At 38.0% G+C, this 57,250-nt stretch overlaps 1 protein-coding gene across 1 annotated transcript; it reads left to right on the top strand.

Annotated features, from left to right (window-relative positions):
- Window positions 1–2,014: 2,014 nt before the first annotated feature.
- On the top strand, window positions 2,015–50,999 carry LOC113228462 (polyhomeotic-proximal chromatin protein-like). The gene is made up of 31 exons (XM_026461780.1): window positions 2,015–2,148; window positions 8,519–9,194; window positions 9,821–9,931; window positions 10,115–10,261; window positions 10,382–10,474; window positions 14,158–14,313; window positions 17,957–18,082; window positions 28,413–28,522; window positions 28,638–28,785; window positions 29,092–29,182; window positions 30,114–30,149; window positions 31,424–31,593; window positions 32,378–32,536; window positions 33,922–34,123; window positions 36,310–36,470; window positions 36,709–36,818; window positions 40,211–40,331; window positions 40,915–40,990; window positions 41,526–41,617; window positions 41,938–42,045; window positions 42,723–42,812; window positions 45,391–45,471; window positions 46,745–46,912; window positions 46,993–47,206; window positions 47,406–47,557; window positions 47,947–48,094; window positions 48,431–48,534; window positions 48,792–48,873; window positions 49,322–49,581; window positions 50,232–50,451; window positions 50,547–50,999. Exons 1-30 carry the CDS (start codon window positions 2,114–2,116, stop codon window positions 50,448–50,450), a joined length of 4,446 nt encoding a protein of 1,481 aa, XP_026317565.1. The 5' UTR covers window positions 2,015–2,113; the 3' UTR covers window position 50,451; window positions 50,547–50,999.
- Window positions 51,000–57,250: the final 6,251 nt, after the last annotated feature.

Here is a 57,250-nt window from a genome sequence, read left to right on the forward strand (position 1 = left end):
AGTATATCCATCGACGACTCAAACTATTCATCTGTCTTTGTAGGTACATCTGTAGACAATGATATTATACCCACTGCCTGTAGATATGTATTTATTACAAAAATATAGCCGTCTATCACAGCCCTAGTCTATAAAGGCCGGTTTACAAGACTCAAGTAGTAAGTGATTTGTATAAAGTACATTGCAATTGAAAACTGGTGCAGGCACTTTTATTATGCCAAGTAATATACTCCTACTTACCGGCCACTACTTAACTCATATCAACTGGTCATATTATGGTGTCTACCAAGTAGATTGCATACAAGTACGTTGCTTACGCGCCACATCCGTTCGCAATCTTGTTGCCTGAGTTGGCTGTTAGCTAACGAATTTGCAATTTGGACGCTTAAATTATCCGATATGTTACAACATATCCAACTTTAACATCAAAAATTTCCGAGAATGCACAGGTCTTACTAGGGTGTAACGTAACGGTATGCACGTTATAAAAATTTCATTTCACCACTACTTTCAAAAAGTATTTTGATAAGCATCACTCAGAACCATGCAAACCAGACAACCTGTGCATCCACACCATATCTACACAGACATTTTTAGTTACGTGACAGTGGCCCCCTCTAGCGTCACTACCGAATATTTTTTCCAGTCGCTGCCGAGCTAGCAATTTCCATAGTCGTAGACTTTTTAGTTTGTTGCTTAACTTGGGTGGCAATGTAAGCTCACTTCGCAGTTGTCTGCGGGTTCTAAGCTGTCTACATACATATAATTATATTTGTCATTATTGTCCCAAAGTAAAAAGAACCTATTATTAAAAATATTATTGAAAAACGTCATTCTTTTTGGATATATAATAGCCTAGAGAAATACATACGTACATTTTCATTGATGGTAATAATATAGAAAACTTAGTGGTCCTAGTATATACCTATAATTGGCAATATTTTAAAGGGGGCTACTGGAAATAATCGATTTTATTGTTCGTTTCACCAATCAGAGACTAGGGATCATTGACTTAGGGATGATTGAAATTAAGGCTTGGGTGCTTCGATAATCAATTTCTTAGTCGTTTTTGCCTAAACTTGGCGATGGTGAAATAATGTATATTAAGACTGTGGCTATCATGATCAATTTGATTGTAACCAATTCTACAAGGTACACATTGTGTAAATGTTTTATAGATGTTGTGTATATATTTTTATTTGTGTACATGGATATCCTGGATCAAGTAAAAAGTACATTAATGCTTTATTATTAATCTTAATCTCGAAATACAGGATCCAGAAATAATAATAAAAATGTCCATAACACAGAACAATTTTGGTCAGTAATAAAAAAATGACATTTCATATTATTTTGTTGTTTAATTTCCCACATTACGTTTTATGTTGCAGAGACGGCTAATTTACATTAGTAAAATAAAAAATTGATGGTCGAAAAACTACAACAAAAGCTTTGTTAATTTTGCTGACTGAAATTTTTAGACCTGTTGGAAAAGATTTGTAAATTCTGTTATTTTTATGGGTTCAATTAGGGTCTTCTAAAATGGTCCACACTTCCTCTAAGCAGAAAAGAAAAGGTGCGACACGAGGGATAAAAGCAATATTTTAGTATTTCCGTTTCCATTTATTAGCCCAGTGTGAGAGAGAAAGAGAATGTAGCGTTGTGGCAACAATAATAATCGCAGAGAAACGCTAAAATGTCGTCTCTCGCGCCCTTTCGTGCCGTTGTTGGCAACCGGTTTTGTTTGTGGAGCGGTCCTAAAACGAACCAACCAATAGCAACTTAGCTTTATAACAGGCGTTCCATTAGCGATAGGCGAGACAGAGAATACTGAGGAGCGGGGTAGTGCGGGGCATGGGTGCGGTGGCCGGGCGGCAGCGCGCGTTGTACAGCAGTCGTATTTCGTTACTCAAAAAGAAGGTTATTGTTACAATGAGAAGTGCACTGGACTATCGATAAAGTGTGTTTGTATGTCGTTTTCGTCGATAATAAGTGTTGTGTTTACTTTCACCCGTGCGAATGTCTCGATTCTTACCTTTTTGTTTGTTTGTTCTTTTAATTACTGCCGCATGGGACGGCGCTTACGTTTCAGTTAACCCTTTATTTTGAAACGATGGAACGTTGTTCTTATGGTTTTTACACTAAAAGGTATTTTATGTTCTTTCTTTACTTTACTCTAGCGATTTGATGTGGATAGGTGCATCGCGTGTGGTACAAAATGACGTATTAAGATTTTTATTTGTGGTACCTTGTAAAAAAGAACAAAATGTTTGTGGACCTGCAAGAAGTTGAAAAGACTTACGTCTCGTCGTCTTATGCTGGGTTTCTAAAAGTGTTGCTTCTACTTTTAGTCAAGTAGTAGGGGTTTAATTGGTATTATTATTGCAACACTTCGGGGAAAAGACGAGACAATACAAGGCCCTCGCAACGCACCCGAGGGTCGACAGTCGAGGGGAGGGAGAGCACCGTCTGTCTGCACACATGCAGAACCGGTTTTCGCTTTAACGCCCCTAGTGCGCCGCAATAGTCTCTTTCTTGCGCCACACGCGTCTGCATATTGCCTTCCCATTCGCTCGTTTTCATTATTTTTTGCTTCCCATTGTGAAATGATGCCAGCCAGACGGATCGTTTTTATTTAGGTATATGTCCCTAACAGGAGTGTGACTAAGTACACTAGCCTATTAAACGTGGTAAGTACACGATCAGGTTCGCAAGGCACTGCTACCTTGTATGTTTGATAGTCGTGTAGTTTTTCCAGTTTAACTATTATTGTTGCCCTCAAAAAATTTTCATTGATTTTTACTTGCTTCCTGAAGTACAATATTATATTAATATATCTAATTTGGAAGTAAAATGTTTTCGTATACCTATCTACATAGTTACATATGTTCTACATAACCTCCCTAAGTCTTTTGTGACTTTGATTATTTTAAATAAACTAATTCACCCCACATTGTGTTTTACTATCGACTCAAAATGGAATGGATGCATCGATGTAATTGAAACCTAATTCAATATAATAGATACCTACACCGCATTATGCCGCCAACCAACTTACAGTTGTTTAAAAATTATATCTTTATTGAAGTTTATAAGTAAAAATGTTTAATATAATTTTTTTAGAAGCACATTGCTTGCAGTGTTCAAAGTCGTACGTTAAATTATCTTGTTTAACGATTTTTTTGGGGTTTAGAGCCATAATGACTGAAATACTTACCTCAATAGCATTCTACGGGGTCATGGCCTGTAGGTAATGATAGTTTTAGTAGATGTCAAATGCAAGGAAAACAAATCGATGAACTTTTTTTCTTTAAATTTTTAAATTGCCTTTTTGTCTTAGAGGATGAAAAAAATGCTTTATGTTAGAGTAAAATAATACGGTGTTAGAAAAAATAAAAGTCAATAATATCGGCACTAAAAAAGCAAAGGAATTATTAATATTTGTTACTTTCAAAGGTCCTATAAATGAAATACTATAACGGAACACTTATACAATCTGTCAAGTCATCCGTACCTGTTTTTCGTGGGGCTTTCATTAGTCTGTTAAGGGCATTTATCTCTAAAAATTATAGACCATCCAAAAGTTTATCCCTCATATAAATCCTTCATTCTTTTTTTTTAAATCGACCTCAAATTTTGCTAATCCGCTTTCGCTGTGTTCGTTACCGCGGTTTCTTCAACAACAATTTGAAATGCATTTGGAAGTCCTCACTAAAACTAATCACATGAGCTCAAACACAAGGTAGCTGCTATATACTGTAGAGGAGTTCCTGTCATCTGTCTGCCATTTCCACCTGATATTTACATAACATTTTATTTTCATTGCAATTACTTACATCCATGTGCCAAGTTTTATTGAAATCAATTAACGTTTATTGGGCGAAATTCAATAAACCGGATTCATCCCCAAATTTGCCACCTTTATAGGTGCAATATTTTCTTCAAGTTTGAATGGAACTACTACAGAGCAGAGGTACCCCTTTCCAACACAAGAAAATCATTAAAATCAGTTGGAGTAATCGCGTAACATACTCACAAAAAATACAGGCATATTAAGAACCTCTTCCTTTTGTGAAGTTGGTTAAACATATGACTAGTGGTATCATAGATTTCGTATATATCATGAGTGGCCAAGAGTATACAGGATGGTAAATGCACATGTGTAAAAACATTTAAATTCTTTATGTAAGGCGATTATCACGCGCGCGGTGGCGGAGACGCAGATCTGCGTCAACGCGCGGTTTAATCTGCGCGGTGGCAGCTGTCTAGCGGCCTTAGGTCACTTAGGCTCAACTCACATCGGCGCAGAGTCGAAGCGTCGCGTCGTGTTCTGTTTTTCAACTACAACGCTTGGCGATGCGCGTCGTCACGCAACGACTCTCGCATTAGCGCGCCCGTATCACAGTGCGGTCGGCGTCTGCCACCTCACTGCGTTCAAGTGACGCGTGTCGACGCGCGAAGCCGCTCGACTGCATCCAAGCGTCGACGCCCGTTTCCATATTTGCATAACACAAATTTGTGCCTTAATAATGGGAAAATAGAGATGAATATACTATAGGCGAAAAACATGACGCGTCGCGACACTTCGACTCTGCGCCAGTGCGAGTTGAGCCTTAACGTACTCGGTTCACAGTTAATAGCCGTAATGATTGTATATGTAGCCGAGATCCTTTGACAAGAATGGTTAATAATACAGAACGCATTCAAGACGCTGCAGTTATTCTGTCTATTTGGTTTTTGTTTACTCAAATAAAAGACACCGAAGATATTGGATACATCCCTTTTTACGAACCAGATCGATAAATGGATAATTTCAACTTCATTACAAAGATTTAAGAAAATATGAAGATAAATTTGGTCGATTTTCAACAGCTACATTTGCTATTGAAAATCGAATTTATCGACGTCGAGATCTATTGTAGAAAACTAAACATGTCCTTAAGCTTAAAAATCTGCGCAGTGGAGCGGAGCGCGGTGTGCCATACCCTGCGGTTCGCTGCGCTTCGCGCGGGGGCGCGGTAAAACCCCACGCGCTGGAGAAGCGTTGTCAGTGTGATCGACGGCGCGTGTTTTCCATACCAACTGAGGTACTTCAGTACAACGTTAAAAAACGCAGCTCCGCTCTCCGTCGCGGCGTGTGGTGCAGTGTGATAATCCCCTAAGCCTTGTGTAGTGCGTAAGAAGAAGTATTAGGCTTAACAAAAATACTTATAAAACAACAACGATATCTATGTACTCTTACGTAATATACGCAGACTCAGAGTCATCAATCAGTTTTGAAGTTATTAATAGGATACTTTTAAACTTAAATATTTACTTTTACCTCCATGCTCCACATTAATAAGGCTAAATTCAGATGGCAAAAATCGAAGCTTGTTTTCAAATAGCGCGTCTAGTTATTCATACATTTTACATACGCTCGTTCACATATCCGCGCGTTATCGTGCGGTACCGCCGCCACCGCGTTCTGAGGAAATATTTCGAAACGCATGTCGCCAATGGAAGTGCGCGTTGCGGCGCGTTTAAAATTATATTATGTTCTGACGGTGCTGTACAGTCAAGAGCACGTCAAGCTTGACACTTTGTACTTTGATCTGTTGTTATCGTAAGTGGCATAGGTTGGATTTCAATCTTAAGTGTCAAGCTTGACGTGCTCGTGACCCCGTCTGTTCAGATTACCGCGTGTTATTTTAAAATTAAAAAAAAAAGTTGTTTTGGCGCTAGACTACCTTGTTTTTTAATTCGGATTGAGCATTAGTACTAAGTAAGAATACCTTGGAAATTAACAATTTTTTCGGATCTAAATCGCGTACCAATCCAAACCAACGTTTGGCTACGGCTGAATAATGAGAATACCTTGTCTGTTGACAAATTCATGTCTAACAGGTTCTTTAGCGTCACGCGCGTAACATATCTAGTACGTCTCTTTCAAGGCCCTAGAAGCTAGTAATTTTGGTTCTCGCGAGGTTGTCGCTTAGATTATGGAAACTAATCCATCTCCTAAGAGTGGTTACACACGGCGACTTTTAGCAGCGATTCAAACGCGCGTTCGTGAAACGGTACACTTACGATTTTTAGACGATTGCATACGAACGTGCGACTGCATCGAAGCAAACTCGCGATTGCATCGATATAATTGCTTATAAATCACAAGTGTGGCGATGCTTAAAGGCTGCTTAAAGTAGCTTTAATTTTGCTGTACCTTAGCATTAGTTTTCACTTAAGTACTACATTTTGCACAACTCAGTCACGCTCGTCTATTTCCTCTAGGTATGTACATTGATCTGACCTTTTTATTAACATATTTAATCTGGGTGAACCAAATACGTCGAGGACGACCTTTTTCCACATTTCCATTAGCTTAAGCTCTGTAAATTTGTGTAAATAACATCTATTTTCTATCTGTTATATGACTAAACCACACGTCACGCCTTCATCTTTTATATCACACGGCTCTCCTTATTATTTATTCCCTATTGTATCTCCGTAAGTGTTACTGAATGCATGTTACTTTCGTGCTTCTGATACAATAGGTTTATGCACTATTTGCTATCGTACAACTAGGCTTATTAGATTTGATTTCGTTTAAAGTAATAATAAGTATTGTCTATCAGTATCAAAACATTCTTAAAAAATAAACTGTATTCATAAAGCATTACTTCGATTCTATCTTCACCCTCTGCGAAATATCGACGTTCTTTATTCAGCAACGTTGGTGCATTGTTTATTTTGGATTTCCGATCTCATAGTAATGGAAAAAGCAGTTATGGAAATGTTGACTTTTAAAGAAGAAAAAGAATATTGCTTGTTATTTCATTACGTATATTTGTACTCTAGACCCTTATTCTAGAGCACGTTAAGTCTGGCGCTTAAGATTGAAATTTCAACTCTATGCCGCTTATGTTAAAAACGTTCCGAAGCATCAAGCTTGTTGCACTCCTAATTGTACGTCAAACACGTTGTCGATACCTAGCAGGGATTTGTAGTTCTATTATCGCAACTAGGGTTAACAAGCTATTTCCTTTACGTTACATCAGAAGTGCTTTTTTTTTAGCATGTTCATGAAACTAAAATTGACGCGTGAAAATATTTAAATTAACATCATAAATTAATAGTGCAGTGGCAATTTTTAAATACAAGACACTATTCATTTATGTCTTTAATGTTTTATCAAAATAAAAAAGTTAAATTCAGACATAAAACCGATACTTTTTATTTTATATTTTTTCTATTATATCAGATATATAATAAATATTCATATTTTATGGTACTTAAGTTTATTTTTGGTAGGTACTGTGGTATAGTCAACAAGAAAATGTATTTGAGGGTTGTACAGTATTTTATTTAGTTTATTAAAAATGAATAACAGTAACTATACTTTATTGGTCACGGTCTTGAACCCTTTGTTATTTTCTTAAATACTACTTCTAGAGTGATTTTTGTTACTTGTGATTTGAATTATTAATGACTTGTCACCTGAAAAAATTGATTGTTTGTGATTATACCTTAGCATTAAACTTAAATTTTAAATATTACTTAAGACTTATTTTTTGTTACTTGTGATTTGCAATATCGCACCCCTCACGGAAAATACCACGGAAATAAGTAGAGTTACGTCAAACATGTTTATTGTTCCATTAGATACAGAAAAATATAATACACTTCCCTCAAATTCTTGTACATCTATCGACTAATTTTGTAGATAGTTATAAGAATTGGAGAGGATGTGGGTTATATTTTTCTTCTGTGCGATATGTCAATATGTTTGCAAAATAAAACATTTGTTGATGTCGTGGAAGAACTGCGGTATATGTCTAAAAAAAATGAAAACGCCTAGAATTTTGTTTCTACCTTTATTGCAAGATGTACAAAAGCGCCTGCCCTTTTATTTACTGTAACATGTACTGAACCATAGACAAATAATTTTATGTCATCATACCATAAAGAATGGAAAAAAATAAAGGCATCATACCTTAAGCGTTGCTGTCAAAATGTTTGACACATCGTGGTTGAACATAGTGGTTACATTCTCTTTGATACCTATTTCTTGACTCTCACCTGTTACCTACCGTTAGTTTTGTTGCGGTAAATCAATAAAAATAATGTTGTATTAGCACTTCTGTATATTTTATGCACTAAACTCAATTGTAAAGTGAGCTATTGTTTAGTAAACTGATATCCGAATTAATTGCTTTTATTATTATCTTAGTCATAAATTTCTATGTGGGGCATTGACTTTAATTTGTAAGTCAATGATGCGGGGGCTTATTTTTACTTGCAATAAATAAAATACCACCTTCGTTTAAAATTAATGGATATTAGTATTGCGTCAACTATCTAATATAGTTTTATCGCATAATGGCAGATGTTAACAGGTATTAATGTGCATCACATGGACGGGGTCATAACAGATTTAATGTTTTTTTTTTTAAGTTCCATTGTGCTAACTGTTATTAAGTGTTTACTTTGGATTCACGATGTTACGGTTTAATCTTGAAGGCATGTTTCTTTATTTCAGATCTGAAATCTTAGATAATATTCAGAAGAAAAAGGAGCAAGAGAAAGAACAGCCTCAGGCTTCTGGGTTTCAGCAGCAGCCATTAGCAAAACCATCTGAAAAGCCATTGCATGCAGATGGGCAGGGTGGGACTGTTCCAGTAAATCAGCATGTTGCTTCACAGCAACTTCTTTCACCTACACATGGCACCAGCCAACAACTCGTGGCAAAGGAGGACACCAAAGACAAACCAATAAAAGTAGCCAATTCCACTACCATAACATTGATAGAGAATGGTAATGTTAATGCAGACAAAGACAAAGACAACAACTACCCAAAAAACTACTTCACATTAGAGCCCAAGAATGACAAGAAGGATGATGGAAATAAAAACAGTATTACTATAACTCGAACTGTGCCAAAGCAGTCTCCTGGTAGTGCACAGGTTGACAAGTCCAAAGGTCCGCAGAAGCCAACAAAGAGACCCTTACAGTGTTTGGAGACTCTAGCAGAGAAGGCTGGAATTACATTTGAAGATAAATATGAGGCAGCTAATACACTATTAGCACTGGATAAGCAAAATAACAGTTTTAGGAGGCCTGCGGAGCTGAAGCAGCCAAAAGCCGAGCCTGAAAGTAATAATCAGAGTGAAGAATATAGGTATAGAAATCAAAAGGAAGAGGATGATAAATTGCAGGTATATATATTTCTATACATTGCATTCCTGCAATATTTATATATACATCATCAAGTATATAACCAGAAATAGAGATGAAATGTCATTTAATTTGCTTGAAAACTTTTATTTTGCCAAATCATTACTGTGACAAATGCACTCCGATTGGCTAGCCCGAATTTGAAACTTACAGGTGTCATCAATTGTTTCACTTCAAATTGACCGGTTTAATATAGTATAATTTAATATAGTATAATATATATAATATAGTATAATTACCAATGAAATGTGGTTCCGTATATTTTGTAATTAGATGTTTTGCTGTTTTTCCCACACCACCGAATGGAACAGCACCCATTGTTTTATTACAATAAATATAGAATATTTTTGGAATATACAGAGACATACACACAGGTCAGTTGTTGGCGTTGTACTATTTCAGTTTTCTAATTTGTGATTTGTGCGCAAACTAGAGTTGATATTTAAAAGTGATATAAGATTTTTTTTCCCATTTGCCTGATGAGTTGCCAAGGATTGATGGCCCTTATTTCGTCTCTATTTCTGGTTATGTACTTGATGATATACATACACACCTATATGCCTGTATCAGTACTTGTAATTTATTTTTAAAACCATTCTTTTCACAGATTCAACAGCAAATAATCCAACAACAGCAACAACAACAGCAGCAGCAACAACAACAACAACAACAACAACAACAACAACAACAACAACAACAACAACAACAACAACAACAACAACAACAACAACAACAACAACAACAACAACAACAACAACAACAACAACAACAACAACAACAACAACAACAACAACAACAACAACAGCAACAGCAACAGCAACAGCAACAGCAACAGCAACAGCAACAACAACAACAACAACAACAACAACAACAGCAGCAGCAGCAGCAGCAGCACCAGCACCAACAATTGCAGCAGTTTCAGCAGCAACAATTGCAACAGCTACAGCAGCAACAGCTGCAGCAAATTCAGCAACAGCAGGCACTGCACAGACAGCACCAGCAGGCTGTCCAACAGCACATTAAGAATCAGCAGGATCAACAGGAATTGGTAAATTACATTGTACCTATTTTATTGTAGTTGTTTTTGTTGTATGTGTTAGTTATCATTTGAAATAAACACTGAATGAGATATTTCAATGTACACATTTTAAAATAATTGTACATTTAGTTACAGAAGCAATTCCAAACACAGCAGCAGCAGAAGCCAGAGTTCCAACAGGTCTCCCAGCATCCTGAATTACAGCACCAGAAGTTTTTACAGGTTTTTTAATATTAATACATAACTATAATTTTTACGCACTAGTAAGTAGTATTCACATAATTCGAGGCACCTTGCATTTTCAATACTAAATGCCCTTAGCGTAAACAATGCTTGTTTGATCAATAACTATTATGCAACTTTGAAACTGATATACTAAACGTCGTTTCTTTAAGTCTTTATTGAAAAATAAAATTTTAAAAACACGGAGAAACTCTTGTATTGATAAAAATGCACGGTGGCTCAAATTATGTGTCTGGGAGTGTATTATTACACATTTTGAACTCCAGTTGAAAATGGTATGGTGTATTTGTTATAAAAATTGCTAAAGTACCTATGCTTCGTACTTTACAAAAGTAATTGAAAATTCGATATACAACGTGTTGATTTGTATTCTCGCCATATTTACAGAGGTCATTCTATACCCGAAACTGAACCCAAATCACTAAAAAAATAAATCGAAAAAATATTTCGTAAATTCCTATTTTGTATTTAATTGCAGTAAACAAATTTCATCCAAAGGTCATTGACTTGCACAGCAATTGCAAACATTTTGAACAATGACCTTAAATGCGCAGAAAAATCTCATTTTAGACCTATTTGGTGGTGGGTGCGGGTAGCGGCGGCGGGGAAGTGTTGTATCGAGAGCGCGATTGGAAGAATAGTCAACATTGCTTCCCGTATTGCGTCTACGTCACGATGACATTCCGCATAGGTACATTCTATTCTAGTCTGTCACGAAATGCCACGTGGTTTGGTATGTAAACGAGAGTTAGTAGTGCAAAAAACAGACTTAGTAGTACAAGTACGTGTCTATTATGGCATGATGTGAAACGTTTAGTTTACGCGGAGGGTACGAGTGTCGAAGTTTCTGCTTTCAAAATTGTGAAGTCTAATTTTGAAACCAAACTCACGTACAAATTTCTGCATCACTTGTGCAGAAGGTGAGGTAAGCCAGCCACCAGCTGTGGAGCTAGGTACTTCCAGCAAAACTTTCATGTAACCTAAAGTTGGTATGTACCAAATATAAGTTACAAAAAACTTTTTTCAGTCTACTTTTCTAATTAATGCAAATAAATAGTTAATTATAACAATACTGGTACATAATCATAATTTAAAAAATAGATAAATAAGCGATCGAGAAAGAATACGTATCGCTCGGTGAAGCGGGTGGCGGGGTCACTTGCGTAGTGCATATGAGTTGAAATAATTTTGCAAAACTTTACTAGAAACAATTAGCCAGAATATTGAACAGATTTTTCTTTTAAGTACAAAGACACGACGCAAGCACATAGAAAAATTCGTGAGGTCCGTTGGTTCGTTCCGTGGCTTAGTTGGTATAGCGTCTGGCACGGTATGCAAGAAGACGTCTGTTCGAATCCGACCGGATCGAAGGAATTTTTTCTGAGTGTTTTTTCTGAGTGTACGATCTTTGTATTAATAATTATAAGAAACTAGTGGAGTAATTTCACAAAAAATAATTGAATATCAATTCAATAAAAATTTAATTAATAGAATTTTCTTTTTTAAAGTTTTTTTTAGATGGTTTAGCATTATTTCTATTATTAATTTCTTAAATATGGCGAAAATGCAAATCAACACACTGTATACAGATATATTATTATGTGTATATGTCCAAAAATGTTAGGAAATGTTACCTGGTGTGATCAATCAAGATGTTTTGTTTCAATATATTGTGGGAATGTAGTGTTTAGAGCAATTATCTGTCAGATTTACTAAGCTACAAGCTAGTGAATGCGGCCGTGATATCTATGACGACTTGGAGTTGTATGTCACTTGTTGCAAGCCTTCACGTGTATTGTTTCGTATTGTATTGATTCCTACTTACTGTGTTCTCAATTTGCTCGCTGAGAAGACATGGACATGAACAAAGAGTACGAAAAATAATTTCACAAAACAAGTTCACTTTCACAAAAATAAATTGTTTGGTAAATAAATGTTATATTTTCTAAACACATTTTTTAAAGTTAAAGAAAAATGACTCGCATTATCAGCCAGTCCCAACTCACCGATAGACCTAGCACCGCGTGGCCACGGCACTGTTCGAGGTGGCCGTGACTTTGCTTGGGTTGATCGTATTGTCGCTCGAAGCGGACGTAGCCGCTCAGGGTGTCGCGTAGCATTAGGCAGGGTCTATTTTTCTAACTCGAGCATACTCTGTCTACACTGAGTCAGCACTTGCACACAGGTCCGGCTCGACAGGTCTCGATCTGCCTAACAATATCCGTTTGTTACGACCCTCTGTACAAGGGTCGAAAGCCTCTTCTATCATCTACTACTAGTGGGTCCTACTGGAGGAAAAATGATTATAATGGGGTAAATAAAATATATAAAGATGAAAAATATTCCCGTACAGTCCATCAACCTGCTTTTAAATGTTCCTTGCCAACAACATATGCACGTGCTTTTAGCTATATAGCAACAGAGTTATGACCCCCTACCCCAACGTTGAACCTTATTCAGTGGCTATCGTCAGAATGTTGTTGGATATAAATAGGAATCCACTTGGGGATACATTTAGTTTTTGCAATGGGTGGCGCGACTACGTAAATACGTGTGATAAATTAACTAAACCAAGTGTTGAAAGTATATTTTTAATAATAATAAAGGTTTTCTTTCAATAAAAAATATTTATTACCAAATTGCAGACAGTTCGTAGGCAGGTAAACTGCCCCTATGCGTTTTTGTGTTGCTTACACGTGCTATTGATTTCACTGGGCACACAAAGTCATATTTCAAGTTATACAGACTGCAAATTTAAACCCTCTCATGTAAATTGTCCTCCTCGTGATCAACGGCTTAGAGGCGTATAGACTTAGCTTTACGTGGCAGCAATGCGTGAAAAAGGTCACTGCTTTTAGTAGCATATTAATTGATCTTTGGTACTGTCTGATCAGTAGCCTGTAGACCTGCATATTTACCGAACCAGTAAACAATTGTACGCTAATGTTTAACGCTTCGAGTTCGAAGACGGCCATGTCAATTTCCCATATAGGAATATGCGCGTAAGTCATCTGAAGCCGAGTGTCATTCTTCCTATTATTATGAAGTTATTGAAAGACTTCGTTGATTGAAGATGTGGGATACTGAGTTATTTGAATCGATATCTGGAAGATTACAAAACGAATAACAATACCACTGAATGTAGCTTATTAACAGATTGCAAAAAAAGGAGGAGGTTCTCAACTCGACTGTAATTTTTGTTTGTGAACCGATTTTGATGATCCTTTTCTTGTTGGAAAGAGGGTACCTCAGCAGTGGTCCCACTTAAATTTGAAGAAATATTTCATCTCTAAGTTTGGTAAACTAGAGGATGAATGACCCTTGACGTCGGTTTTTTAGTACTCTGTACTGAGATTATTCACTTGTCGATGTTTATCTGTCAAAATTTTTAAAATTGACGTAAAAATGTATTTATAGCCATATAAATTGAACTTAGAAATCGTAACGTTTTTATTTAAAGTGCATCACTGAATGTCTTTCAATGTTTTTACGTTGTAAACTTATTTGCAACAATGCTAGCCCTTATACTATATTGACTTTAACATTTACTTCAAAAACTGTTCAATAGTGCATTTCACTACGATACTTTTCTCTCTCATTGCAATCTTAAGTTTACAACTGGTTGTATTTTGGGTCGTTTATCTACTAATTATTATATGCAGGTCGTGAATAATCAGCCTGTGCATACACAGCAGTTCAATGTCCCGGGGATAGGCGAAATAAACTTAAGTTTTCTGCCGACCCCACAGAACAACGTGAACTTGATCTTCGACAAGAATCAAAAGACCGGAATGAGCGGCGAAATAAAACCACAACAAGTAAGTGGCTAGTCAATATAAAATTGCAAATAACTGTGAATCATACCATTCGGGAACCTTTCGTATAAATTCGCTTTGCCTTTTTTTAAAACGAAAAACGATTACAAAACTTCAAGCAATGTCGAGTTCAGTAATGAGTTTGATGAAAGCCCGTTACAAAAAAAAAACAAATGTTTGTTGTATTTTTTTAGTGTTAAAATTAATCAACTTTAAAGTTTATTAAATGTATAAGTAATGAATAGTTTTTATTTTAATTTTTATCTTTCTTTTATTTTTTAATCTAACATTTAAATATTGACTGATATCAAGTCCCTATTACGAAAATCTGCCTCATAACTCAATATATACTCCAATAATAGTTTTGGCCATTAAAACCTCGGAGCACTTACACATTCTTTACATCACAATTGTGTTGTAGTTGAATATCGTGAGTTAAATTTTCCAATGTCGAGTTATTCTAATTTTGATATTATACTAATTCCCTCTCTCTCTTATCTGAGCGTTGTCCCGGTTGCGTCCTCAGCAGTGTTACTGCGGAGCCCGGGGTCCGCTTTCCTGCTTTTTCTCCTCCACTTTGCACGGTCTTCGGCATCCTTAGTGGTGAGACCATTGGCACGCATATCACCCTTGGCGACGTCAAGCCAGCACTTCTTGGGTCTGCCCCTTCTACCGGGGCCCGGCGGAGGTGGCGTAGCCAGACATTTGTTTCCCACGTAGCATGCCGGTTTCGGTAAGATGTGGCCGTACCAACGTAGGCGGCTTTCTTGCAGTTTATCTGCAATGTCACAGACGTGAAGGCTGCCGCGGATGCGGAAGTTTCTGACACGGTCTTTCCGTGAAACTCCACACATCCAGCGCAGCATCTTCATTTCCATGACACGCAGCTCCTGCTTATGGCGCTCAATTACGGACCACGTTTCACTGCCATATAAAAGGACAGGCCTAATGATGGATTTATAGACATGTCCTTTCAGCTTAATCTTGGGGTCACAAATGACACCAGTCACCTCACGTCACTTTGCCCAAGCGGCTGCGATTCGGGCTCTGACGTCGCAGTCGATGTCTCCGGACGCGCTAAGTACAGATCCCAAGTATTTAAACTGGCCCGTAGGCTCGACCGCGTCTTCGCCTATGCGAACGGGTAGGGGATCTGTAGCGTTGCAGACCATGTTCTCAGTCTTCGCCACATTTAGTCTCAGACCGCCGTTCTCAAGCGACTCCTTCCACACATTCACTCGTCGTACCAGTCTCCCTCTCTCCGCATCCGCCAGCGTACATAAGCATCCACGGGGGTTGCTCATGCGTGTCTCGGATGGAGCTTGAGACCTCGTCTAATATCACGCTGAACAGATAGGGACTGAGAACTAAGCCCTGGTGAACTCCGACTGTGATAAGGAAGGGTTTAGTATCACCAACAGCAGTCCTAACCATGGAATCGGAATCGCGGTACATGTCTCGGATGATGTCAATGTAAGCTTCTGGTACCCCTTTGGATCTCAGTGCCCACCAGATCATTACACGGGGGATACAGTCGAAGGCCTTCTGCATGTCAAGAAACATGAAATGCAGAGGCGTATTCTTCAATCTGTATTTCTCCATGATGACCCTTAGGGCAAAAACAGGATCCATGGTCCCAAGACCAGGCCGAAACCCATATTGACCCTCCGAGACAGCACTCTTCTGTCGGATCCGAGAGCCTATTATACGCTCGAAGAGCTTCATGGTGTGGGACATGACCTTTATGCCCCGATAATCGCCACACTCCTGCACCGATCTTTGAAGACTGGAGTGATAATACTCAGTCTCCATTGGTTAGAGATTTTACCGGTGAGGAGCACGCAATTAAAGAGGCCGGTAAGGATGCCCACACCACGGGGACCCATTGCCTTCCAGGCCTCGATGGGAACCCCGTCGGCTCCGACAGCTTTCCGATTCTTCATGCGACGAAAAGCTAAGTGGACTTCCTCAGGTGTTACCGGTCGCACTAGTCCCTGATTCGGAGGGAGGACCGGTGGCTGCACCTCTCTGTGCTGCTGATTCAGCAGCTCGTGGAAATATGAGCGCCATCTCTCCTTCACCGCGTCGACCTCGCATATAAGGTTGTCATGAGGGTCTTTAATGCAGCGACACTTGGAAATATCTTGTGCCGCTAGGACCCTCGAACGTGCCAGCTTAAAGATAAGCTTCTGCCCCTCAGACGATTCCTACTTGTCGTACAACGGCTGCAAGTGGTCCCGTCTGGCTCTGGCTACAGCATTCTTAGCGGCACGTTTGGTATCCCTATATGCATCGCGGTCTTCAGAAGATCCGGGCGCTTACCACGTTTTGAAGAGGGCTTTCTTCACCCTCACCTCCCTCTGGACTGTGTCGTTCCACCACCAAGTTTCTTTGTCACATTTGCGACCACCCTTGGACAAGCCCAGCACCGCTTTCGCCGCCTCAGATATGGCAGCCTGAATGTTGTCCCAGTGGTTCTGGACTAGATCACCTTCAGTGTCGGCGCATTTATCGCCGATCGCTGAGATGAACTCCTGGGACGTGGTACTATCAAGCTGCCACCATCTGATTTGGCGTCGGCAGCGCTCAGCGGGCTTATCGGCCGGATTTACGCAGAGATCCATGACAAGAAGACGGTGTTGCGCAGTGAGACTCTCACCTGGTATGACCTTGCAGTTGGCCACTTTGCTGATATGGTGTCTCCTGGTGAGTAGGAAATCGATTTGGGTGGCGTGTCCGCCGCTCCTGTAGGTGATTAAATGCTCGGGGTTCTTTTAAAGAACGTGTTCACGATGGCGAGGTCGGCCGCTGCACACGTTGTGAGGATGTCTCCTCCCTCCGCGTTGCGACTGCCGTACCCGTAGCCACCGTGGACCCGCTCGAACCCTTCGCACGCCTCACCCACATGACCGTTCAGGTCGCCACCCAAGACGACTGCCTGCGACAAAGGAATGGCACTCAGCACTTCCCCGAGTTGATCCCAGAACCTCGCCCTGTCCGTGTCGCTGCAACCGGCCTGAGGTGCGTAGGCGCTTATCAAGTGGGTCACGACCCCTTCGATAAGCACCATATATTGCCTAATAACGCCATATAATGCCATTGATATTATACTAATTATATACATTAAAATATTATACTAATTTTAAAGTATTTTGTACCCTCTGCATCAATAAAGACTTTGATTTTGTTATCAAAACATTTATTATTTTGTCTTGATCTATATTTTATGAATTAAATTGTTACTACTGAATATAGTTTGATATGATGCTTGCATTAATTTTAATGATAATGATTTTTAGCGAAGTGGGCAAAAATGAACCTGAAATAATTTTATTCTTAATTTTTGAAAATATTTTTCAAACCTCTAATGGACATTAATTTTAAATATATAGACCATAGATGAACATATATTAAGGAAGTACTATGTGAAGATCTTAATATACAATTATTTTTAATGGTCACACTTAGTTTAAAGCTCTTTTGCTTCTTGTGTGATTATTGAGTGTTCAAGTACAAGTACAATATCCCTTAATTAGAGTTTCCTCTTTAAATCTACTACACTACCACAACAACCACGATCAACGGACTACCTGTACATTCCCATCTGTTGTATAAAATCCTATAAAAGCATTCTACTCTAACACAGATAGTTGAGAATCAACCTCAAGTGGTTCAGCAGCAGATGAGCATGGCGCAGCACGAGTCGCCGCAGCAGCATCATCAGACTGTTACCGTCGTGTCTTCCATGCCAAGCAGTATGGCGCAGCATCAGGTAACAGTGATGTCGGTACAGTGTCTGGCATGTACTGATTTTATTAATCCTTCATGTTCTTTGTGCTACGGACATCGTACCAAATCTCAGACAATACATTCTATTTTATTTTATTTTTGGATGTTGTTATAGGTTGTTAGGTGTTAAATATAATGCTCGAATGTACATAGACAAGGGTCAAATAAAAATTCCATGGAAACCAAAATGTGAGTCACGGATAATGTTGATATTGTACGGTTTGTTCACCTTTCAATGATTAGAGTCTGATAGAATGTGAGAGTTTTTGCTAAAAGAACTGCTAAAATGATGACTGATAGATGAAATGTGCGATGGCTTCCGAGTGAGTTTAACTAAAGTGCATTTCGTAATTTATGTATTTCTGTTACATAGACCTAATAACCGGTCAATGGCGCAATGTGCTTATCCTACAAAATGTACGTTCGTGTATCGTACATGTTCCAGGAGAGGAAAAAGGAAGCGTGTTAGAATGGTATGATAAGATGCTGGTAACTGATGGGTTAGATAATGATAATGTGATACAATAAATGATAAATGACCTTAAATATTGTAAATGTCGACATAAATATTAAATGATCTTTAATATATTTTACACGTCAACTTAAATATTGGATTTAGGTACTAAAATGACTTCTGAAACTAGGAGAGGTCGCTTTGTTAATTAAAATCGCGTAACGTTGGTTATTAAATTCGCTATCACTTGCATCCGACACGTTGACACTTGTCCTGGGAGCATGTGCAGTGGGGTGAACATTGTCGCTTGCTGTGCGCGGTAGCGTCTGTCCTGCTGGCCGCTGAACACCCTCCTTGCAGGCAGGGTGGTACTCGGGCAGGACGCGCTGATGTTGCTCGAGGTTTGCATGCGGCATCTACGTAGACTACGTCACACCATTGTCAATCCAATACAAATCAGAATTCCTGATATGGTACTGATTAATCCGTACTGGGTGACATCGTGAGACGAGGGGATGTCGGCTAGATTGACTTCAGTCTCCTTCATCTTCTGAATCTGTTTTCCAATCTCATGTAACTTCTGAAGGAAATACGTATTGTTGACGTATTCTTTTGGTTCTGATAATTTGCTCGCATGCTTAATTATGGAAATGGGTAAATCAATGATATGATTTATCGAAGGTATGTTAATTTTTTGAACATTGGCTTCGACCATCAGCGTGTCGTTTTGCTGTCTATGTGAGTAGATAGTAAAATCTGCACCTTTTATTATGCAATCTCCGCTTATAGTTATAATTCCATTTCCTTTTAATTGTTCTGACGTAATTTGATTCCCGCATATGATATGAGCAGTGCATTATCCGCAACATGAAAACAAATGCGTATTTACTAAGTGTAAGTCTGACCACGAAGTTTTGTAAGGTCCGCTGTTGATAGCACACTATTTTGTTTCTTCATTCATGACGCATAAACATTTGTCAGAAATCATATGATACACTGGTGTCTGCAATGAACACATGTGGGTGACGTCGTCATATGGGTCACACCGTAGAAAATCTGCTTGTGTCATAGGGAAGTATGAATCTTTCTGTAAATTCATAGTAATATATTCTGATATAGGTAGTATGCTGATCATAGTGTCGTTCACTTTACGACGAATAGGAAGCAGGTGAAATATTTCGTAAAAATCTCTTGCCACTTACGGTATCCTGATTTCAAAAATGAAATACTGATTCGTCATTTTTGCTCTGATTTTTAGCATATGATAAAGTTTTGCTAAGTCGGTGGCTATGTTGTTAATCGGTTAATGATAGATCTTTTGCTAATTGGCCTGATATAAGGTTCAATTCATTTTGGAATTGTTCTGGGCTAATAAGGTGTACATTGAAAGATCCATTATGCAAGTCAGCTATGGTATCCTGCAAATAATCTTGAATATCTCTCAAGTTTCGTAAGATAATATTTGCTATAATCGCTGATAGGGCAAAACTATTGCTGTTTTCATCTCTTTGCAGGCATTCTTTCATGCTGTTAGCCAACTGCTCTATTTTATTAATGTGTTTATTGATATATTTGTGCTGCAGACACATGGTTTCTTCAACTCTTTGAAGTAAGTTGTGTTGTGTTTCCACAATTGATGTCTGATTTCTCCATAATATTGCCATGTGTTTCTGATTCATGCGTGCTTCGCATCTCTATTTATTCAATATCTTTCTGATATTGTTCGGCGACTTGGTCGTCCAATTCCCCGTACAGGCTGTGTGCTAAGTCGCCAATTCCATTGATAAGGCCGCGGCGAGCACGTGAGTGCGCCTCGCCATTCTGCTGACCAAGTAACATATGACTATAAAGGTCGAGTTCCTTATACCATGACGTAACTGTAACATGATAACGTCACATAACATGGACTTGTCTGTTTTGTCGCATATTCTGCCAATACTACTAAGGTAATGTTTTAACATTTCGCAGCCTTGCCTGTATGGATATTGCCTGTACACGAACAAAACAGCAGTGTTTATTTACAATGTCACTTATTACTTCAGCCTGATTTGTACTAGCGACATTTGTTTGTATATTTTTCGTCACCTCTTAATCGGTTGTAAATACAGGAGGTTCCTTTTCGCCATCTGACTTGTAAATAGACAGCCAGGTGGGTCCAGTCCACCACAACGGATGTTCCTCTAGCTGCTTGACACTGATTCCTCGGATGGCCAATCCGCAGGATTAACGGCCGACTTTACGTACCTCCAGCAGTCTGGGGGCATGATAGTTTTGATCTGCTCTACTCGATTCACTCCAAAAGGTCTCCTTGAAGCCAACACGACGCTGCTGTTGAGTCAGTCCATCCAATATCTTGATAGGCAGGCTTTTTACTACCTTTTGCATGACTTTTGATAGAAGAAGACAAGCCATCGACTCTAATCGGGGAAGAGTGACGTTCTTTTTCACAGGTACCAGTCTCGCCTTTACTGCTTCAATGGTGATCGATGATTGTGATCTACTATCAATGTTTTGTTTGTTTACTTTCCAGTAGATTACGCAAGCGTAGGCTTTTGTTGACGAGTCGCAAAATCCGTGTAATTCAATCTCGTCGTTTTGTTACTGCCTCTGTGGCCGAACGGTTACTATGCCACGTCTGGGTGACTGCCACGCAGATGTCCCAGGTTCAAATCCCGGGCCGGGAGAAATATTTTTATGGCCTACATTTATTTCTCTCGCGAGTTTGGGTGTAATTTGTGGTTGTCTATGTGTGTGTCCATGGCACCCGCAACACATGGTTTCCCTAGTGCGGAGCTATGTTGAGTGTGTGCGTTAGTATTATTATTATTATTTGTTGAGTCTCGAGCCACCGCTTTATTTTAATTTCATTAATATCTTCCAACTCTTCTCGAACGCTTTTCCATTCGTCGACAAATTCGGGTGGTAGCTCGTTATCCCACTGAACATCATGTTGCCATACCTTTTGAAATACGAGTTTAAGTTTAGTGGTAACTGGGGCGTACCATCCGAGTGGGTCGAAAATCTTCGATATTTCTGATAATAAAATTCTTTTGGTTAATGATACTGATTGCTGCTGCTGGGTTGAGTTTGAGTTGAAATGAGAATTGATCGTCAACAGGATCCCAACGTAGTCCGAGCGTTTTAGTGGACTCGGGGTATTTAAATTCAAACGCCTGTTGATTGAGGGATGTTTTTAGACCTTGCAGTAATTCGGGTTTGTTTGATGCCCATTTGCGAAGGTTGAAGCCACCTGATTTGAGCATAGCAATTAGATTTGCTTGTAATTGCTTTGCTGAAGTTATGTCATGGCCACCGCTGAGAAGATTGTCCATGTAGAAGTCTTCTTCTAAAGTTTGTTTTGCTGTGGGTATGTACTTATGGCCTTCGCCGTTTGCTAGCTGCTTCAAGGTCATCATAGCAAGTAAGGGGGCTGTTTTGGTGCCACAAGTAACTGTTGCTAGGTTGTATTCTCGTAACAGCTGATCGGTGTTATCTCTCGAGGTTTTGATCATCATGATGTGTTAAAATCTGCCTAAACATTTTCTCCATATCGGCTGTGAATGCTACTTCATATTGCCTGCACCTTAGTATAAGTGACAAAAGATCACTTTGTAAGTTGGGCCCGCTGTACATAAGATCATGTTAGCTATTGCCAGATATCGTAGGTGATGATGCATTAACCACTACTCGTAATGCCGTAGTAGTTGAGCCCGCGCGCAGCACGCAATGATGGGGTAGATAACAAACCGGTGTCTGATTACTGTTGTTGGTAGCCTCGTGCATATGTCCTAAGTTGATATATTCGTTTATAAACAACTTGTAACCTTCCGCTAATTTTTGATTATTTTTAAACTTCTTTTCTATTTGTAGAAATTGTGCTACTGCTCCCTGCTTTGACTGTCCCAATTTTTCCGAAGCGTTCAGTTTCATAGGAAGTCTGACGACATATCTACCATCTGCTTGTCGATATGTTTGCTCTTTGTACTGTTCCATACAATAATAGTCTGCTGATACACATATTCAATGTATTTTCGTCGATGTCTTCTATTGTCCAAAATCGTTGAATGTCTTCGAGGTTGTTTAAGATGACATTACATTGATATGTCTTGACGTTGCCACATAGCAGCCATCCAAGATGAGTTTGTTGTGCCATGGGCTCTGATAGATTTTCTGCTTTCATGATTCCGCTCATCATGATATGAGCGTATATATCAGCACCCAGTAATATATCCACTGGGCGACTGGTGTAAATTTCTGGATCTGCCTGTTTGATGATTTCGATGTGTGTCCAGTTTGGTTTTGGAAACGTCTGATTTGATAAAGTATTGATTAAATTTTCATGATGACTACTACTACTACATTGCACTCTGTTTCGTGTAGAACAAGCTAGCTGGACAAAATTATTTTCGGTTGCAATTCGTTTCGAATGCCTCTGCTAAGTGCATCTATCAACATTTCTACTGTTAAAAATCTCCAGAATCTACTAAAACAGGTACTTTAGACATTGAAATGCGTATTAGAAAGAACATATTTTATTTAGGAAATAAATAGAAAAAAAAAACGACAAAGTTATTATAACCAATACATTATCTTACAATAAATATAAATTAGCACAATGTGTACATAATTAACCAAATGACTTACTAAATTATAACTAATTAACTAATATATTACAAACAACTTATCTATTATTTGAACATTTCTTAATTGTATTCTGAAAATAAGCTCATTCGTCATCGCTGAGCTCGTCCTCAGAAGAATCTTCAACACAATAATCTGTGTGACTAGTGCTAGATTCAACAGCAGCTAATCTTTTAGGAAGACTTGAAATAATTAAGTCTAAGACTCAGGAAGGAAGAGAACCTGACTTCTTTTGCGGAATATCTCTGAGGCTGTTAATCACAGGATCAGATGTAATTATTAACATATTAAGTAAGTCTGTGTTCGTGGCTATACGTGAATATTTTCGCGTGTTATCCGCTCGAAATCTTCTGCAATCTTTATTTCGAGCTTCCTGAGCTTCTTCAGAAAGCTGCCCGATTGGCAAAAAAGCCTATTGAATTATTTCTACACTATGTACAAGTATTTTATGTACAATTGCAGGCATGTAATACCACGAATACAGACTCAAATAGAGATTTCTTGTCTCTTGTGCTAGATGTTGAAATTTTTCTAAATTTATGTCATATCCGGAAGAAAGTGTCCTTAGCAAAATATCGAAATTCTTTATCAAAATCACATCTAATCCTGTAATTTCAGCACTTAACTCACGCTTTGCAAAAAACCTACGAGCAGTATTCCCATCATTAGTATTGCCAAACCCCGGTTTTGGCTTATCTACATTTAAGCCCATTTCTTCTTTAAAACGTACTTGAATCGCTGCAGAACGTTGTTTCACAAGAGCTTTATCGTCTACGTCTCGTAATTGCCATTTTTTTACATCAATACGATAGCTTATGTGAAGTAAACATTCGAAACAAGGAATTTCGAAACAAGGAATCCAATGAAAAAGCATGCAATTGCAAAGGCATGCAATGTCGATAAACCAAAACACAGGTTGTCTTTGTTAGCCACGAACTCCTTGGACTCTTCATTCATTTGTTTTGGGGTAGCTCCACAAATATAACATTTTTGTGCTGACGGAATTTCGGTCAAAGCGTTGCAGACCCTGTTGATCTTGCAATTGTATACGTACAAGTGAATAAACAAACAGAAATTCATCTGTATCATCTATATTGGCGAATTTTTGTTTGTACGTGCTGTGACCAGAGCTTCCGTCACAACCCACTTGCTAACTAAAGTGAATGATAAGTCACCACCAGAAGAACAAGTGTCAATAACCTCACGTTGCGCTGATATTTACCGCTGAGCAGTCTTATCTAATAAGGCTTGCAGCTGAATTTCGGCTCGCGTTTCAGTTATTGTCACTAGTTCATTTGGTGGTAAACAGGCTTGTTTGGCTTTTCTAAGACAATAAAATGATGGAAATACCTGATGCCCAGCTAGCATACTCCACTTCCGTGTCTGTTTGTAGGTATGACTTGTGGATTTGGCGTCCACATAGTACGCCAGAGCCTCCTCGCTTGTCAAAGACCTTTGTTGCTTATGTTGTTCACTACACTTTTGAAAATCAATGAACTTTTCTGGGCTTTCACTGACTCCTTTCATTAATTTGGCTGCGTTCCTCTTTCCCGATAACCGAGAAGAAATTTCAGCAACCGCTGTTAGTTCTTCAGAACTTCTACTTATGACCAAATCGTCAACACATCATCTTTTTGTTTTGGCACTTGCGTTTGTCAAGTCTACCAATGGTCTTCCCACACCAGGTGGCAATTGGGAAGAAGTGGATGCCTCCACCATATCTTGCGACACATCAAAATGTATGTCTTCGCCCTCTAGCCACTCTGCATTAGTAGCTAGACAGCGGTCTTTTATTCTTCTGGAACTCTCCCATTTTTCCAATAATTTTGAGGAAAAACGCGAAATTGTCTCCTTTATCATACTCACAGACTGGTCGGTGATACCACTCAGATCATGTAGTAAGCATATATGATGATACATAGCTTGGTTACGGTCATTTTTTGAGTGTTTCACCCATTCTTCAAAAAAGCCCCTCTTTGAGACAGTGAAACTGCTTTCTGCAAAAAAAAAAGATAATAAAAAAGGGCACTTTTCGAGCAAGAAATTCCACTTGAATAATAAACTAGAAGACTGTACCTATCACAGGAAAAAATATCGATCCAGGGAGAAGAGGGGATTTTTAGTTTTAGTCTTTTGAATTTGAAAAATGTAAAAAAAAGTTACTTTAACAACTTTGCGAGACATTTCCTATTAAATGCCTTATTGCTTTTCGAATATAATGGTACTAAAAAATAACACTTACCCTTGGCTACTGAATCCATTACTTTAAATAAACACAACTTTTAAAATCAACTCAGGAGACGTTATCATATCAAGAGCAAAAATGCATCTAATTTTATGCTTTTTTCTAGTTGTCTTATATACATATGCTTATTACTAATAATATATGTCATTAGTGCAAAAATCATACTTACCGATGTGATTAGCAACTAATATCCTACTTACCGTAATTAACCTTTCTGGGAAATGTTAATGTCAATTTTGTCCAGCTAGCTTGTTCTACACGAAACACCGTGCATTGGTAGTAAAATTGAACTCGCCATGTATGGCTGATACTGATATGTTCATAGCTCCCTTGCAGTTGTTCTCTTGTGTGCCAAAGCCAAACACTACTCCTTTGCAACGATGTCGAGGTAAACCGAGGTTTTGTGCCGCATTTTCAGTGATAAGTGATATTTGCGAGCCCTGGTCAATGAGCGCCCGCATGTTCTGATAAGAGCCATCTGCTGCTTGAACCTTGATCTGAGCAGTAGCTAATAAAATCTCCGATGAGCTGTTTGAGAAACATTCTTTGCTCGAGATATATGCTGATGAAGTTGAAGGCTTTGTAAATGCATCGTGTAGTAAGGTGTTATGTTGCTCGGGGCATTTACGACACGTTTTATTTGAAGTACATTTACTCCCCTTGTGATCGTAAAGACAATTGATCCAAAGTCGCAAATCGTTTGTCACTTTCAATTTCATGTCATTTGGCAACTTGGTAAATTCATCGCAAAAGAAAATCGAATGAGCACCTTTGCCATGCTGACATCTATAGGTATTTGTGGATGACACGTGATACGATTTCGCAAGTGGCTTGTTGCTATAGGTATTGCTCATATTATGATTTTTATTGAGGTTGGAGCTATTCTGTTGCTGAGGCATTTTTTTCATATTAAATGTCGAATTATGAAAGCCTGATTTTTGCGTGTTGCTGTCTTGCTTCCTCCATGACGCTTCGAGTGAAATGAATTTGTTTTCCAAAAACTCGAAAAACTCTGATAACGACATTGACTTATTAACGATGATAGTTCTCAGGGCGAATTAACTGATTCAATGTAGTCTTTGTGTGTCTCAGCATCCAATATTTGGCATATGAAGTGGACAAGTAATGGGTCCCAGGTAGTTACGGCGACTCCCAGGGTCTTGATAGCGTTCAAGCACTCTTTCGTAGTGTCATGAATTTTCTTGATTAGTGATGCTGTCTGCTGTTGCATCACGGGCATAGACATAATTATGTTGATGTGAGAACTGAAGATCAATTTAACATTAGTGTATCTGTGATTAAGAATATGCCAACACACTTGATAATTGTCTGATGTGATATTAAGATGCTGTATAAGTTTCTCTGCTTCACCCTTGACCTTGCTCTTCAAGAACTGCATTTTTTGTGCATTTGACATAGAGCGATTTTTGTGAATCGTCTCTTCAAATAAATCTTTGAAAGATATCCATTTATGATAGTCACCGTGGAACGTTGGAATGTCCATAGCGGGTGTAGTATTCGTTTTGTATGACGCTGACCACATTTTCTGATTTAGGGTCTTCTTGATAGTTGTGTACTCTCTCTCGTATCTGTTGAACGCTCGTAGTCCACGTCTTCTTCATAGAGCTCGCTATCTATATCCCAATGTAAAGAATCGATCGCGCTCCAACGCGAATCTACTAGTTTTAATACGTCTTCGAATTCCCATTATTCTGATAAGGAATCAAAGTTGATATTGGTGATAGTATGAGAGAAAGCCTTGAAGTTGCTTTTCTGTTTGCGTAGCATTTCTTCTAACTTGCTAGGCGTACTACGATGCCTTCCTGTAAATACAGGCGGCTCTGGCTCGGAGTATCGTACCTGCGTTGTGGGTGGTTGTATATATACTTCAGGAGGTGCTGGAAAAGCAGGCGACGCAGTGCTAGTCCCGGTGTTCGTTTTCCCTGGTGACGAAATTATGCTTGCTGGGTTTTCACTAATTCTAGTTTTGGAAATCCGTGTAAAGTAGATAACATTTCCAATTGAGGCGTTGCGGGTTTCGAGTGGGATGTTGGATCTTCAGTATATAAGGAATAACGATGTAGATATTTTGATTTGATTGATGATGATTTGAATTCATTGCTGGAAGTTTTCGTAGCTTCATACCAATTTTGACGGAAGTAGTGACCGACATCTTGATGATCGATCAGTTGCATATGACTGCTCTCAAATTCATTCCAATATATAGAGAGCATGCTGATTCTTCTGTTAACATTTGAATTGGTCTTCCGTTCTGGCCCATCCTTTTTAAAATTGATGAAAATTCTTTCAATATTCTGCATACGCAGAGCTTGTTTCTTTATTAAACTCTCCATGACTGATTTTATCTGATAGAAATGCAGATAGATAATGTTGATTTAGCTGGGTGTTTATGGAACCCTTGTAGATATGTGCGCCTTCTCAATTTCCCGGTGAGACCCGCTGGTGGGAGGCCGGAAAACCGATTCGCTACCTAACAAAGATCTCCAAAAACACACAAAGCTAATCTGATATACTGATGCTGATATGCTGATACGACGGATAGCTGATACTGCTGCTGATGATCTGATAATGTTGATAGCTGATGATGATGTGTAACTACTTCCACGTTGCACTGATATTGTACCTCGTATGTCGAATTCACGTTAAAATATCGCGAAAATTACACACGCGAGTATCCGGCTAAGGACCATAAAGATGTACGGTTTGTTCACCTTTCAATGATAACAGTCTGATAGAATGTGAAAGTTTTTTGCTAAAAGAACTGCTAAAATGATAACTGATAGATGGAATGTGCGATGGCTTGCGAGTGAGTTTTAGAACTTAAGTCCATTTCGTAATTTATGTATTTCTGTTACATAGACCTAATAACCGGTCAATGGCTCAATGTGCTTAACCTACAAAAAGTACGTTCGTGTATCGTACAGATATAATATGTATTTTGCTTTGGTACAGGTACAACAGCAACAGGCCACGGCCAGTGGGATTCAGCAGCAGGCTGGAGTGTCAACTATGCCACCTTTGCAAAGTTTACCGCCGACGCAGCAGCACCCACAGCAAATTAGGTATTATCTTCATGTTCAATATTATTAGCAAATACATGCATATTATATATAATTTTCTCAGATTAACTACTGTATTATGATCAGTCGTAATCATACTATTTATTGTACGTTCAAGTGCGGAGTGGGGCCATAGTCGCGTGCAGGTGATTCAGCAGCCGTTGCAGAACAGCACGTATTTGCAGCAGTTGTACAACGCACAGGGCCCGTTGTTGATGCCTGGCAACATCGCGCTGCCTCCCGGCTTTAATTCGCAGCAGATACAGGTACACCATATAGCATCTGTTTATTTATAGTTTACATTCATAGTGCTTCTCCTAGAACGGAGATATCTATAAGACGGCTTACTGGTCGCAGTAAATTTGCAATGTAATACATATTAAGGCGCTGTTGTCCACGTCCTGGTCTTCTTTCATAGATTTATGGTTTGGTGAAGTCAACACGTCTAGTTTGTGTAGTAACTCAATATGTCGACACCGATTAGTCCACACAATATGTGTACAGGCATTTATGCAACCCTGGCTGAAACTCGCAGCTCTTACATAATAAACAGCGTGAATTATGATGCGCAGGTGATCGCGGCAGGGAAGCCGTTCCAAGGCAACCAGTTAGCTCCACACATGCTGACCGCGCAGGGCAAGCAAGTGCTTCAAGGACAAACTGGTAAGGAAATCGCTAATTACTATTTATGTATGTTAAAATAAAAACTACGTTCTATACTATTTCATTACAGTCTATCAGTAAGAACTATATAACTACATATTTACTATTATCAGTCATGCAACTATTGGTTCTCCAAATAAATAAATGATTTTTAACGATAGTTCACTACGCCAATCCAGCACCCGATTATTGTGGCTCCTGTGTAGAATTTCCCTACGTTCTATATCCTAATTGGACGTCGAATCCGCATTCTTGTCATAAAAGAAGTTGTTAAGTTTTTATGTTATAAAAACCACTTGGAAAAAGGACACAAGTTCTTATTACTGCGCTCCCATTTTATTTTCATTGTTTGGTATATGGCAGGTGTTGTACCGTAAAGGAATAATACTTAGTTAAGAATAAATAATATTTAGTTAATTTAATATGGAAAGATTTACACGAGATCGCACACAAATAGAAAACAGGAAGAATAAAAAAATGAATAAATAATCATAAAAAGCAAAAATATCATAAAAAGTAATGATTACACTTGGGATGTGCGCTACTCGTAGTACCGCACTACGAGTAGCGCATATGTACCAGTTAAAGAAATGTTTCTATATACAATAAAATTTCGATTAGATCCAGTAGTTATGTTTAATAAAGTATGTTTAAGCGAAATGTCTTATTGGTATACACTAAATATTCATCGCTTAGTCCAAATGTATACAAGCTTCTAAAACACCAAATACTCACTGCATTAGATATAAACTATAACATGGCGAGCATATATTTTATAGTATTTATTTGTTAAATACTACCATAATCTTATTATAATTGCACACAAAAGTCACTTTTGAATTTTAAGGGAAGAATTGTAATATATGAGCATATTATGTGGGGATATTTAGTGCTGTAATTGGGAGGACTTCTACACTATTTAGTTTTTCAGTAAATTTTGCAGGTCTCACTACATATCAGGAACAAGGTTTATAAAAATAAAAATGACTTTATTATTCGAGTCTTGTGATTGGTTGAAAGTTATGGATGTATTTTAATTTCTCCATTTATTTTTGAGGGTTTCTAAATTGTGTTTAATTTCTTTGAAAATGATTTTTTTATACGCACTGCGATAAATTTTATTTAAAGCTTTTATAATAAATAAATGTATTTACATTTAATTTTGTAAATAGACACTTCTAAAAGCTAAACAAGCATATGCTTTTATTGTACTTTGAAAACTGGAATTGTAAATATTGCAACCGCAGCTTACTTGTGATTTTATATTTTTGATTACTCATATTGAAAATTGGTGTAGTTTGAGGTTACATTTTATAAAAATTTGAAGTAATTCTTTTCCGAAGGTTGGACGAAGTGGCCATTAAAGACACTCATTAGCGCTTCTATGTAATTAATAATAAATTCTATTATATATGGTACTAAAACGTCATGATGTTCAATAAAATAAATATTGCAATAAAGATCAGACAGCTTTCTGTCAAACAGAAAGCTCAAACAGAAAGCTGTCTGATTCGTTCCTTTTCACTAGACCAGCCTTTCGGAACACCCAAGCAGAACATGCTTAATTGCAGAAGCCTCTACGTAATTTGTAAATTGTACAGTTGATGTTTCCGATTCAATGCATGCCTAAAATTAAAGATTAACGAATGCTTTAAAAGTAAGTCGTTACCGCCCATGTCATATTCGTTTAGGTGAGTGTTGGTATACAATTAATCTATTATGAAATGAAAATAGCTTAGCAACTGCCTCTGTGGCCGAACGGCTACCATACTGTACTTCCATGCAAAGGTTTCAATTCCCGGGCCGGGAGAAATATTTGTATGGCCTTCATTTATTTCTCTCGTCAGTTTGGGTGTAATTTGTGGGTGTCTTGGTTGTGTCCATGGCACCCGTGATACAGGGTTTCCCTAGTGCTATGAGTGTGTACGTTAAAAAAATACGTTTCAACAGTTTTTTTGTGACATTTTTGTGTCGTAAGTATATTTTGGAAGCCAGTAAATTTATTAGTAAAGTTATTAGTAACGTAACTCAACGTGAGATTATATAAAATAAATGTTACAAACATTTATTTCTCTATATCATAGTATATAATCCTACTAATTACACAACTAGTCAAGGTGAACAGAAACAGTAAAATCTGAATGTTGAGAAGATTTGATGTTGATACCGTTGAATGGATGTTAGCTTAGTTACCGATACAAATGTAAGTTTATGTGTGTGGTCACTGAGGTGTTTGTGCAGCGCCGTTCCCGGGGTACACGACAATACCAGCGATTCCAACCACGCAAAACCAAACCTTCGTATTCAGCCCATTGGGGGTGATCAACTCACAGCCAAGTATCCTCCCAGCGCATTCGCAACCAACAGTGTCCGGTATCGGACAGCATCATAAACCTGCTGAGATGCATAAAGTAAGTTTAGCATTATTGTAAAACTAGCATAACATTAAAATTAACACCTTTGACTATTACGGAGCTTACCGCATAACGTACAAACCGCTTATAATCAACAATTATGGTATTAAAATTTTAATGAGTTTCGTCATCTAATTTATTTAAATATCTTTGCATCGATCGTCAGCCATGCAGTGAATTTCTCCCGCTTTTTGCAACAGACTGAAATAACTATGAATAGAAACTACGAGGTAGACTCCGAAAAAAAAACTTTCTGAAGAATGATTCACATTAGACCGTGCCGGGCGCGAGCCGTGTCCGAGCCTCGTACGTGCCGCACGATTTTAAATTGGACTGAGGAAGTCAGTAGGACGCGGTTTATGCTCGTATACGAACGTATTGTTTATGTCATATTATAAAGCATTGGGTAATTCCTTACTTTTGATTTTACGTTTGAGTGCAAACAATTTTTCATCATACATTCAAAAAAGAATTACGTAGTCACTCTCCTTAAAGTCGCAACCTCGGACGGGACGCGTACGACGCACTGGAGAGTGTTCACATTACAACTAGCCGAGACGGGCCGGGCCGCATCCGAGGCTCGGACGAGCTCGGAAGCAGCTCGGGCGTCGCTCATCCGTATCACGGACGCGACACGTCGTAATATGAATCACTTCATTTCATATGAAATGTACGCAGCATTTCCAACCCGACCCTCGTACGTGACTCGGCTGGCGCCCGACACGGTCTGCTGTGAATAGTCCTTTAAGCGATTTTTTCTAAAGTGTTGATTATTTATCAGGTGATGAGCGGAGGTAAGGTGGCGGGTGGCAAAGTGGGCAACGTGAGCGGCGCTGGAGGTTCACAAACGGTGCCGGTACAAACACAGTGCGTGCAGGTCTCGCAGCCCGTGCTCAGCGCGCAACAACCGGCCCAGGCGCAGATCATAAGCCCCTTGCAGGTACTAATGTTATTTACATAAAAACATATTTTTCACTTTTCATGCTCTTAAAGTTCGTATTTCTACTGGGTGTAGGCTGCATAAAATAGGATGTTATGCTCTAGTGTATAAAATAACAAAAAGCATCGTATTAAATATTTCTAATTGTTGTAAATTTACATTCAATTTTAATTAAATAATCGTTTATTTGTAATGTTGTTTAATTTCCTCGCAATCGAAGTGAAAAGCAGTGTATTACTCGTTCATAAAACCGTCGTCTGCGGCTCGGGTGGATATACTCGTCTCGTGTAAAATGATGCGTTTTATGCACTTGTTGTACAATCTACTATTATATATCCAAGCCATTGTGGTATGATTTGTGTACGCTACACGCGCATGGTGACGTATAAACCACACATCCGTGCGTATTGTATGCGTAATGGCCGGCTTCTATGGTGTCGGCTCGTAAAGACACGTCTTTATAAAAACAAATAACATATGTGAATTAATAATGTTTGTTTGTCCTTGCATCCATTGGTCTAAAGGACTATTTTTCTGCAATAATTATTTTCTTGAAAGAACTAGGAGCTTACTCTTCCCGTTGTAATGACTCATTACATGATGATGTGGTTAATAATTGTTATGGGCTACAGTGGATTGTACGAGTATTTTCTCCACGTCATTACTTTAAATATTTTTATTTGTCTCTGAATATGTGAATACATTGGGTCTCGAATGTTGTCCTTGAGCTATTTCATAATGTTTAGCCCCAAAAAAGTATAATAAATAGCTATACTAATGTGTATATGTAAAGTATATATTGTAACTTCCGTTACACAAAATAAAATACATATTGCGTCTGCATTACGTATATTCTATTCTACTTGGACGTAACATTATTGGTCTAGTTTTACTTAACTTTTATTACATATATGACGAAGCGAAATTTTTCTATGTTGCCAAGCGAAATTTGTTATGCAGTGATTGTGCGCTGTTATTTATTGCATTATTTGTAATGTAGTTAAAGGGCACTGTGAAGCCGTAATTGTTTATACATAATGTTATCTAAATTAATGCTATCGCATCTGAGAAATAAAATAGTGACTCCCACAAAACTGCGTTGTTGGATTAATTGTCTGAGCGACACGAAATTGCGATTGTTCCATTAAGTCGTTTGACTTAAGTGCCATTTAGCGAAAGTTATTTAATTTGTATATTGTGTAGGCTATTGCACAATAGTTTTATGACTCTCTCCGCAGTGAGACTCAATGGAGTTCAGTCATACAAAATTGTGTACATAGCAAGCATTTTTGTGTTTAAGGTTACGAGTATCACACGTGTTGCATGTGAATATGTATTACATTTGTAGAGAGACAATAGTTAATTAAGTGTATTGGTGTTATCAGACGGGTGGTCAGGCGATGCAATTCGCACCGTGGCAGATCTCCGGCGCACTATCACAGGTGTGGGCTGGCGGGCTGCAGACGGGCGGCTTGCCCACCGGTGGGCTTATCGCGCCCAACCCCATCCTCATCCGCGGTACACAGCCTGACGCATCGCCTTCCATGTTCATACAACATTCTCCGCAGAACAACGTGCAACATAACAGTCAGTACTATTTTTTAATAAAATGCATGCTCTTTGAGTAACGTATTTTGAAAATGGACTCCGCTCAGTATAAAATTGTGATAGCCTAATTGATTATTTGAAAACTGCTGCTCCTATTTCTTGTAAGTTCTGCTATAGATAAGGCTCTTGCGAATTTCTAGTGTGTATTTGTGGCAAAAATATTAACAATAAGATGATGTTGTCAGTGTACACTTGCCTGTGACCGATCATAATATATACACAGCCAGCTAAGCGTTTATTACTAGCTTCGCAACCTCTATGTTCCCAGTAATTCACATTACGACAGCGATGTATTGTTGTATTGCACCTGTATTATGATGCGCATGTACAGTCGGTATGGAACTGATCAGAACGGCTAAACTTGCCGAAACATAACCAAGTGGTGAAGTTCACCTTGACGTTTAGAATGATCTGAAAGTTCGCATATTTGACACAAATTAACCACATTACAATACAATTAGGTTGCACCATTCAATTTTAATCAAAAAATGGCCTTTAAGCTTACTGTTTTAACATTGATTCATCTTTGATCAAACGTGCAGATATTTTGCGCATTCATAAGGTAAAAATGAACAAAAATCTTACTTTACTTTTTACTACTTTTTAACGCTGACTCTACTATAGCGACTATTTAAAAATGGTCCATTACGCATAATTAAATTGCAGTACACACTGCATATCTAGCGGTACAAACATTGACATACAAATAAATGGACGACGGGTCTAATACAAAAACCACGAAAAATATGTCCCAAGTCAACCTATTTAAACGTAGTGACATGTAAAGGAATATGAAAAAGCTAAAGCCTTGAATTTAAATTGTAATGTCATCGCAGTACTGTCTAATTTTGCTGTCAGTCGAACAAACGAAGACTAAAGCTCTGTATACGATTATAACGCCCTATAAGTTCGGACACTTTTTAGCGCGGACCCGACGTCCATATAATTGTAAGTCAATGGGTACAAACAGAAAGAAAGAATATAAAACAGTAACGTTTATATGATACACAAAGTAGCAAATCTTTAACGTCGACTTAGTACGGCCTTACTCAACTTTAGTTTAAAAAAAAAAGTATATATTATGTGTATTTATATAGCTGTTGTGTAAAACTTAAAATTGTAAGTTTACATTGATTAAATCAAATTTCAATAAATAAAAAAGCATTGTTCAAGTAAAGTTCACGAAATACAAGAACGTAAAAATCAATCTTGAGCCACCCGACAAACCTCTATTAGTAAATTAATACAAATGAATGAAAAAAAAATACAATTGCCTAAATTTTTATGTTCAATTAGAGCTGAAGTAAAAAAGTAAAATAACTGATCAACCTCTAAGAAAACACTGCATTATTTGAGATTTCTACTGGTGTTCCGCTAAATGTGCCTGTCCTGTGCATGTGTGTGTGTTTTAAGTATTGTTCATGTTAAATCTTGCATTATTACAAGGTCGCAATTATAATAGTGTTTGAGTGTAGAGACTTGTACAATAAAAGTATGAAACCTGTATTTAACAATGAAGAGCGCATTTCAAAATTACATTATTGAATTGCGTTGTTATATATTATTATGTTTGTGATGTGAGTTTACTTCACCTTTTATGAAGATACTGATTTTAATCGCATGTCTAATATTTATACGGCATAAACATTTAAGTGTCGGCAGGCGACAATTCCGCAAATAACTTTTTAAAAAGCGTATAGATACGTTGCCTTGTGTATAAAAATGACAACGATGCCTTACTTTCTCAAACTCTCGTATCTTATAAAGAGTGATTTCTCATGAGATGGCAAAATTTTCTATTTAATTTGAATTTCGTATCAATGGTGTTTATTTGAATGTGTTACTTTAAGAATAGGCAAAAGCCAGTGTGTGAATATGAACGAAATGTGATATGAAATCAGTCTGCAAAATTTGTAAATACAATTCATTTTTTGCATTTCACTAACTTTGTGCTTTAAGATACGAGTTTGAGAAAGTAAAGCTACGATAAGTTGCTTTTTAAACCCTTATTAGGTTCAGCTGTAATCTTTTACATTCCATATTGGGTTGTCATCGCTTGACATGTATTGTAAAAAAGTCCAATAATCTATGTCATGCACATATTTGGAACAAAAAGTACGAGGCAGAAATGGGTTAAATAAAAACGATTTTTTTTACGATTGTAGATGTGAGCGTGGCCTGTGCGACGGGCACGATGGCGAAGCCGCGGGCGTCCACTGAGGGCATGAGTAAGGCCCCGCGCCCTCTCTCCAACATTCTGCCCTCGAGCAGTATCCGCCCCGCCTCATCTGTCTCCACGCAGACCGCGAATCAAGCGCAGAATCAGGCAGGATAACTATTATATTTTATTCCAGTTTCATACCAGTGACGTTAATGTGGCAACTGAGAAATTTATATGTTTCGTCACACTTGTCGTACAATAATCATATTAAATATAGGTACCGATAAACCATTGAAAATCCATAAGTACAACAATCAATTGTGCATCTGTTGAGTCCAAAGAAAAAACTTTACTGTTTTTTAATTTAAGTTACTAATAGAAATATTGCGTACTTTTTTGTTAGGCGAAGCACCGTGGCAAGCCTGGCGTGCGGTCTCCGGCGCCAGCTTCCAAGCAAGACGCCGCCAACCAGACCAACAAGATGCAGCATCAGATGCAGCAGCCGAAACATCAGTGAGTATCCCTGCTGTTGAGCATCTGAGCTCTATAGTTAATTACACTCAGGTTAATTTACACATATATAGTTCGTATCTTAACTTAGTTCGACCAGGAATCTAAGCCTGGACATCCTCACCTAGCGCTTAGAGTAGAAACCGGCTGTGCCACCATGGACGATCGATGCCAGAAATTCCTTACCTCACCCACGGATCGATAAGTCAGGACTATTGGTATAAGTGGTACTAACCTGTCCTATTTATACCTGTAATGCTATAGGTGGCGCTATTTATTGCAGTAAAACTATTTATATCATTATCATATTATTCAATGGTATGACTGGGATCAACTAGTGCCACCTATGTATATTACAAGTATATAAATGGTGCAGGTTAGTGCCACTTATACCATTAATGGTATAATTCAATGTTATAACTGGTCTGAAAGACTGCTAATCGCGATACAAGACAACGTAGTCGGGTAGTACCTATTTCACACTAGTACGCCAGATGTCGCGACGAGTACCAAATGGCTATTTTTGTAACTAATTTGTGTTACATTGATGAGCTGCAATTTATCAAAGCTACTCTAATTTCTAGTGATAACAGACAAATCAACTAGATGCCGCTTATTCCACACGTGTTTATGGATACTGTCGGCTATTCTTTTATTTTATTTAGGATTAGCGCCATCTACCCGTATTAGCAAGCGTTACTTTTTAAATTAGTTTATGACATGCATGCATCACGATCAATATTTGAATAATATTACAAAGTCAAAATCAAATAATCATTTATTCCATAGGTAAAATTTTTACACTTGAAAACTTCATTTTTTAGGCTACTTATTAAGCTACTGCTCGTTCACCACGCTTACCTCCCTGAAAAGAACGAGCAAGAAACTTTAGGGATTGCTCTTTTCAAATAAATTTAAATGCTATGGAATTCACTTTGAATAATAATTGTGTGGAATCAGGGCCCTAGTGGTATGAGACGGATGTGGCGATACAAGTTAGCAGATTGGGACGAAAGGCGCCATTTCTTTGCGTCATATAGGGATATGATATGATGGGATATATTCGGCTGCTGCACGCCTGGCAGGGGGCAGGCGTGCTTTACTTCAGGAGACTTGTCGAGGTGTGCTGATGCGGTAGACGAGGTCTTGCGTTTGGGTATGGAGTATTACATACCATACTCTGATATTATACCCAATGAATCCGAACCTCGTCCATTGTTTAACGCTGATTGTAGTTGTGCTGAAGCACATAAACAGTCCACGCACCAAGCTTGGGCAGATGCTCGACTACGCAAAGCTCCGAGTACTCAGAATTTGAAGAAAGATTTTAATAAGACCGCTAAGAAGTGCAAAAGCGTGTTACGTAGGGCCAAGTTCGACCACGTGCGCCGCATAGGGGCCAAGCTTGCCTCTTATCCAAAAGGCAGCAAATCCTTTTGATCCTTGGCCAAAGCGTTCGAATCTAACTTTTGTCGCCCATCTTTGCCACATCTGCTGAGGCCGGATGGCTCGCTGACTCGTACTGCAGAGCAGAAGGCGAATCTCTTTGCCTCACTCTTTGCAAAGAGTTCGCGTCTGGATGCCGCAGGGAACCTACCACCTACTTTACCTCAGGCTGGCTGCCCTATGGCGCCAGTTCGCATACGCCAAAAAGAGGTACTTAGAACTATGCGAAATCTAGACGTGAATAAAGCTAGTGGGCCAGATGGAATTCCAGCAATAGTCCTGAGTAACTGTGCGTCTGAGTTGTCTCCAGTTCTCACACGCCTGTACCGCCTCTCACTTGAGACTGGTGTAGTTCTCAGGTCGTGGAAGCTTGCAAGCGTGCAACCAGTGTCAAAAAAGGGAAGTACAGCTGACCCTGTCAACTATAGACCTATCTCAGTCACTTCCATACTCTGGAAGACTATGGAACGTGTACTCAACAACCGTCTCCTATCGTAACTTGAAGACAACGACCTCCGACGTTCGACGTTGTTCGACGACGACAATGCCAATCTTATCAAATTTAACGCTACCAAAACGCAAGCGTGTCTGTTCTCCACAAAACTGTGTCCGTTTGAGCTGACTCCGACTTTTCGTGATATATCTATACCGATAGCCGGCTGCCTTCAACTACTTGGAATGGATCTGTCGTCCAATTTGAACTTCGGCAGATACATTGAATCCATGGGCAAAAATGTAGTAAGGCAGCTTGGGATACTTTCCAGGGTGAGGCGTTACTTTACACTGGGACAGTTGCTTCAGCTGTACCAAGCACATGTACATGTACAAATCGTGCATGCAGTACCGCTGCCACCTTTGGGATGGCTCTGCTACACATCAACTGGCCACTTTGGATTCAATTGACAACCGTGCCAAGAGGCTTATAGGTGACTCGGAATTTGTGGAGGCGACGCAGCAGAGCCTTGAATACCGCAGTAAACTTGCCTGCTTATCGGTATTTTACAGGATATATCATAGAGAGTGTGTGATGGAATTACACGATTTAATTCCGCCTTCCCCTTTCCATCACCGGGGGACTAAGCGTAGGCTGGGGTTCCACCCCTATGTTGTGGATATTCCAAAGATTCGCACGAAGCGTTATTCTTCCACATTTATATAGCGAACGGCTATGGAGTGGAATTCCCTGCCTGCAGACTTGTTCCCTGAACGTTATAACTTGGGTCTTTTCAAGGCGAGAGTGAATATGCATTATTTAGGTGTGCATGCTCCATCGTCGACCTCATCGTCACTTTCCGTCAGGTGAGATGCGAAGTCAAATGCGCACTTATATTTTATAAAAAAAAAATACTTCTTTATCTAAAACATACTCTATAATTTTGTAATATGACTTTTCAATTAAAATTTAATTAAAATTACTTTTAATATAAGTTTTAATCTTAGGAAATGATAATACATTCTTAATATATGTATATACAAAGAAAAAAAACTGACCTTTATTTAATGCAAAGGAGAATTAATTGATATTCACGGCCATTTACATAATGTATACTGCTTCTAGGTTATCGTTCAACGCCATCTAGGTATGAACGGGATTTTGACCTTTTTTAGAGTTACGATCTGAAGTATGGAGATTAACAATCCCCTTGAGTTATTGATCCATGTCTCACTGTAGATAGCGACTGATCAATAAGACATTTAGTCACGAAGATGATTAAATTTTTTCGTGCTCTCAAAATCTATGGCGTATTAACTAAAACAATGGAGAGAAGAAGAGTTGTGGTTTAATGGCAATAGTAATTTCTTATCTTACCATCAGCACAATGCACTTCGTCAAAAGAGCAACTATTCTTTGCTGCAACATAGATTATCCACTCCATTTAAATCGGGAACAACGATGAAAGGAGAGGAGCAAGTTAGAACTGCTGAAGTAATAAAATATTGCATTGCAGGCTGTTGGTGATGACTTCGACGGGACAAATGGCGCAAATGAGCGTGGACAACAAGCAAGCGCTTAACAAGAGTTTACAACAACAGCAGGCCATACTGCAGCAACAGGCGGCGGCTATGCAGGTACTAAATCAATAAATGTGGTACCTTTTGTTACAAAATTTAATATTCTATAAAATTGTAGCACTTGCATTGTATTCTTTCTATAAGTATTATAATAATTGACGTCGTTTAGGTTATTTTACTAATTGGCTAAAATATATATATAAAAATGTCTATATATATTTATGTATACATATATTTTTACCCAGTAGTAGTTAAATTAGAAAGAACGTATTAGTATATAGTACATCGTTTCCCAAAGTGGTCCCCCCCCAGTGGGCGCTGAAAAGTCCTAGGAGCTTCGGGAGCTATTGGGGCATTGATGCTGTCTAGAGGGTGCTACTGCATTTGAAAAAAAAAACCTGAAGTATAAACTAATAAACTACACTTACATACATATACAACTTTTTTTTCCTTGTGATTTTTTTGTTAAGTTAATTATTTTTTGATGGTGGTGGGCGTTGAAATTTTTTTGTCTTGTGGTAGTGGGCGGTGAGCCAAAAACTTGAGAACCTGTGATATAAGTACGTCTCACGCCTTAACGTGTATATATTTTATTATATTGACGGCCTTTGTGCTTTTATACTGTTTTAATTGTCAGCAGGCTCAGCAGGCGCAACAGCAGCAGCTCATGCATCAGCAACAGACTCAGCAGCTGGTACAACATTATCAACATCAAGGTAATATTGTTATATTGTATTAAGTAAATACTATAGTCTCCGTAAATAACTGACGCAAAAAAGAGACGTGTGGAAAGAAAGGAGAGAGGCCTTTGCCCAGCAATGGGACAGTATAGGCTAAAAAAAGATAAAAAGATAACAAAATTGCATTTTATTAAGTAGACTATTCTGAGCATAAGCGCTCATTTACATGCAGGGGAAGACAGTCGCTGAAGTTGTGAACTGTAATAAAATATTTAGCTTCATTGTTGCTAAACAAAAACGTTACATTTTGCCGCACTTCTGTACGCGCTTAGTTTAAATTGCCCGAGATACGGCAACTATTAGGCCTGTTGTAATTTTTGTAAAATAGAGGGGAAAAAAATAATACCCGACATTATAATAACAATCGTTTATTTGAGCCACTCACAATTTAAGTAACTTGTTAATAAGTTTTTAGTGTTAATTTTAAAACAATTCATGCTTATTAAGTGGGAAGACAACATAACCATGTGCCAACTGCATTCTCTTTTACTAAAACAAATGTTGCGTCTAGGAATGGCGTTGGGTATGCAACAAGGCACATTGCCTGTCGGATCAGTGGCGCAGACTCTTCCTATAGCTGGGATGCCACAGACCATTTCTATGGTAAGTATAAATAATACCAAGAAACATCATTTTATATATTTGGCCGCCTTCCTTCCGCGTTTTATTTTCCAAAAAACACCTCACCATAAGAACCTGACAAAACTCACTGCTGCTTTGCCTTTTCAAAAAACGACATTTTTTATAACCTGTATTGTAAATGTATATAAAACACAAAACTTCTTCACGTAAGGCATTTATTGCCTTGATGTGATAGGAATACGCTATTGTTTGTTTAGTTGTTTCCTATCGGCACGCACTACAATCACGAGTTTCGCTTCTTTTACTCCGTAATAGTATACTAAATATCGTCATGCTTATAGTTGGGAGGCATGGCCCAACCAGGCACGCTAGTCGGGCAAATCAACACGTCGCAGCCCCCGCAAAGCGCCGCACTGACGTCTGTCCAGTCATTGCAACAGCAACCACAGGTATATTCACGTCAAACAGTCATCATCTTAGTAGGCTACAGATAGAAAATGAAGCTTCGATTTTTTTCGTTTATTATATAGTTTATAGTAGGTATGCAATTTATACCACCACATCAGTCTATAGGCGAAGCTGACTATCGTATACTACGAAGTTATTTTTAGTAGCAGTAGAGCTTGTTGTGTAAGAGTTTGCCCAGGGAAGTACTGCCATGTTACTTATTTCTGACCCAAGCAGTAATGTAAGCATTACTGCCTTCCGATTTGGAAGGGTGAGGGTGCTGGTGAATTTACAGGCACATGGGACTTGTCAACTTATGTCTCAGGGTGACGGCGCAGTGGCAGTGCCCCTAACATCTTGTGATTTAAATCTCTAAGTGGTACTGCATCTGTTATGGATAAGCGTATCTCTTACCACGAGGCGCATGACATGTTCGTGCCGTCACTTGGTATTGTAAAAAAAAAATTACGAAATCGTATTCGCATTGTACTCGGTATTAATAAGCTCTACCGTCACTACTCATATTTTAATGTTGTACATTGATAAAAAACCATTTACCAAAATGACCCATAGACATATACAGTAGCAAGTCGTTGTAGTTTTATGAAATCTGAAATTCACAGATTATTTGTGTGGTTACAAGGCGAGCACTTATTTGTATGTTACCGTTTTTCCATAGACACTAGTCGGTAGCGGCCTGGTCCAGACCACAGTAGGCATGGGAGTGCAGCAGCAACCTTCGATGACGCCCAACACTCAAATGCAGACGGTAAGCTCCTAAGCACGCACGTCTATTTTATTAGTTGGTTAATGCCTAGGTTGTGGGCGTAATATAATGTGTCAAAGTTACCTGTCAAATACGACAGTGAAGGCACCTTGCCCATTACATGACCACGACTATATTATACCAATGGCTTTTCCAGCGTAACACACACGACGCATTCAGTTGCCACGACCAACTGCTGGCACATCCAGCCGCACTAGTGTTTGCGATCGACCTCAGTGGTTTTCCCACGCAGTGCTTTACGAATAGTAAATGATGTAAATATGACCACAAGACTGCAACACGATCAGTCGGTTGGACACGGTTGGTTTGTGGCAACCTTAGTGAGTGACGTAGCGAATACGGTCACCGGTCAGTTTATTAATCTTACAGGATTGAGTACGAAAAATTGCTTTGACCTTATTTATTCACATGGAAAACAAATGGTTTGTTTTTCCTATTATTAATTCGACTATGTTTTTTTTTGTATGTTACGCGATAACTCCATTTGTGAACTGATTTTGATGATTCTTTTTTTGTTGGAAAGAGGTAAAATCCCATTTAAATTTGAAGATAATATTCCACCTTTAATGGTGGGAAACTAGGGGATAAATCCGGTTTCGCGCACTTTCCGGTAACCGTTTTCAATAAAACTTAGCAAATAGATGTAATTTCACGTATTTTCGCGGTCGGTTTTTTAGTACTCACTTTACAACATCTTCAATTTTGCAGTCTTCCACTTAACCACCTGCATAAAATGTATTCTAAATACTCGTGTTTATCCGAAAAAATTGGTATCATCATGCGAAATTGGACCATAACTTTATGTTTAGCCTAATTTTGAAATGAAGGTTACTTGATAAAAGTGCATTCAGGTCATTCGGTAATTTATTGTACATCAGAGCAAAAAAAAATTATTAAACGTTATATTCTATTATATTAGAAATATTATTATATTGGAACGAAAAAGAAAATTGAGCGCCTAGAAATGCATTATTGATATTATACCTAGGGCTACCCAGCACGTTACACCAAGTACCAAGTATACCTGGGGCTATCTTAACATTGAAACGTAATGAGACGTCAGTGTACGTCTTAATGTCGAGCCATAGTAAGTAGGTAACTGATAACGAGAATAAATTGCTTTTGAGTGAAATTAACGATAGTGTGTGCGTGTGCTAAATATACATACTGAAATAATACATTCGTCCATATTGTATATTTTGTTATATATTTTTTAAATTAATTGAGTGGAACCCCAGACCCTCACTTTTACGTTTGAAATTGGAAGAATCATTGATAACATTATCCGTATATCCTATTACAACTGCATGTGTTGTTTTAAGAAATCAGATCCCAAGTATTGTATTTCTGGGTCACTAAAAGTGTAAAATGAATATTTTTTTAATTTGTAAGTGTAAGATAAGTTTTTCAATACAGAATAGCGGCAATGGTTTAGAAAGCCATTTATTGCACAATCACAAACACGCATATAAACAAAAAACAAAAATAATAATAAAAACAAAAGGACATTGAGGAACAATAATAATACAAAATATGCAGGTAATTCATCGTCATACGTGTCGCGACTAGTGCAAACGGGACTTGCTCAGCTTTAGCCACAACCGGTTTGTTTACCGTGTCGTGGCACTGATTTTCAGCACTACTACTAGTCCCTTTAGTTAATTTTTAATCTTAATTTATTTTTTATGAGTCACACGTTCACTTTAGTACTGCTCTGCGGTGCAAATAATTTTGAAGCCTATTTCGTCAGTGTTATGTAGAAAGGGCGAAAGCGTCATTTCGAATAATTTTCTAGAAAGCGTGTTTTGGGTTTTGAAAACTGTTTTAAAATATTTACGTCCTGTTTAAAAATTGTATTTAAAACAGGACGTAAACATTTTAAAACAATCGTGAAAAACTAAAACATGCACATCTGAGAATTTTTTCGAAATGGCACTTTCGCCCTTTTTACAAAACACAGACGATTTGTAAATAGGATTATAGAGCGAACATAGAATTTATATACGACATTGACCTGGCTACTCTTAAACGAATTGAGCGGCGTTTAAATTATTATATACTTTAAATTAATTGTTTAAATGATATGCAAATTAATAAATAAATGAATTTAAATCAACAAAGAGGACAGCTGATGACGAAAAATTTAAAATATAAAATGGGTGACAAAAGGAGACTTGAATAAATAATATTTAAAAATTGAAGTTGTATGAAGTTCTGTATTAAAAGTTTAACCATAATTATTACATTACTCTTAATTATATATGAAACGTAATTTAAAGCATCAATTAGAGAGCATCTATAGCACCAAGCAGAGAGGATATACGTCACAGGTTCATAAAATTCTCGTAAAGTGTCAATATCTATGAGATTCGAATAACTATAAAGTAATGTGTCTCCATGACTCAACGCCACCTATTCTTGCTTTCTCTTGGTCCCGATATGTTGTTCTACTAACGGGTCCACGGGAAATTTTTAAATTATTTCCCTGTAGTCCCAGAATTTCAATGTAATTTCACTAAGTCAAAAGTGACGAATTGTCTGAGAGTGGTACCGTTGGCAGCCGGCCCTCGGACTTGAGGGAGCTCAACTGCGGGCCGCGCCTCTCGTGCAGATCGCACCGAATATTGCAATATACCCGGAGGTAGACCCTCACACCCCCTCATTAGTTAATATGCATGGTTCGTTCTGTATTACTTTAAACATCACTTCTGTTTTACTACTTGAAGAATCAATAATATAACGTATACTGTTAATAGAAAATTAAGGATATCGAATTTCGATAAACGACGCTACAACGATTAAAATTGTCCTAATCTTGGATGAATGATAAAGGTGGACACCATGAATATGCTGGCGCAAAGTTTGTAGTGTCAAGATATTGTATATTGTTCGCACATGCTATAATTGATATGAAAACACGCGTAACGTGCAAAAATACAATTTGTGGTTTAACTTAATCATTTAAAGGTACTAAAACAGAAGTTTCTAAAGAATGATCCAATAAAATATTTTTATCATTTATTTTATTTACTTAATATGTTTACAGCGCCGCTTGCGTGTTGTTTACTGCATGATTGTGGTTTTTTTTCTCCTCCTATTTCCTATGTCTTGATGCATGTCGTGTATGAATTATTATCTGCACTAATTTCATAGGTATAAATATAATGTATAAATATGGGTTAAATAAAATCTGCAAACAAAGTGTATGACGTTAAAACGCTGACAACTTCACCTAATTATCGCTGCAATGACTTAATAACAGTGCATGGTGACAGTGGACGGAGCGAACATATCTTAAGGGTGGAGAGGCGGCGTCATTTTATGAAAAATTTAAATCAGTTTGAACGTTCAAATATTTAACGTAAAACAATTGTGTCTGTTAAAGTAAAGTCTATGTTCTCTTCGTACATTAATACCTTATTTATGAGGTCGCAATTACGACAAAATGTATTGTCACACATCTATCAGACGATTATATTTTATCAAGCTTAGCATTATTTCACAATATGACCTAATTCTATTGTGCCTCCTAAATTGGCGTTGAATTTTCAAAATTTATGAATTGCCTTTTTTCCCATAAGTTATTGTCAATTTTTTGGTGTTCTTATGGATGTTATTAAAATTTGGTGTGAAAGTTATTGTTAGTTTCTATACATTTTTTAGATACTTGTTTTTTATTCTAGTTGTTTGTAGAGCGTCGGCTGTTGAATTGTTGCATAAGTAGTGGTAGGAAAGCTTGACCGTCATAAGTTAGGCTAATGATGAACGCATCGTACCCGCATCTAGAAGGAGATGGATCCATATTCAGAACTTCGTTCCTTGTTCACGCTCTTACAAACATTTCAAGTATCATGACGGTCAAGTTATACATATAATAATGCAAATGGTTCCTCGAAAGTTGTGTTTATTATCAGATGCAGGGTACCAGCCTGCAGCAACAGCTGACGCTCCAGACGCCGGCTGGCACCGTTGGGCTGATCGCGGCACCAGCGCAGGGCTCTATAATGCCGCTTCAGCCCCCCACCGCGCTGCTCACACGGGTTAAGCAAGAGGACGAAAAGGGCTCTCAATTGCTCGCTCCAGTGAGTTGGAGATAAGCTATATTGTATTAGGTCATTAACTGTGTGCTTATAATTCCATAATGATAATAATTTTGGTGCAGGCGCCTTCATTGCCTCCAATCGCCCCCCACCCGCCGCCAGCTCCCCACCTACCGCCCGCCCCGCCGCAGCCAGATCCCACGCCCGAGACGACGACGTCCACGTCGACGGAGTCCACACCCATGGCACCTGCGTTCAGCTCCGCTTCAGACCCCATCACCATCAACACAGTTACTACATCAGACGCTGCCGTCTCTACTAGCACTTCTACTGCAGGTTATTAAAATTTAACATTCACGGTTTGTCTGAAAGGCATTTTAGAAAATAATCTTGGAAAATAAAAATCGACTTTGTAATACTTTATATCGCAAGTGTATTGCATATTTAATGCATCATTAAAATTTACAGTATTTTACACTGGTTGAATACGTATGTCATATAATCAATTAATTGCATATTATGTCGTGTATGACAGAAGCAACAAAAATGAGTAGTTCGAAGCAAGACAGCGCCGTGACGTCGACGCCGGCGGTCAGCGAGCTAGCGACGCCGGCGGTATCCGTCGCGTCGAGCGCTACGTCGTCTGTCGCCAGCAGCTCACAACAAACGACGCCCGTTGCTCCGCAGGTTACTGCTAAAACAATGCTTACAATAATTCGATTACGCAATAAACTAGGGTAGTCTGTGGTATGTGCTTGCAGAGAAGTGTGAATGCATTTGGGACTATATAGGAACATAAAAAGACATTGTTTTTTAATAATTTTGTAATTTTATTGGAGTGAGCAAATAATGGTTTACCTTGCTACAAAGCACACGAACTTTGAATCGATTGTGCCTAAATTCTGCCATGCACAACTGGGACAATTTTGTTTCTGTGTTTTGAATTAAATGGGTCGAATATTCATGTCGATGTCTTACAGTTGAAATGTTGAAGATTCGTGCTCTTCTCAGAGGAGACTCAGGTCTATCAATGGGATATGTATTTAACCCATACACAAAATAATTCTTTATAACAGGTGATTACGACTACGGCATCATCGACGTCGGCGGCGACGATAACTGCGGCGATCACAGCACCGGTAACGTCGGGTGCGCCCGCGCCCGTGCCGCCGCTCTTTAAGAATTCCCCGGTGCCCACGCGCCACATGCCCTCAACTGCGCATGGTAAGTATTATAAAAGGACTAACATCTGATACCGAAACTTTAAACAGAATACTTACGGGCTTAATATCACACATGATATGTTATCGGGGTAATTACTGCTGCAACATAAAAATCGTCGCCTGTAGTATCTTGAAAAATAGTTATTGTACCAAATTCTTGAGCAACAACGACCTGACTATCAGAGTTTATATTTAGGAATCTATTATTTAAATTTAATTCTGTGTTTCCGGCAGCTGGCTACAATAGCAAGAAGATGTAAAGACTGATGTACGATCTCTGTAGCGCCTCAGTTTTATCTCCTTTTTATAATGCATACTAGCGAGATTTGTTTTGCAGATAAAGGCTTGCCGAAGGCGATGGTAAAGCCTAACATCTTAACACACGTGATCGAAGGTTACGTCATTCAAGAGGCTGGGGAACCATTTGCAGTAAGTCTAGGCGTAAGTATGTTTTGACAAACACATTTTCATTACTGAACTAACACTTACAAAGTGGCAGTAGAGTTCACTCACATGTAGCGCTCCGCCAAATTTTCTTGCTAAAAATGTTATTATTTAACCTCCTTAAAGATTGCAGTCAGGTGTACGATGCCTTGTATATGTTCTGAATGACTTAGTACAAATATTGGTGAAAACATGTCGTAGTAAACACGACGTCTATTTTTTTAATTTCATTGTGTTAAATAAAATATGCGCAGGTAAATCGTTCGCTGCGCGACTGGTCACAAGCTGACAAAGATCAGGACAAGGAAAATAAAATGCCTACTGATGAACCGCCCAGTAAGTAAAATCATGTTAAAACATAGCCTGTTCCACAATTTGAAGTCATGTTTTTTGTTCTTCGTATTTTCTGTGGATTGAATAACAACGAGTACAGTTTTAACAGCCGGCGCTGCCGCGTTAGGAATTCGTTAATATTGTTAATATCTCTGTGACAAATGCACGCATCCAAACGCCATTTTTTTTTATACTTACGGTTTTTCGAAACTTTGTGTCTCTTTTGGAACCAATCGCTCTCGGCCACAAGTAAACACCGAGTGTCATTAAGTTTGCTTAGTTAATACTCAAAATAGAATTAAATTTCACTTCTAGGCAGGGCAGTCGCAGCGTTGTCCTGTAAAAGTTGACTGCAAGCTATCATTCAATAAAGTCAAACTGCATGCTATTATTTTGTTTTAACGTAGACATAATAGCAAATCTGTATGTCCAATGTCCTGCTTCCGTTTAGGAAAGAAACAAATGTTGGAGGGCGGTTCGGGCTTAGCACGTATCAGTTCGAGTGACTCGACTACCCCAACGCGGTCGTCGCCGCGATCGCCGCGCTCGAGTGAGAGCGGCTCGCACTCCGGCGCCTCGGAACGTCGCTCAAAGCGAGACACTGAAAGGCAGGAGGCGGCAACGGCGACAGCCAGTGATAACGCTGCTGCTGCAGTCAGCGCCGATGGCAATTCGGCGTCTGCCAAAATTCCTAACGCTAATAAATGGACGGTAAGGTGGCTAATAGAAATAATAAAACGGAGATCGGAATTGAGGGAGTTAATTTACTTAAACTAAAGAACAACGTGGACATTCCCTTCTACAAATTCCGAAACTTCTCGGAACTGATAATATTTGAATATGCGTATTATTTACTAAAATTAGAGTACGTTGGTAACAAATTATTATTTCATAATTATTAATATTAAGCACTCAGTTGGCATAGCGTCTGCCACGGTTTGCTAGAAGACGTCGGTTCGAATCTGGGCGGATCGAAGGAATTTTTTCTAAGTGTCTTTGTATTAATAATTATAACAAACTAGTGGAGTAAACTCGAAATAAATTATTTCATATTAAGTATTTGCTACAAATTATAGTCTCGAAATGTAGTATTGTACGTATTTAAATACTTTAAACATGAAAATAAACGGTAAAAAAAGAAACTTTATAAGCATTGATGACGAAATGGGTATGTCCTAATGTGTATATTAAGAAATCGTTCATACTTTAGGCAAACTAACTTCCTCAATTCCGATCATGGCTAATAGTACTTTATTGCTGTATCAGGCATAAAATATGGGTAATGAATTACGTATGAGCTGACATACATAATTTTAACTTTATCTCTGAATTAATTTTAATGCCATCTTATTTTGGTTCAGGTGGCAGAAGTATGCGACTTCATACGCAGCATTCCCGGGTGCGCAAGCTACGCCGACGAGTTCCTCATGCAGGAGGTGGACGGCGAGGCATTGTTGTTGATCAAACCGGAACATCTTGTGATGGCGCTCTCGATGAAGTTAGGACCTGCACTCAAGATTGTCGCCTGTATTGACTCTCTGCGTCCGGAGAGCGAACAAACTACGAGTGAGCAAGACTGAGGTATGTTTACCTCTCTATTCTAACAAACATTTTCAGGTGCGATAGTTCCTGAAATATTGCCTGTAATGGTACCAACATAATTTTTCCTGTTCCAGAGTTATTATCATTTCCGTTCTGCCGTGGGCGGAAAAAAATAAAAAAAAAAGTTCGATTTGGTTCCACATCTGTCCACAAGTATTAAATGACTATAAAAACTTTACATAAGGATTATAAACAAGGGAGAGAGAGACCTACAATGTTGAGCTAATAGCATTTGTGATGGTAGGGGTTGTCAAAGTACTGTATTTTGTTTATTAATACTTTGTAGGTTATGTGCACGGAATGATGAATTTGACTTTTATTTATTTAATCTGATTGTAGTATTATGCCGTACTTGTAAATATGTATGTATAGTTTTATGATTATTTGGTTTGATTAATTTATAGAAGATTGTACTTTATGATTAGTTCTTTATGTTCGCAATGACTGAAATGATTTGTTAATTTTATATTCAATATTACTGATTGTTCACTGCATATTCAATAACCACATATCCATTTTACTTGTATGATTGTAGTTCTTCAATGGTGTCTATTCAGGCCTCCACTTAATAATAGTTATACAAGCCGTGTTGTTTTTGTGTGCATTATTACAGTAAGAAATAAGCTTTTTTTAGCTCTACTAAAGGTCGGTTTTCCGATGCCATTCAGAATACATATTTTTTGTCTTTTTTCATCTGTTTGATAGATGGTGATCAAAGATTTTGGAAAAATTGTCAACGAGGGCGGCGAGAGGGTGGTGAAATTACAGGCACATGGGACTTGTAAACTTGTCTCAGGGTGACGGAAGTAGTGGCAATGATCAGATCTTTGTGATTTAAGACTTTAAGTAGCATTGCAACTGCGTCGTTTACCACCAGGCGCACGACTTGTTCCGTCTCGTCACATATTGTCATGAAAAAAAAAAAACAAGAAAAACTTGAATAAAAATATCTATATGAATAATAAATTGTTCTGAAGTTGTAATCCCGCCATTTACCGAACATTTAGAAATATCTAAATTTTACGAAGCTTAGCTTTGAAAAACTTGCAATAGAATCGACACCATTGTTCACTAACTCAACAATTTTCCGCAAGTCTAAAACACTGTCCGTTTTAGACTTTTCTATTCTACGCTGCGTCACAATTACGCGTAACAATTGTTATATAAACAATATAATTTTTGCGATATTTTGGCGCTCGCACTGCAATAGCGAATAGTAAGTATGAAGCTAATGTTAACAACGTTGTAAATAAACACTATGTTTACTAATAGAATGTCCGTCGCGGAAGATCTTGTTTTGCCTTATTTTTAACAAACTATTGTATCAGTGCACATTGGACAAGTGTCGAAAGATCCGCCTATTTAGAGTTAAGCATGCACTTGTGTTCTCTCTCGCGTAACAAAATATAAAATCATAACATCGTCACACGAAAGCGTCTTGGTGGTCTTTTAAACATTAAGCGGTGGTTTGGTTTTGCTCAATAATACTCACCGTACTATTAGGGAGACAGTGACTCGAACTGTAACCGATGACATGTAGGGTAAATATACTGAAATGGGTCAACAACGTCTGTACTTAATCAGTGGGCAGAATTCTTAAGAATAGATTACATTTGACAGCGCATGTGTAAATAAATACTCATAAGTCAAGACTACTATATGTTTTAGTGCTGCTTTCAAGCATGTTGACATCTGTACCTTATCCTTTATTCAAATTTTGGGCTTGCCATTTTTTAAACTGTTGTCACATAGCGCTTTTTTTATAAGAAACCACGCTATCCGGGTACAAAATGTTCGTGATGTTCTTAAAATTAGATTTTGCTATAATTACAAGACCATTTCCTAGTGATGTCACTGTGGCAATATTATTTGTATAGTATACATAGCTGGAATTAACATTATTCAGAATTAATAGGTGTTATGATAACGTGTACATGACCTTAAGAATATGGAAATAATACTCTGTCACTGCCTTTTTATATAATATTTCCGTTTCATCCACCACGAGCCATTTGAACATACAATCCATCAAGTGTAAAAGATGACGTTATATAATAGTTTGTAGTCCAGGACGTCTCGTGTAAGAGAATCACCACACTTATCGCCACGGATTCGCATTTAGCCGATCAGAAAAATCTTTATGACCGAGCGAAAATGATGTACGTTTCGCGTCGGCATTTCGATTCGGTTTCGAAAGCGAAACGCGCTACGTTCTTTTTCGTTTTTCTGACCAGCTTAATTCGAATCTGTGTCGAGAAGTGTGGTGACGACTCTCTTAAATAGTATTTTTAGGTTTTTATGAAGAAATAATATATGTAACGGTATACCGTTAGTAAAACATATTCCACATACGTCAGTGAAATTCAAGTGATGTAGCTGCCATCTTGAAATTTTATCACAACCGCGCGAATTACATAGGCATAGATAGGCACTATATGACTACATGCGCATAAGTTGTATCTCATAATGACAGCTTAGTGCGATGCTTTATCAACCACAAATATTGAGCGGTGGTAATATACATACGTTAACAATAAACTAAATTTGGTGTTTATCTTAAAACCTTCGATAAATGATAATGAGGAGAAAAATGTAATCCCTGTTAATAGTATTATGAAGATATGAGGGCTGCTAGAAGTAGCCTTAGCACCAGCGTCTATCAATGATTCTTGTAATCATGTGCCTTTAATTACTAAATTACCAATACCTTTCACGGCGATTTAGAACTGTAAGCAACTTTGTATACCAGAGAAAGTTTACAAAGCCGGAGAAGACTGCTTATAACTACATGGTTATTAATTGTATTAACAGCAACAGTTTTTAACTAATTTTGTAACGAAACATTAATGTCATTTTTCGAATTTATTCGTCAACGGTATTATAATAAGAATGCAGTTGGCACGTGGTTTCGCAGGTGCAGGTGGCACACGAATTTCTGGTGCTGACTATTATCGATTCCTTCTTTACCAAAACAATAAGGAAATTTAATTAAATTATCTACGTTATCCACATAATTATCACAGCGTGAGACGTTCTCGCAAAATTAGTGTAATAATCTCACACGGTACTTATTGATAAATTATACCGCGTCAAAAACCATATATGCGACGCTACGACTGCCGGTACTTGTCATTGCAGTTCCTACTAAATATAGAAATAAATTGAAATATTGCTTATGAGGTGTAAAAATAATAGAGTGTGTAAATGTCTCCTGGCGAAAACGGAATTATTTCGGTTTTGTATGATTGTCAAGTTTGTTTACCTAGACTTAGGAATGATGTTAACACACAATGAGTCTAATGGCTGTAAATGCAAGAACTTAAAAATGGAGAATAATATGTTCAGGTAGTAAGTTACGCGAATTGATTTTTGTTGCAAATCCATCGTTCTTTTTTATTTACGTGCGGTTGAGACTAAAGCATGTGACAATTTTAATTTTAATAATACAATTTTAATATATTATGTACATTTAATATAGTATTGTAGAAATAGGTAGAAATGTAAAGTTTTGTAAATTTCATTTTTTTATATAACACTGACGTATAGTATTTTTCTTTGGACGCGGATACTGCAGCAGTGATTAAGTTTACGATGCTGAGGGCCATTGATTAAATAACAGATTTAAATTATAGCTCATTTTAAACTCAATTTTAAGTTTCTTTTTAATTAAATATCCGGTATTAACAACGTTGATAAGTAATATTTTAGAGTTAAGTATGAAGAGTGCAATGGAATGATTAATAGATGTTGGTAGGACTGTAAGGGGCAAGTCATACTGAAAGAGCAGAGGAGCGCAAGTTGCAAGTCTCGCATGGCCACGGGGCTGCTCGCGGTGCCGTGCTGTGCCGTGCGATGCATTATACATTCTATAATTTTAAATCAATTTGAACTTTTTTCTTTAGAAGATAAGATTCAAAATGCTAAGTAATATTTTGCACCAAAAGTGCTTCTTCGGCCGCTACTCTTTCAGTGTGACTTGACACTTATTGTGACGTATGTTTAGGAGGTCTAATTTAAGTAAATTGTAAGAACATTCAACTATATTATGATGATGTGAATTTGATATAGAATGTACTCCCAAACTATTCGCGCTAAATCTCACCCAAATGTAATTTATCCCTTCTAATGGTGCTAATTAGTTCTGCTTCATCGTAAAACTTAGTATGTCCTTGGTAGTTATTTCAAGTCCTTTCGAATCATATCTTTGATTTCGCAAAAACGAATGTTGGAAAGTGTAAAGAGCTTGTTATGTCATATAATAATGTTTATTGTATATTGAGTTATAGAAGTTGTAAATAGTAGATTAATAAATCTTTTTTTTATTTGTACAACATAACACTCTTTTTATACGGTACTAGACATTCTGTAAATACAACGTGTTAAATAAATACCAAAAACAGGTCAGTAAATATCATACAGTAAGTTTTGGCAAGTTTTTACCACAATACACGAATGTAAGCATTTTTAAAGTTGTATCTTATCAGTGTGTACAATATATAACCGAACAGTTATAATCTGAATTGATGTCTATTATAATCCTAGTACTATACAGTACAGTCAATATTAGTATAAAATTGTAGTAGTAATTTCAATATGTGTAAAAGGGACTGTATATCAGCAAATAACATTGCGCACTTTTACTATAATTATGATATAAAAATCTGTATCAGGCCACACAATTAATTATGATATTGAAAACTTTAAGGAATTGAAGGGTAATCGATGTGTGCCTTGTATAGCCGACTAGACGCTTAGAAATACTGACTGCCATTACTCACATTTAAGTAAAGGCTTTATTTTGTTTCTAACAGTGTAGTGCTTATAATGGCGGAAATAGTACTTAATAACAGAATGAAAATTCCCCAGTTATAACGACAGTGTCTAGCCTGCTGATTGTTCATAAATTGATATGGTAAAATTACATAATGTTATTCTTTTAGCCCATTAGTCTCTCTTGCAAAGCACGGATTCGCAACTTCACTCATTAAGTTATAAAACATATGTTCTTTGTTCGTTGGTTGACGTCACGCGATGGACACTAGCGCTCTCTGATGCGCTCAGGAAACCTTTGAAATGCGTGGAGACGTTTGTGAATATTTGAAATTAATGATTATAAAATAATGATAACATTTACTGATCATAATGTAGTCTAAGCCGTATTATGACTAGTTCTTAATTGTTTATTGAATTTGCCAGTTGACCAATGTACATGTACCAGTGTAAATACGTTGCTGTGTGAAAAAATACTCTCTATCTGGATATTTACTGGCGTCGCCACGCTATACGTCTTTGTGAATGGAATACTATGTCCAATACATTGCTCAACTATGCAAACGCTGTTTACAATAAAATTAGGTAAAATAAATGGAATGAGACTGATATCGGTTTGGTTTTATTTATTGGCATACAATTTAAAAATTCACATCAAACTTTATTGCCGGTTTAGCAGTGACTTAACGCAACAACAGATTTAGTCTTCCATAGTTAAATAAAAATATAACTTACATTTTAACTTTAACATAGTTTTTTTTATTAGAAAATACATAAAAAGAGTAGAAAGAAGGAACGAAAGAAAGAAAATAAACTTATTCAACACAAACACCGTTACAAGTACAATATTATGATTTTATGCTTAACCGCAGCGCAGGTTTTCAGTCGACCCTTTTCAAAGTGGGCGATTTAAAAGTAACAAATAAAACTAAAATGAAAATATAAAATTGAGGACGCGCAATAAAAAAATAAAATTGCCATATGCCTACAGCGTTTTCAATTAGTTCACTCTGTCTTCATGTATATTGTTTCTCGGTGCGCTACACAAATAAAATTTCTCCAGGCGTATTTTGCTGTATTAAAATGTGCTCTCTGAGTTTATTTTTGGAAGTATAAGCGATTGTGAAAAACGCACTGGTAGCGGTGTGTTGTTCCAAATTTTCGCCGCGGATTATTTGAAACTGCCGTTATATGCCGAACTTCTATGTTTTGCTGCAGGTGCTTGCTCTTTTAGTCCATATAAGACGTTTAAGGAGGTAAAAAGGATTTTTGCTTTTCATCGCTTCAAATAGAAGCGTGGCTAAATGGGAATACCTTCGCGACGACATGTCTAGCATTTGGCTTCATTAAGAAACGGGGATACATAACTTCGCGGGGGTATATGAAAACAAATTTGAGCGCATGCATTTTGCACTTTCTGTACTAGTCTTTTCGTTCTTACCAAAATTCGCGGCCCGTACACTACGTCCGCATAGTTTAATCTTGATAGTACCAAGGAATCAGAAAGGCGTGTGCGGAGCTGCTCGCCGAGAAATTCACTCATAATATTCTGAGCCGGAAAAAACAGTTTCGAGTTACATCCAGTACGTGCGATTCAAATATCATCCATTAATACTCCAAGATTTTTTGGAGCTCGAGTCCTTTCTACGCTCTCACTTTCTATCACAATGTTGGTATGCTTGTTCGCTATCTTGGTAATATGATTCTACGATCCCATGATATGAAGATGATTTAGATTTGCTGGGACAGTACAAGAAAATTTCTGCGGGAACACTCAACTATACTATTGAGATCGTAGTTTATTTTTTCTACAGCAGATATAGTATTCTTAGAGTTGAAGGACAGGTACAGCTGCAGGTAATCAGCGTAGATCTGATAGCTACAATGTTTAATACAGCTTGTTATATCAACACTGTAAAGAATGTAGAGCAGAGGGGATAAAATTGATCCTGGAGGAAGGCCTCTATCCACGATAAATAAACTGGATGAGTTTATCGAACCATCCAAA

This window comes from Hyposmocoma kahamanoa, unplaced genomic scaffold (assembly GCF_003589595.1).
Source record: "Hyposmocoma kahamanoa isolate Upper Pololo Valley unplaced genomic scaffold, ASM358959v1 100021, whole genome shotgun sequence".
In the NCBI taxonomy this organism is placed as follows: Eukaryota; Metazoa; Arthropoda; class Insecta; order Lepidoptera; family Cosmopterigidae; genus Hyposmocoma; species Hyposmocoma kahamanoa.

Bases quoted from the DNA above. Each gene is read 5' to 3' on its own strand.
- LOC113228462 (XM_026461780.1), top strand. From the start codon at position 2,114: ATGGAACGTTGTTCTTATGGTTTTTACACTAAAAG. The intron at 34,124-36,309 runs GTCAGTACTATT...TTACGATTGTAG, and splicing joins GAACAACGTGCAACATAACA to ATGTGAGCGTGGCCTGTGCG. The intron at 46,913-46,992 runs GTGAGTTGGAGA...ATTTTGGTGCAG, and splicing joins GCTCTCAATTGCTCGCTCCA to GCGCCTTCATTGCCTCCAAT.